The following is a 57,277-nucleotide window of genomic DNA, read 5'->3' on the forward strand; positions in this document are numbered from 1 at the left end:
CTTTTCGGCTAAGCTTCGCTGCGGATCGGTGCACGCGATTGTCAAGTAGGTCACACTGACGGGCTTGACTGATTCCCCCACTCAGAGGGGAGGAAGGGGGAGGAAGTGAGAGATGGGGAGGGGGGTCGTCATGGTAGATTCACCTGGTTTCAGACGGCAGAAATGACCAATGAGCTGCCAGTGCCTTTTGCTCCAGGGTCTGAGTGTGAAAGCTTTGTGGTTCGTAAAGTTGGGGGGAAAGAAAATAAAAAAAAACAAAGAGCCTGGACTGAACTAGGTGATGCACAGAAGCTTTCTCAACCCCCCCCCCAACACCACGCCATGGCTTCACTGCACACTCGGCAGGTTCCAAAACAAGCACTAGGCCTCGTACATTGCTAAGACTGCCACCATTTTGGGAGCATAGGAGCATTGTTATCATGTTTGGAGTAAAGTCTTTTGGGTCCCTGTTAAGTATTAATCATGAAATGATTTGTTTTCACGGTGAACATTTTTGAGTTTGAAGCTGCCACTGTGTTTCTCATGTGAGCCAGTGAAAAAACAAATGATTCAATAGCCTATGGTTACAGTATTTTCACTTTGGTTAAGCATTTCACGTTACTAAAACTCTCTTGAGTCCTCTCAAAAAGGCGGAGTATTGCCATCATAAAATGGCCCATGATGCATTCTGATGTACAAGCCCTATAGGGACCGAATGTGACTCATATAAACCTTGAGCAGGCTATGAGCCTATGTCATTTAGTGACCATCCACTAATGTGTATGGTTCTTTTGTGAAATCAAAGATGAATTGCCAATATCACCCCCAAACCCGGGTCCCATTGATTACTTACAGTTGCGGCTGAAGATTAATGCTGGGAGATCTTCCCCTCTAGATTACTATTGATTCAGATTCCTCCAGAAAAAACATATATTCCCAAATGTTTTTCCCTCGAGTGCTGAGCTGAGACAACATTACTGACAGATCTGGAGTTTGCCTTTTGACGTTGAATTAAGTTTGTGTGTTTGAACGAATAAATGTTAGTTTAACTTCTCTGTTAGACATGCTCTGTGATCTTTTTGGAGGGATGAGTAAAAGAAAGAAAACTATAACGTTGGGTTGCAGAAATAACTCATTTTGGGTCTCTGGTGTGCCGTAAATGTTACAATACAACATCAAATGTCAGTATCCATCCCAAAAAGGACAAACATGTTTACTCTCTCCTGAGGATGGCCGTCGGGACCTTTATTTTGCCTATATTCCAACGGAAGCAGAAGTCTGAACACAAAATTGAGATTGTGACCATTGTGATCTCCCTAAACGTGACTTATTACCCATTATTCTCCCGAGAGTCATGAAAGCTGCTTTGAAAGCCCTGCTTCCTTGTGATGTGCACGTGCCGTGGGAGAAGGCAACATATCACGAGCTGCAGGATCTGAGATTCAATTACAGATCTATTTTAAATGAGACATGTTTGTAGTGAAGGAAAAGCACAGATTGTAGTTCTTTGAAATGGAAAAGTGGTTATTCATAAAGTGCCTGTGCCCTGTGTGTGTTTGTGTGTGTGTGTGTGTGTGTGTGTGTGTGTGTGTGTGTGTGTGTGTGTGTGTGTGTGTGTGTGTGTGTGTGTGTGTGTGTGTGTGTGTGTGTGTGTGCCTGTGTGCGTGTATGTGTGTGTGTCTGCATGTGTGTGTGTGTGTGCCTGTGTGTGCATGCCTATGTGTGCGAGTGTGTGTTTGTGCGTGCGTGCGTGTGTGTGTGTGTGAGAGCCTTTTTATGCTTTTTATTTGGAAGATCCAAGTTCTATCAGACGGATTTGCAGTGGCTCGTATCTGCAGAAGAGACATGCCTTTTGCGCATTGAGCGCAGGTTTCATTCACATTTCATGGGAATTAATGATTTTATGCCAGCCTTGGCATTCTTGAGGCGTTAAAAAAACTATATTATTCTTTGTAGTTTGTAGTTTTGAATTTTTGTGTGTGCTCTTTCCTATTTGAATCGATTTTTTTAGAAGACTACATTCATCTCAAACCCAGAAAATTAAATAGAGTGCCAAAGAACCAATCCCATGACTCGTATTAATGTGTTTTGGCTGACTACGTGTTATTGTACTTTGTTGTTCTTAATTTTATTTACATCAACAATGCATCAATTTTATTTGTTTAAAGAAACAAGATGGAGCAAAATCAAATTCAGAAAGTATCATATATCCGGTGCTAGGGAACCAGGTCCCCACTCTTACTAATAAGTTAGGGAATACTCCACTGAAATGCTTGAAAGGTCCCCCCACCTCCCCCCCCCCCCCACACCACCATCAGAAACCTGTTGAAACCGGCCGATCGATGGGGGTTAAGCGACACCGGGAGCAGCAGGTCACACAGGCCGTGAAGCGGGGAATGTTTGTCTTCCTGATGGCCCGCCCCCCAGGGTCCGCGGCCACTGAGCCCTTAACCCAACCCCAACACCCCCGCCCCCCCCCTCCCCTCCTACCCCCGACCCCCGGAACCCCATCCCCCTCCTCCAGGTGATGACAGAGAGGCCCTATGACCATGAGAGGTGCATGAGGAGGTGGGGGGCCCCAGAAAGTTCTGAGGTGGGGGCCCCAGACAGGCCTGTGCTTGGGGCCCCACACAGGGCTGAGTTGGGGGGCCCAGTTATGTCTGAGGTGGGGGCCCCACATGGGGCTCAGTTGGTGGCCCCAGACAGGTCTGATGTGGGGGCCCCAGACAGCTCTGAGTTGGGGGCATCATATAGGGCCCCAGACATGTCCACTTTCACTACGCCCCCTGATCCGATTGGTTTGAAAGTGGGTTCAATTTGTAGTGTAGTGTCAATAGATTATATTTTATTATGCATTTATTTGCTTGAAATTGTGGTTTGGCACGCATCACTTTGGCTGCTATATTTTTCAAAATCCTGCTCTCTGTACCTCGTTCAAATCGTTGTTTTGTACGAGGTACAAATTTTGTTTTTCTGTATTTTCATTGTATTGTATTTAAGATTGCATCCACCCAAGCCAAGGGCAGACCCTGTGTTGCTATGAATAGGCTTTCAAACCTTTTTGAATAAGGTCAAGAAAATGTTTGCACAAAAAATACAATCTATATATACAATAGTTTACAAAATTTCACGCAATTATTGCTTACAGCTTTGAAATATATTTGAAAATATAATCAACAATAAAAGTGTTAAATATTTTGACATTCTTTTGTCTCTTTGTTGTTGGTAACAATATTAAATATTTTATCTTTGACTCCAAACAAGGGTTGTACAGTGCTAGACACATCTTTTTTTCGTCGATCTTGACTGAGCCATGAGATCACTCTTTATCTTTGAAGGTTGTTTATCCTAACTCTATCATATGCTCCTTCAATATTTAAGAAAGCTTAGATATCTCGTAAGCATTACCGGGACTTATTCACATAAATATGCTTCGGAGCCGAACTGTTTTAAAAAGGCTCTAGACGTGAATGACTATTGCATAGCTGAGCAGCATTGACGCCAGACAAAGGTCCACAATAGAAGCCAAATGTGTTTATCTTTAACCTAAATTCATTAAGGTTATCGGAAAGCCATTATCCTGTCAAACTGCCTTTGGTGAATAATTAATCATCCCATCATTCAGTTTGTTTGACCCAAATGTAGAACATTCATCCTTCGCTCTTCCCTCATAATCAAATCGTCTCTTTAATTTGAAAATGATGTCAGCCATTCATTTTTTGTTATCCATTTGAATGGCAATACAGCTAATGCATTATAAATTGCATTTATGTGGCACTTTTGGATGGCAAGGGCAGGGTCTCCTTGAGGCATGCCCTGCCACTGGGAAGCCATTTTGATTTCCAGCTTCATAACGAGATTTAATGTATTTTGGCCCAAGTCACAAAGTTACCAAGAGATTGGATGCAGATGCCATTAGAACTTCTGTTGATCTGATTTCTACTCTTTCTACAAAAAACACCAAAATGGCTTTACATATTTGAAGATATTTGGTTTGTGTGTTAGCCATACCTACCCATCCCTTTAAATGGAAGGAAATCCAATGTAATCATTAGAGTTGAAAAATGAAACCCTTTCAATTCAAACTATTTATTTGAACTTTTTGAATTACTTTTGAATATGCAGAATGTAATTAAGTACTGCTATATGTGAGATGAAATGATGATGCAACTAGTGGACACCTTTATGATTCAATCTTTATTTACCCATGTTATTGATATCAGCTTATGAGCCACTGCATAGTTAATGGAAGGATCTCTTCTCTCTTTTCAATTAAACTCATAGACGACAGGTCTAATTTTAAAACAATAAAAACTCATCACCCAAGACAGCTGGAACCAAACCAGACTTCTGGGATCAAACTCAATTTGGGGGACAAAATGGTCGGTTAGCCCTGGTCTCGGTTCAACAACCTTATTGTTGTTAGTTTTATTTTACGCTTGTCTTGGAAAGCTCACTTTTCTAATCCCCAGGAACCCGTCAAGGACTTTCCATGTTGTAGGTTTTTCTTTCCACATGAAGCAACATCGATTTCTTATTTTATCCGTGGACGACCAAAACGGATCACCCATCAACCACCGCCAGCACGACCTAGGGAAGAGAGAGAGAGAGAGAGAGAGAGAGAGAGAGAGAGAGAGAGAGAGAGAGAGAGAGAGAGAGAGAGAGAGAGAGAGAGAGAGAGAGAGAGCGACACTCTGTCTTTGGTAGCGGTTCATTCAGCCAGTGGCAGGGGTATAGCCTATTTCCTAGAGGGAGAGTAAAGCTCTATGTGGACCAGCAGACCTCACAGGACCTCCCAGCAGGGTGATACGTCTAATTGAGATTCCATCACCTTATTTTCTCTTAGCACTGAAACCCAAATCTACTTCTCCTCCATCTCTTTCTTCTTCTTCTTCTTCTTCTTCTTCTTCTTCTTCTTCTTCTTCTTCTTCTTCTTCTTCTTCTTCTTCTTCTTCTTCTTCTTCTTCTACTTCTTCTTCTTCTTCTTCTCCTCTTTATTCTTCTTCTTCTTCGTCGTCTTCTTCTCCACCTCTTATTTTTTCCCCACCACCAGCCGTATTTCCCCAAGGAAGGAGACAAAACGAAATTGTTTTCAGGTTTTATTTGCTCTTCTTTTATCGCAGCTGTTTTAAGACCGTCTTCTTTTATTGTTTTTTTTTTCTTCCTTCCAGACACGTTTGAAACAGCTCATCAATAAAAGTGCCGCTTTTATTTTGGAGGAGAAGCAACCATGCTTGACTGCCTTGTCTGGAATGGCAGGGAGAAAGAATTAACCCCATTTGAAGTTTCTCCAAACCGTAATGGTTTATTAATGGCATGCCCACACTTGCCCAGAGGTTTGAAAATGTACTTCTCTCCTCCTAGTTCTTATTTACAGATTTAATCTCCAACACAGCCACGCCTACAAGAGGACTCGGCTATTAAATCAATGCATTTGATATTTTGTCACTTCCAGGGTGATTCTGTGTTCACTATTACGTGAACCCACATCAGAATAATTGTATTCTTTCGATTATCAGGTCTTGTTTGGAAAATCCCGTTTTTCTACTCAAGTGTGGGTTTCATGTGTAAGTGCTTTTAAAATAAAGTAACAGCTACATTAGGCCTGCTGAGCCCTCTTATCAAGGAGGCTGATACGCATTACATCAGTCAATCTCATGTTTCCCCCACTTTAAAAGGAGCGCACCATTGCTTATTAATCTACCCGGTCAAAATCGTGAGTGAATTTAGATGGGCCCCTTCGTCTCGTGGGGGCCCTCCCATAATGGATCCTGTGCTTTTATTCTGACATCATATAGCATTGCATTACACGGACCCTAATAGCCACTGTGGGACTGCTGCTGGACCCTCTGCGATCAATGTCATCATCAACACACACACACGCACACACGCACACATGCACACACACACACACAGACACACACACACGTACATACATGCACGCACATACATGCACGCACGCACAGACACACACACACACACACATACACACGCACACACGCACACAGACACACACACACACACACACACACACACACAAACAGACACACGCACGCACGCACGCACGCACACACACACACATGCACAGTTTCTCTGAAAAGGGGTACTGGGTGATGTCAGACCCTAAAAACCATTTCTACTTTAAAACCGGTGTGTTCAACATTGGCGTCAGCCATGTTGAACAGAGTGAAGGTGATTTGTCAGCAGTAATGAAGATGTTGAATTAAGTAGTCATTGGTTAGTATTATGCATTATTCCAGATATACACAAACGGAAGTAAAAAATACCTGCTTCCATACAGCAATAGTCATGAAATCTATCATATCATATCATCTATGATTTAAAATCCACCCATTCCCTTCCCCTGCCATCGTTGCTCGCTGTGAAACAAGCACAATAAATTATATATTTTCCCTTCGAATACAGCTCCTTTCTCTTTTACTTGGTTTGTTAAGTCTATCCCGGCGGTAACCAAATCCCCTGAAAAAGACTGAACACCACAATGACACAATGACGGACCCTTTGATACACAAACGTCTTCAGAGCAGCATAGATGGATGCCTCCGGCACGGGACGCCGTTGTCGAGACCAAAAGTCAGCGCAGAAGGAAAAAAAAGAAGTCGAAGAAGAAGTAAAAACACCAAAGGAGTTCCTCCCGAGCGTTCAGTGTGCGATGAGAGGGCAGGGGTCAAGGGTCAAGGGGGCCCTACTCTTGACATTCAGCGTCAGTGGAGTGGGCGAGAGCCATACGATGGGTGCTTATGAATTATCGGCCCAACAGAGGCAAGGAGGAGAAGATGGAGGGGTTGGGGGTTTGGATCCGGGGGGTTGCAAACGAGGGGTGTAAGGCCGCGGACGACAGCATTATGGAGATGGATTAGGTTAATGACCCACAGGGAGTGTGTCGACTCGAAACCTCCCTCCCCTCCTCCCCCTGTCTCAAAGGAGGCCTTTCATGCATTTGTGGTTGTGATATATGGACAATGACCTGATGCTACACCCTCATCCCCACCACCACCACCACCACCTTACCCCCTTGTTCTTGTTCACTCAGAGGTGGATGCTAATACCATCCCCTCCATTAAATCGATATTGGTTTACAATAAACAGTCCCTAGGGGAAGCCTTGTTGCCACCTTTTAGCCCCGTGATGGGCAATAAGTACTCTGTGACATAACAGCCACGATAATGCTCCCAAATGACTCTTTTTCTTTTTTTTAGGAAGCCGGTATTAGAAGTTCACCATGTAACACAAGCCCATCCGTATCAACCACGGTAACCTCAGCCGCAGGCCCAGGGAAACATAGAACAGAGAAGTAAGCCTGTGCAAATCCAGTTTTAGGCTCAGAATTATGTCTTCATTCTCTTTGACATCTTTCCTAAAGCTGGATACTTTTTTAAGCCAGCTATTGGATAGATTTGCAAAGAGCTTTGCGAACCGTTCCCTCCGCAGCACTGGCTTGTCCATGTTCTTTTTTTCAAAGAGCTACCTTTAAGGCCGGCCACGCCCCTTTTCCACTCCAAACTGGGTGTGGTCTGAAAATTGTTTGCCACACCAACAGGTTCCAGTTAGAATATACTGAGGGAGCTGCTATGGCTTCTTGTTTCCTCTCCCTATCGTTGTTTCGGCCCTGCTAACCTTGTTCAACACTATTAATTTCACTAAAAGCGTGCACTGGCGTGTATTTGTGCAAGTTTAAAGCTCAGCTGGGAAGGCTAATGCTGTTAGCCCAACAGGGTAGCTGCAGTGTGCAGTCTGCTAGCGTTAGCTTGTTTGCTACCAAGATGTTTGTTTTTGCACAGTTTGCTGGGTGTGGTGTAGCTAACCAGGAAAATGTGGGCCTAACCTGAAAGGGACATCTGCACAAGTCTGGTAAGATTGTTTCAATTATGGTCAATTTCTATTTTTCAATTGATTTATTTGTATGTCTACTGAAATGGCAGCCAGGACATTGGGTTTAACAGAGACTTCTACTTTATGTGTCTGAGCTTGGGAAACATGTTCTTGACTGGATTGCATCACATGCAGTTCCATGGTAGTTATCTCCTTAAATCAATTCAAAATGATTTAGTCATGGTGGTTTGAAAAGTGTCACACAATTAGTGCTCTATGAATTTAATGTTTGTTCTCTAACTAATGGTAAAGATGTCAATGTGTTTGACTTCAAAGTTTTATTTGGCTTATTTGTTCTGCAATGATTCAACATAATGGCATGTTTGCTGAATTGATTGGGTTTTAAATAGCCTAAACTTTTAACAGATTGCCTAAATTCATTGTATTGCTAATAACTAAATCTGCTATAGTTCAAAACTTATGGCCGGTGTAGGCCTTAAATGGGAACACAGTTATATCCAGGGTTTCTGCAAAAGGTTAGGCATTGCTTGAAAGACAATCTTCCTGTTTTTTTCTGATGGTTAGAGGGCTATAATAGAACCACTACTTGAATGTATGCTAATCGCAGCGCACAAATAACATGTTTGATAAAATACACTAATTAATAAACTATAAACAAGTGTTTGCTTTCCCCTTGATCATTTTTATTAGTATTGTCAGTTAAATTTCAATACTGAAGGATGAAGTGCAACTGAAGGGGAAAATGGAAAATGCATGAAGGAATTAGAGTAAAGGCATTTATTTAGTCTAGAATCACCTTCTTTGTCTAAAGAAGGTGGTAATGTGTTTTAGTCTACTGGCCTTCGATCGTTTGAGATTATTTAATACACAAATGGCCAATGAATTGAATAGATCACTTGCAAAAGTGTACAGCCAAGTAGTTTCAAATCAATGGGGAGAGAGCCAGACTGGTTGGTTAATTCATTCTTAAACTCCCCTGCCATTTTTTATGTATTTAAGTTGTGAGACCTTTCAGACGTTTAGGCTATATGTTTTCGTTTGAAAGCTGTTTCATTGGATACTTTGTTGTTTTCATTATTTATAATAATTTGTTTAATTAATTTGTATAATTTCTTTGTCATATGTTTATACATTTTACTGATAGGGCCTTGTATTTACTCGAACTGTTGCTCCACCCTTATAAACATCAACAAAAGCGAAGCGCAGTTAGAGCCTATATTGTCCCGTCTATTTTTTTTATTCCAGATCTCGTCGTAAGCTTTCTATGTAGAACCCAAACAAAGCCGGCGCGTCCTCAAGCTATCGCGAGATCAAAATGAAGGTATCCCATAGCTGCGGATTGTTTTGCGGCCGATGTTTTGAACGCACGAAGAGAGAGGGGGAGCATGCTTGGATGTGGCCTAGCTTATGCAGGAAATACGAGGGGGAGAAGACGACGTGGGAGGAAAAGTGCAACGTCAGAAACGAGGCTTTCGTTTTCCATGGTGCTGAAAAGAGCCGGTGCTGAAAGCAATTGCTATTGCAAGAAAGCGTGTGTGCGCGTGTGTGTGTGCGCACAATGTTGTGGAATTTGGCGATGGCGCAGGAGGAAAAACGTTTCGCCAAACGCATATGATGGTCTCCCAGGCATGGTTTAAATCCTCTGGAGCATCCACCTCGGTGTCGAGTCCGTAGCGGTGTAACGTCGCGCGTTCGCCTTCGCAGCCTATATGCTCACAACTCAAACCAATGCTATATTGTCACTCGCCATTCATTCTGCCGCGCTCCGACGTGCGCGCGCCTCGGCACGGCAGCCGTGGTGGCTTAAATCCCACATTAGGGAAATATTTGATCGTCTGAATGACTCGATAAGAGGACGAATTGCTTCTTTTTGTTGGTTAAAAAAAAAAGGGGGGTTTGCCCGAGGAGCGAGTCTTGGCGTCGCGGCAGCCAATTACATGGCCGCGCTGCCGCTGTGTGCATCACGGTGGGTTGGAGCTACTCCGGGTATGCTTCCGCGTGCATGCGCGCTCGTGTAGGTTGAATGGGTGCGAGGCGAGAGCGGAGAGGTATGGTCTCGCTGTGATACGGCCCTATATATGTGCGCTGACAGGACTATCTTCCTTTTAAAGTCAACCTTTTCCTTCCGCTGCTTTTCACTTAGTAATGTCGCGTATTTGTGTGGCGCACCTGTAAAGAGAGACGGGCAGAAGCCGACTTTTTTTAATGATTTGATTCGTTTTATTTCCTCTTTTTGTTTCCTTTTTTATTTGATGCATTTGCTGAAAGGAACCATTTGTGTATTTTTGATTTAATAAATATTTCATTCCCCCTCCCCTTCATTTTATCTTGTTTGTGTTATTTTTTTCCAAGTTTGAACTGAGATTGGAATCCCATCCTTTTACAAGCATTTGCCAGGTGATTGTCTCAGTGGTTGTTTGCCTAAGGACGTCCGTAACTTTCATTTATAGAAACGGTAAGATCCTTTACACATTTGCTCCTTTTTAACCAAACGATGTGTTGTGTGCAAATTGTCTTGAAGTCTGAGTTGAACCAAAACGTTGTCTCCACCGTATGCATGCATTTGTAGCTTTATCTTCAGCATGGCTATGGTTTTATTTATTTATTTCGGGGGGCTGTTCATTGTGTGGTGCGATGGCTTTCGCAACGGAATAGCTTCGGCAATATCAAAGTAGGCTGTACCTGCATACCTTTCGACCTGGACCCGTTACAACGACACCGGATTGCGCTCATGGCGAGTAGGCCTATGCAGGCTATCACATTATTATGCATATCGTGCAGTGTTAGAAGCAATATTGGACTGGATCTGAGAGTTACGCGAGTTCAGGTTATGTGTCATTTTGAGCATTTGAGTTTAGGACTTTCATTCATCTCGCGACTTGCCTTTATTAATATTTTGCCATTATGATGCACCTAGAATTTCCTTTTGTATAGGAGAAACATGCCTGTTCTATAAATCTGCAACAATCCTGGATTCGCGAGGTGGCATTACGTGGAGAGAAACCTGTATAGAAGAAATGCAATGTCTTCTGGATACTAGACCACATTATGTTAGGATGCAGTAGAGCTACCGGCGTATTGCAGCAGAAACCAAGAGCATGGCATTTAGTAGGCTGCAACCAGTACACTATACCACCCCTGCTATACTGTGATTCAATCACTTTTTTCTTTTAAATACTTAACTGTTTTTTGCACTGCTTAAATAGCACTATTTATCATTAACCTGCCCCATTCACTGAAGGTCACAAATACCTATCAGTGGTAAGGTAAACTGTTTTTGTAGCAGGCCCAGTTGAAGGTAGGCGAATCCTAACTCTAAAAGCATGTTTGGTCACCATTTTTTATTGTGTGAATCCCAATCAGGCATACATAAAGGAAATTGTTTAAAAAAACAACAGCCCTGCTTCTTCCTTCTGACTTGGGCTGGTTGACTTCAAATTAGGCAGCACCCAACACCCCGTTCTTGTGTGCAAACCCCGATGTTCCTCAGGACCCTATCAGTGATGGTCCAGTCCGAGCGTCGCTATTGGCTAAGCGGTCTGATTAGTTTACTTAGCGTGGGAACCTGCCCGCCACACTCCCCCACTTTCCACTGCGCAAACTTCTCGACAAAGCGATTGATGTCGTGCGGACGTCCTTCATAAAAAAAAGTATCTGCGATTCTTGTTCAACACATAACAGGTAAGACCACGGCCACACACACACACACGCCTTTCTCCATTAGAAGGTGAATGTTGCCCCCAAATTGCGGGGCTAGTTGGCCTACGTGGAGGCGTAATGTCACCTTAAAGTCCATCTGGGTTGCTTGTGAGGAGGAATTGTCGTGGCTGTGTTACGTTATGTAAGCACGAACAAATGTAGAACGAATGGTCGTACAGTTGTGCTCACTTTCGTAAACGTTATCTTTGACTCAGACAAACAATGGACCCGCTAGCCAATTATCCTGATAAGCTACGGTGTCGAAACTCATCGACACCCACCACCTCGTATCGTTTTAATAGATTCGCTATTGGGGGTTTATTTCTTCGTTTAATATCATGGCCTACTGTCTTTCAACGTCTTCGTAAGCCTACTTCGTTTTAAAGGCCAACATCGTTTGGGAATACCTCTGAATAAAGTATTTCCCAAACAGTATTGACTGACTCTCAAACAACGTGTGGGCTCAGGCTTGTAAATGCCCCCCCGCTAACTTTGCCTCGTTCCATTACATTGTATTTCGCCTCGTGGTTGAGCTAAATGCCATCGCTGCGTCACCCCTGGACGGCGCTCGTGGGGACACCTTACACAGGTGTCCGGGATTAACCAAACGAGCTCGCGCCTAACTCTACTATGGCGTCAACCCACAGGCATGCATTGGTTACCAAGTTAGCACGTATGTTACTCTAGTATGGCGCCAACCGCCATGGTAACCAAATGAACACGTTCTTGGCGTTACCATTGCGTTAACCAACAGTCATGTTAACCAAATGTACGTTACCGTGGCGTTAAACAAGTCTTGGTAATCAAATGAGCTCGTGCCAGACGTTACCGAGGCGTTAAAATAGGTTAGCGGTTGGTTAACCTTTCAGCCACAGGCCTCCGAGGAATCACGCTTTAAATAAAACGCCTTCCTCTTGTATGGGTTAATGGCTGCTCTACGGTTTGCTGTGCATGGGGTTTGCCAACATGTGTCGAAGTTGAATTTAATCTGAAAATGTCTTGAATATGTTGGCTATATGCGCCATGTTTTGTAAACCTAGCGCCTCTTAGCTCTTTTCCATTAGAAAAAGCAACAACGCCATTCGGTTTATTTAAACAATTATCAATTTTCAGGTGTTGGTCATGTTGACAGGGACATTTAATCCGATTTGAAAGTAGTCCCTAGCTTTTATGCACATATTTGAACAGTTTTCTTTCTTTAAATGGTTGTACTGCACTAGCTAGCTTCTTTTGAAGCTAGGATTTGGTTGGTCAAAAGTCAGAAGGTCGTGAATAGATAAGGTGTTGTCAAAGCAGCAAATCAAAGACTGACCGGCGATTTATTAGGAGGCTGCTGTGCTGACAACGTCATATGGGGTGGGAACATTGGAGGGGATGGTACTGGAAATGAAGGGTGTGGTGAACTTGAGGTTGGAGATGGGTGACTGGCCGCAGGGCCTGTGTGTGTGTGTGTGTGTGTGTGTGTGTGTGTGTGTGTGTGTGTGTGTGTGTGTGTGTGTGTGTGTGTGTGTGTGTGTGTGTGTGTGTGTGTGTGTGTGTGTGTGTGTGTGTGTGTGTGTGTGTGTGTGTGTGTGTGTTCATCTATTGATTGTGCTTTTCGATTAACTAGGCCACCTGTCTGTCCATTTAACAACATTAACTTAGTAGTAACTTTAACGGTATTATCTGTCCTCTACTACTTCCCAATCATTTGGTTAAGTGGGAATTCCCAGATGCTCGGCCCCAGATCCCAGGCATGTGTTCCCATAGGCCCTCATCAGGTTTCCTATCCCTTCCCCTATTTCAGGAGCTGTTTTGGGATAAAAGTGGGTATCTTGATGCATTTTCGAGCTCACACAATTCCCTCTCTAAATAAGGCCGCTGTGACAGCAACTCAAACGCGGGAAAGAGGCGACTTTCCAAAGGCCATTTTGAGAATAATCACTTAGTTTAGGTTGGAGGTTATCCAGTTTCTGGGTAACTTTTTTTATTTTTTAAATCATTAATTTATTGGCCTAATCTGAGCATAAATCTATGCCATCAACAGAAATATTATAGGCCTTTAATATTACACGGATCTTCTCAATGCCGTGGAACGATCCGTTCACTTGCATGGGTAGTAGACCGGTAACTTGTCAACCCCAGCGTCTTCCGTTGCTAAGCGACGTCAACGTCTTTGGCGGACTATTTCACTGCTGATCAACACTACGAATACTGGTAACGAATAAATTGTAAAAAGACACACCATGTGATGTTATTTTTTCGTTTTGGCAAGTAGCCGTGTAATAAGCGGGATAATGTATAGAACGTCGCCGGTCATTATCGATATGACCGGAGTTTTCCCGGTAATGACCGGCGTTCTATACATCATCCCTTACTATATATTTAGCAGAGTAGGTCTAAGAAACAAATGTGTACAAAGTTAGAAATGTATTAAAAAAATGTCGGGCTCGGTCTCATAATTAATAGTTAATGTGTCGGGACGGTCCGGGCTCGGACAGAACGTGCATGGGCTCGGGCCGGGTCGGGCTTGATTTTCTGGGTCCGATTTAAGCTCTACAATAGGGGTGTATATATGGGACAAGGAGTTTTTTGTTAACAATCAGTCAAAAAGGCAGGTAGAGTAGTTGTCTCCTTCACTGTGTGTGTGTGTGTGTGTGTGTGTGTGTGTGTGTCCATTCCATCACTGCTGTAGATCTGCAGCTTTTAACCTTTGCTTGCTCGCAATAGTGTTCCCTATTCAGTAGGCCTTCAGACTCGTTATTCATTATATCATGATGTTGTGGCAATATATATGTGTAACTGGAATTCATTATCGGCTGAATATTCATAATTTCCGGTCATGGAGGCTGTGTCAATATTAAAAGATCTACTTCATGACGTTCTGTAACAAACACGTCAATCATTACTTCCACCAGGTGTTCCTCATGTACTCGAAGGATACGTGTGGGCAATGCTGTGTATGTGTGTGCACGTGTATCAGCATGGTAATGGCTAGTATTGAGTAGTGCTGCATCACCATTTTGCATCATGCGCTATAATGCTACACCCTTTAGCCTCATCATACAGGGATTGGGTCGTACAGTGCCATCATCTGATGGCACTAGGCTAGATTGTGTATCAGGTTGGTTTATTTTTCTTCGTCTTCAGTTTCATGTTGTTTCAAGTCTAGGTCTTTTATGGGGAATTTGCTATGCTTATCTGATCAATTGATTCCCTGTCCTTGCTTTCCCAAAATGTAGTGTAATAAAGCAGTTTTACAATATTGTTTTGTTTAGGCCTAGACGCACACAAGCAAATGTACCTTTTTCCAGTTCACTGAATGGTTTTCTAATTTTTTTTGGACTTCTCAACAGTCCATCAGTAGTAGACAACTTTGTTTCAAAAGTTGTGTTCTACTGATGGTAGTACCATCAGTAGTACAATCAAACCATAATTTATAAGAGTATCTAACTGATTTATTATTGGTGTCGGAAACGGAGCAATTTCTTCACACTTGCTCTCCCGCCAAGGTTTAGTTTACAAGATGCAGAGGAACTAGTGCTGTACCTTGGTCACAAATGCAGGCCAAAACTGTTAGTTCTTTCTACAGCAAATCAACCGCGAGCATAACTCAATTGGTATTCCTCACATGGATTGTTTCCTTCATAGTAGCATTGCATGCCAAAGCCTTCCCCTCCCTCTGTGAAAGGCCAGTGGGATCTGAACCAGCAACTAAACGCGCCGCACTATTAAATGTAGCGTTAAACGCAAAGGCTGCAGAGTGGGGGGCCTAAAACCGAGGCAGCAGCGGCTGTGTTGATCCTGGCAGGGACAGAGACGAGGGTCCTCGTACTGCTCTCGCTGGGTGTGTATTTTGATAAACTGCTCGGGTATGCCTCAGGGGGAGCAAGATGCTCCGTGCTGAAATGCCAGCTCCGAGAGGAGAGGGCCGCTCCCTCTGAAGCCAAGCGCGGAGACTCGGGAAGGGGGGCCCCACGCCAAACGTCCTCTTCCAAGTGTTTTTATCGAAGGAGATATTTCTGCCTTTGGCCCGGTCCATGCCACCAGGGACAATAGCGCATGTTTACACTTTGAACTCCTAATGGAAGGTAAAGCACAACTCTCCTGACCCTGGCAGTCTTCGGCCTTGTTTTGTTATCGCTGAAAATAGGTTGTTCCTCGGCTGTAGCTCGCGCGTAAGTAAAGATTTAAAAAAGAAAAAAAAAAAAATCTTTGGTGTTTTGGCAGGTGCACCTTTTGGCATTCGGGATGTCAGACAATGGGCAATCGAACTGTCGGCGGCTGACTCCGATATGTGCTGATTTGCAGAAGTACACTACCCACCTGTGTGGAACTTCCAGGCAAATAACAGATGGAGGGAGCTGTGGGAGGGCTCGGTTGAGCTGTGAACTCGAAGCCCACAGAGATGTGTGGAGTGGAGAGCAGCGAGCATATTTTGAGAGTACAGTTTGACTGTGCGTCTGGCACACGAGGCCCGCTTAATGACACTTAAGATTCAGACTTCATTTATAACCCCCTTTTTCCAAATGGTGCTTTTAATTATTTTCTATTTTTAATGAAGATATTTCTGGAAAACCGAAGAATCGTAATGTTGTGCAATGTGAGACTTGTCTCCTGTAAAACGCAGGTGAATGCCGTGGCAGAAAGCGTTTGTTTATGAATTCAGTCATGTGATTGCTTATTCAAGTCTATCCTCGCTGGTATGCACTGACAACCTGCCATCAAACGAACAGAAGGCACTTCACACTCATGGATTGGCACTTTACTTGGTGTTTTTCTGTTCCTAATCAGTTGTAAACAAGTATAAAATAAAATAGCCTGACATAATGAAAACAGCATTATATATTGGTTTCCTAATGCGTTTCCAACATTCATTTGTATTGACATTATACACCTTCATTACATTTGCATATGTGTAGTAAGGAATAATGGTTTGGTTTTAGTCTTTAATTTAGTTTAATCTTTTTAATTGGCAAACAAACATTTTTGAATGACTTGTGTTGATCTTAAAGCTGCTTTTCGGATTCTAAAGGCTGTTGGCGATGTCATTAGATGAAATCCTCAGGAAAGAGGGTGCTGTATTTGCTCAGTGATTTCTAATGAGATGGAACTAGGTTTTCATAACATTCAAAATCTTAATTTCATCAAACTTCACAGCTATTCTTAATGACCCAACTACTGTCATTGTGTAGAATACGGTACATTTAAATTGCTGTCCACTTGCAATCAAAATAAAGCTTTTGGCATGCTTGCATACGCATAAGTCCAATGGGATGTTGTCCTTGGCATTATGGGGTGTTGGGTTTATTAAAAGTTGTGTTTCAGGGTATCCCTGCCTAGTGTTTACCAAAAGCCTACTGTTCAGATTGCCCATTGTAAACCATGTTTTTCTTGTTAATTAAATTGTTTTCATGCAATGCAAGATTGTTATTACAAGGCTGGTGGCACACAAACTGAAATCTGGGCGAACGGCCGTTTCCCTTTCTTTGCCTCATATTAGTTTTTTCGCCCGATCATGGTGCTGGAGGCAAGGATTGGTTAGCGAGTAATTGGCTACCACAAACTGGGCCAGCCGTGCTAAACTGTTATGAAGTGTCTTGAATCAACACAGCGTAGACTGGCCACTGTAGAAATTGAGATGGTAACGGAGTAAACAAAGTTTATACACAGTCAAATCCCCTTCAGTTTCAGACACTGTCTTCAGTAGATCTCCAATGAAAGGGAAACAAGGCGTCACTCTGCCCCTTGCAGCTTTTGGTATACACCTCCCTCCCCCCTCCCCAGTTCTGGTGCAAGGTAGGACCGCTGGACCGTAGATTAGGTTGTATTTGACACTCCAGGATGGATCTTTTCATGCTTTGACGATGTGCATTACCTGTGAATTAATAAGAATAAATTATATATATTTATGCTTCATGCTATATATGTGACAGGGAGGAGGTTTGTGCTCAATTGAATCTCGTGATGACCTTGTGTCCCGAGTTTCTTTCTTTTTGACCACTGATTGAATATAGACTACCAGTGAGATGGGAGAGGATAATTTTTTGTTGGCTGTAGCATATTCCATTTTTGACCTGTCAATCTGAAGGCACGGATATTTATATCGTATTGACGATATTTTTATTATAGAAAAACCCTTTAACTTGCTGTGCTTGAAATGTGAAAATGCCATCAGTTGTACTGCTTTGATTGAACATCAACTTGGAGACAATGATCCTAGCTGGCAGATAAACATTTTCATCTAACTGTCACTCTGGATGATGGAGAATAATGTTAATGTCGAACCCTGCTGCAGAGGGCGTTAGGAAATGCTTACTTGGCAACTCGAGCAGGAAATGAAATGTGCCCTTTTAGTGTTTAGTCTGATTAAAAAGCAAACTCTGCTGTATAAATATTGATCTCTGCATAATGTATTACTGCCACATACAGAAATTCTATAAACATAGCCTATATTAGGTTATGTATGTACCAAACTGAGCTTGTATGTATTTTCTCTCTATATCTCACTTTAATATGCTTCCTTATCAAATATAAATGCTTTTAGGCCTACTTGTAGGGCTCATCATTTTAATTGGTCTGAACTGCAGCTCTGTTCTATAACAATTTGGTTTTAGAACGGAAATCTGACCAAAGATCCATATGGCAACAATAATTATTTTTATAATCTTTGCAATATTGCCTCAACTCATAGATGAAGTCAGCCATATGCACATTCCAGAAGAAAATCTTACTGTTGCCAAACGAAAATGTTGGCTGTGGGAGGCAGTGGGGCTGCTGAAATCATTAAACATTGGGAAGTAATATAGTGCAAAACATTAATTTTATAGCAGTACAGTAGTGGTTATTTATGTGGTCTTTTTTTTATTTTTTATTTAGTCCTAAATGTGTCTCCTTATATACCCCCAGTCAAATATTGTACTTTAGGGAAAAGCCTTTTTAAAATCTGATGCCAGCTAATTCCCCCATAGGCAATCAAACTGAATAAAAGCTATGTAAATGCTTCTACCCAAACAAAGACTGGCATTTGTCTTTCAATCATACAGAAGTGAATTTTTAAAAACCAATTCCAATGTCAGGCTGTTGCCAGTGGCAACGTTTTCTTTCTTGTTTGCGCTTTTGTACTTAAAGGAGTGGGTTGCAGCTATTCATGAGTGTATACACCTCCCATTACCCGTAATATTGAACAATTTAAAGCTAGGCTATCGAGGGTGCCTAAAGCAATATGCTCTAACCAGAAAGCTAATGTTGTTGCATTTCTCTGCGAGTCTTACTTCACTGGAGGCAGGTCGGTGGGGCTGACCCACTCGGGGGAAAAACACAAACTGGAGGCAGTTTGTGTTTAAAGGACGTGTCAGACTGACATCTCTGTCTCCTTTATCAAGACCTAATGAATGTTCGCTTGCTTTTCTGAATGCCGTTTTAATTTGTACCATTTTGAGCTGCAAATACGTGTCACAACTGTTGCACACAATGCACTTTTGTCTAAAAGGCAACCAGGGGGCAGTAAGAATTCACGCTTTTGCCTGTTTTAGATTCATGATTAGGTTGAGCTGTATTGTCGTTATTCAGAGTACAGGTACAAAGCCGACTGCATGCAGTAAGCATCGAACCAGGAGTGCAAATGTATTATTTGCAGATGTACAGGAAAGAGCTGCAGCAATACTTAAGCAAAGTAACGCTATATTTTACAATATGTACTGTGATGCATAGTGTTGCAGTATGCAATCAAATTGTCAACTGTGTTCCTTCTCGTTGTAATCCTTATGAGCAAAGACTTGGATGCATCTAATTGGTGGTGTGGCTCTGCTAGGTGGAACTACTTTGTCTCCATTACATTTTGGGGCATCTTTCCAGGAAGCCACCCAATCCAGGCTTTTCCACGGCTGTCTATAAGTGAGACATAGCTATATGACCTACTGCCCATATTGTATGTCATGATCTACATTTGATGCAACAAAATGCCTACTATTGGGGTCAAATAAAATAGGCAAATATGTATACCGTAATATAATGTAAATATTACCATGCATTAAACATTTGGCGGTTTCCATGGATATGCAGAGCTGTTTGATTATGCAGGTATTCACACCGTATCAATTATCGTCAAACAATGAGGTTTCTATAGATAGACAATTTGGAAGTGTAGGTTTCATTAGGTGGTAAAATACAGTTCATTTTGGTGCAACATTAAGACAGTACAGTTCATTGTAATTATCTAAATTACGGAGCTGCTTAATCATGAGTATAAACTGAGCATGTTGAGAGGTAATTAGCTATGCCTTATATAACACCCCAGTGAGTGATTTATTTATATTTTACCAAAAGGTAAATTTCATGAAAACGTACTTTAACCGTATAAAAATATAAAACTGCATAATAATGTATATAATACATGCTTGTGCATTTAATCGCTGAAATAAGCATACTTTGTAGCTACTGTATTGAGCAGCATGTTGTTTGGTTAGACGCCTGCTGAACTAGTTTATTATTTTGAATTCATTATTTTCTCACAGACATACCTTGTTAACAACACTTATCCCTACATTTAGAGCGAATCACTTACATTAGAACAAATTAAACTTGGCAAAAAAAGGACTAGAAATTTGCAAAAAAACAATCTTGGGGGTACCGAGATCACAAGTTTTTAGCAACTACTTCTGGGATGTAAATATTACCATGCATCAAACATTTGGCGGTTTCCATGGATATGCAGAGCTGTTTGATTATGCAGGTATTCACACCGTATCAATTATCGTCAAACAATGAGGTTTCTATAGATAGACAATTTGGAAGTGTAGGTTTCATTAGGTGGTTAAATACAGTTCATTTTGGTGCAACATTAAGACAGTACAGTTCATTGTAATTATCTAAATTACGGAGCTGCTTAATCATGAGTATAAACTGAGCATGTTGAGAGGTAATTAGCTATGCCTTATATAACACCCCAGTGAGTGATTTATTTATATTTTACCAAAAGGTAAATTTCATGAAAACGTACTTTAACCGTATAAAAATATAAAACTGCATAATAATGTATATAATACATGCTTGTGCATTTAATCGCTGAAATAAGCATACTTTGTAGCTACTGTATTGAGCAGCATGTTGTTTGGTTAGACGCCTGCTGAACTAGTTTATTATTTTGAATTCATTATTTTCTCACAGACATACCTTGTTAACAACACTTATCACTTACATTTAGAGCGAATCACTTACATTAGAACAAATTAAACTTGGCAAAAAAAGGACTAGAAATTTGCAAAGAAACAATCTTGGGGGTACCGAGATCACAAGTTTTTAGCAACTACTTCTGGGATCCGCAGGCACATGTCACACATGTGCTGTGATGACTCAATATCGACAAATCTGATTGGCTTACATAAGGTGCCATTTATGTAACGGCAGCTTCATTGGCAGAAACATCACACAGCAAAAATGATGTTTGTTTTGCTTTGACCCAGAAGTTGCAATGCACGATTATATGGTCTGTGGATTTTAAGGGATACGCCTATATATCTGTACATTTTGGTCTGACAGTTTTTCTCAGATCCAGATGAGTTGTTTTAAATCCAAAATCATGATCTTGCGTCGAGAGCGGGAGTTTGCTGGGTTAGCATTAGGTGATTAGGTGAGCAGACATCTAGCATTAGATGGCTACTGAAAGCAAGAGCAGTTGGGAGTGCCAGTAACAACGCAACAAGATTGTAGTTTGCCTAGAAATGCTGATATTCCTGCCCCATTTCCAGAGCTGTGATTACAAGGCTACCTGGGGTGGGCCGCAGACTGATAACCCCCCCGTGCAGACCGCCCAGCCAGGACCAGCTCATAATAAACCTCTACGCCAGTGGCCACATTTAAGAGGAAGCACTCTCTTCCCCCCCCTCCACTCAACTTTTCATGTGGGAAACCCTGCCAACCACTTCACTAATTGCGTTCATAATGCTTGTTGTCCCTGCCTGGGGGCCAGATTTTCTTCTATTGACCGAAAATGTACTAATGCTCTGAATTGTCCTGCTGAACATGAAGTGTGACTAAGGGGAACCGTTGTGAAACGTACCTCTCCTCCGGCCGTAACCGAGCTGCACACAGCCAGCGTGTGGAGAAGTGGCCTGTTTCCCCTTCTCAGCCAACGCGATCGCCGCCGCCAGCTGCTGCTGTTTCTATCTTCTGGTGGTTCTAACGTCGTGTTTTCTGTTTTTGTGTCCACATTTTGCAGACGGCAACTCCAAACTAACATGGCAGTCAGACTGTGCGACGTGGCTTCCCTGCTTAGGAGTGGTTCGTGGGCGGCCGAGCCTTGGACCGGGGTGAGTGGCTCTCCTCCTCCTGAATACGCTCAGGCCCGTCGTCTCCGTGCCATACCCATCATCTCCCTAGCCGTAACTGGCCACCCTCACAACGGCACGAATACTGTGTTTTTGGCATCTTATTTTTAGCTTTGATGGAAAGCTGCTGAAGCCTTATCGTTAAGTGACGTGTTGGTGTGGTTTTAAAATGACCGTGACTGACTGATATCGACGTGGTAACTCTCTGGGCATGATATTGCCGATGCACACACAAGAACAAAAAATTGGCCTTGTCAAAATGTGAATGGCTGAGCATAATGTGGACAGGGTGTGTGGTTGTTCATGCATGGGTTCTGTGCAAATTGCTGGCCGTGTTCTGAAAGCACGACTCTTCGCACAAGCTTAAACGGCTTGGTTTTGAATAATATTACTATGTTGTTGTTTTCTGATGCAGAGAGGTGGAGGGGTTGGTTTATTAGAACTGATGACTGACTAACAATGTAAAAAAATTGGGATGACAAAAAATCCTTATAAATAAAACTAAACTTTATCTGACAGATCGTTGGTAAAGCCTTCCTCTGCCTCTTGAACACATTTATCCCGTCGCTGCGCTGACAAGTGAAACGACAATTTCATGTTCATTATTACTTTAACTTGTGGGAGGGACAATCGTTTGCTCTGCCAAAAATAAAACAACTGCATTCAGATCAGTACCAATTATGCTCTTGAGAAATGCCTCAATATTGCACCCGGAATTGTCTAAAAAGCATTCATTAATTTTGCTTCCCAAGTTCCATAGTTTTAGAGTTCTGAAAGTCCAAAAGGATGTGCCAGAAGAGTGTGTACTGCTCTAGTTAATCATAATATTTACAACACACGGGAAGAAAACACACGGAAATGACCTGAATTAGTGTTTAGTAACACATTTCCGGTAGCATTGGGTTTATTCCTGTGCTCATTAAAACGCCACTCGACCGTGAAAGAAAAGACATCCTTTTTTGACTGTTCCTGCCTCTTTGAGTCCTGTGCTTACTCCAAGTGCCTTTTCCTCTTTTTAATTACCATGCGGCTCTGACTCTGAATTCCTTGTGCCTCTTTAGCAGGTAATTGCTGCCATGGAAACACAGCTGTCCAACGGGCCGACGTGCAACAACACGAGCAACGGTCCCTCCACCATCTCAAACAACTGCTCCTCCCCTGTGGAGTCGGGGAGCATAGAGGACAGTAAAACCAACTTGATAGTCAACTATCTGCCTCAGAACATGACTCAGGAAGAGCTCAAGAGTCTGTTTGGTAGCATCGGGGAGATTGAGTCTTGTAAACTTGTTCGAGACAAAATAACAGGTAATGAGAAATAACGCGTGTGTTTTTCTGTGTCCGTGTGTGTTTGTGTGTTTGCCTGAGTGTGTATGCTTTTGCATGTTTGTGTTGATATATTGACAAAGTGACTGAAAATCATCTTTTAACACTAATGGACACACAGGTCTGTCCGGCCTTGCCACAGATTTTTTTTTACGTAAATTTAAAATGTCTGCATCCTCGATTTAATCAAGGCTTTGAACAGAATTTGAACATCCCCTCATTTCCAATTTATATGATTGATTGTAACTTTATTTTTAATTTCGAACTGGAGGCAAATCGAATGGCTTCTTAAATTGGCTGTCATCGTAAAAGCTTAGCATCAGGAATCCATTCACTCAATGCAGGGTCTCCTGGTTTGTTATTTTCAGCCGTCAGTTTAGCAGTCAAGGGCTGAGCCTTTCCTTTCTGATGAGTTCATGGCAAAATGGCGTTGCAATTAATTAGCCGGTCACATATAGATTCCTGTCGGCGCATTACAATGGCTGGTGTCTGACGTACGTGTGTGGGGCCCGATATGAAGGAGAATCACTTCAGAGGCAGCCCAGTAGCTGCCTGCTGACAAGCCTCTGTGCTGTGCGTCGTCAGAGGTTGGCTGCGGCCTCTAGATATATATATAAAATGTGAGCATTTTTAAATAGTGCTTGCAGTAGCGGTCAAGGATGTTTAGGCTCATTATGGCTGGCTTATAAGTCTGCCTGGTCCTCTGGGACTAAGTGTATCCAGCCCTTTTAGGGAGAATAAGTCTGAATTGCCACAGATTATACTGTTTACTAGTGAATGTGAGGTACATTTGTAAACCATGGAGGATTTATTTTCCAAAGAGAGGTCTATTGGAATATAAATTAGAATTTTATACTGCTGTTGAATGAGTGCAGCCGACTCTGGCAGCAAGCGCCTGGGTTCCCAAAATAAATGTTAGATATTCCATTGTCCACCTCGTCTGAGCCTTGTGTGGCGACAGAGGTCGTGGACCTCTAGGACCAGAGTGCTGTGTCTCAGCTGCTTCTCATCATCCCTACAGTTGTGCTGAATGTATTCTCTCTAAATACAGACTGTTCGTTAAGGTGTACCCATTACTGATGCTGCAGAAACTGGGCTGGTCTGTCTTTTGTAGTGGAACTATAAACGGTAGCCCTAGGATGAGGAAAGTGTTTACGGTTTTACTAAATGTAATTTCATTCACTTTAGCTTCTGTCGTTGGAACACGAGAGGTGAGGGGGGGTATTCAGTTGGTTGCAATCTACAACATCACCCCTAGATGTCACTAAATCCTACCCACGCTACCTTTTAAATACTTTAGGCCATGAATGGTAGAAGTACTTAACGATGCATTAATGATGCCGGACACGATGTGTATTTCATTCGACCATCGAGTTTAATAAAAAGGCAAAGGATAGCACAAAGAATGATACATTTTTAAGATATTCAATTATACAATTTGATATCGAGCTATAGTGCAAAGGTTGTTTCAGTTTCTCACGCCTGCATAGTTCTAAAAGACGAGCAGTCAAAATATTTTGGTTACTCAAATAGAAATGTTAAAGTAGACACCTTTGAGATGTGTGCTTATAGGCTGCTAGCTGGAAAATCTTTCAATGAATATATTTGAAATTGAAAGTCCTGCTGCGAACTGCAAAGCTGGGAGCGTTTCTTATTTTTCACCGCTGTCAAAATATATTATAAGGCAGAAGTTGGTTCGCAAAGACTTCTGTATACTTTCTACATAGTGTCCTGATTACAATTTCCCTGCACCATCAGATTAAATCAGAGTTGCATGTTTCCCCTTTTCCTTATTTTACTTAAAAATTAACATGAATGTGGGGGCTGAGAAGAAGCCAGATATTTAAACACATCTTACCCGTCTTCACTACTGCTGTGTGGCAGACAGTCGACCAGTAATTTTGCAGAGCCTTTCGGGCGCATTACGCGCGGATGGTGCCTGGCTTCAGTCTTAATACTGCACAACACGCATTATAACCCCTCCTCCAGCTCAGCCGCCTTGTTTCTCCTACCCCCATTCGCCCGCCCCTGTGGCAGTGTGTTAAATCCAGCCTGCATGGGCGCTGGTGTCATGTCTGATAAGTAATCAGCCGAGTGCGAGCTGCGTGTCTTGCTCTTAGAATCCTCGAAGGCTCCTCTGCCTCCTTTGGACGCGAGACTGTAGGCCTACGGTGTCACCACTGGCTGCGTGCATCCTCCTCCTCATCAAGACGTCCCTCCAGGTCTCTCGACGTTCCCGCTACGAGAAGGGGCTCGGGTCTTGATTGCTCTGAAGGGCATGTGCTTTTTTTTTTTTTTTTGCCATAATGCAGTGATTGGCCCACTTCTCAGCTCCCAGCATTATATGGACTTACACACGTACGCACGCACAGAAGAGGCTGGCTGGAGTGTGACGTGGCCAAAGGCAACATGTTCTTCATCACTCCTCGTCCTCCCTGGGATGGAAATGTAGTGGATGTGGTGACACAATGAGAACAGAGACTAGTGGTAATATCCCAGTGGTGTTCCTCTATACTGAGCATTACAGTATATGCTAGTATTCCTACCACTACCGGTCTTGCAGTCATACGTTGATGACAATGTGGATTTATATTCCGAGTTATGAATAGGATGATTGAAGTGCAGTCAACGATCTAAGGCGTGTTGATTTGTGGGTTGTGACAATAAGGAAACAAATAAAAATCGGACTTGAATGGAGCAAATGCATTTTTGTCGTGTAATATCCGGAATGGCTAAAAAACGATGTATAGAATACAAATAGGGAAGGAATTTTCAGCGGCCTATAATTGTACATTTCTAATTGATGCCCTCACTCTGTAGCATGTTGCGGTCGGTGAACCACGACAGGGCTTTCAGAGCACATGCTATGGAAGCGAAAACACTGTCTTGGTTCAGAAGACAACGCTGTATACGGCGTCTTCGCTTCTCCCTTTGTCCTAATTTGCTGCAACCATCCGTGCAGCTGAACTCGTCCAGCGGGCGTGCGAGTGTGCGTGTGTGTGTGTGTGTGTGTTACACCATGCCGGTCTGAGTTTTGATTCGGTTCTCGGAAAAGAAATGTGTTGGAATTCCTCTTCAATGACAGAAATACACGCTCTATTCATTTGTGTCTGCTGGTAGTACAATTACCCGTCATGGACCACAGTTTTTATCGAACCAAGAGAGACATTTGCTCCTCTACTCTCAAATAATTTGCTCAAATAACCTCCTCTACTCTATTACCAGGAAGCTGTGCTTTTTATATCCAGGCTACCTCTCTTCTACTTCACTGTCAATCATACACAATTCTGATTTTACTTTCTTCTATCTTTCCTTTGCAGGGCAAAGTCTCGGCTATGGATTTGTGAATTACGTGGATCCGAAAGATGCAGAAAAAGCCATCAATACCTTAAACGGCCTGAGACTTCAGACTAAAACCATCAAGGTAAGGCTACATTGCGCCGTGGATCTGTTTGCGTGTTCCTTAATGCGTGAACCACAATGGGTCTCTTATGCCACAGAGCCATTTGATTCCCTGTCAACATCCAGCAGTCCTCTCATTCAATCATCCGCAGAGCAGCGTTCGAGAGATGCCTCGCTCCCCGTCGATGCCTAGCAGCCTATTGTTAATCTGGGCACAGCCCGGCTCGCCATGGCGGCCTCAACTAGAGCAGAACGGTTTCTATGGTTGCATGTGCTGCTGCTGCTGCTGCTGCCGCTGCTGCAGAGCCCGGGCGCATGATGCCAGGAGGGAGGGCGGTGGCGGCGGCCATTAGCATTCATCAGGCACCAGGGCCCCTGTGCTGCCGGTGGAGAAACTCATTTGCTTTATATAGTGTAGCGGTACTTGTGTAGGATCAAATTATCGGGGTGGGGGCGCTTTCTGTGCGCGGGGACCTCTGCGAGGCATTAGGGGAACGGGCCGAAAAGCCCACGACCAGAACAGCCTTCTTGGCGGTAATATATTTAATGATTTTGATAACAAGTAAAATCAATCTTGCGTACAGCCGTGTCTTGAGCAGCCATCAAAACGTCTGCGGTTTTGATTGCCTCGTCGTGTTGAAGCGGCGGCCCGCTCTTTAACGGTGCGACTGGATTGCGCATGGTTTAAACAAATGGACTACATTTCTGTGTTTTCCCCATCGTCTTTATTTTTTAAGATGGGTTACAACCCCCGTATTCCCGGGCCCCCGACGTCAGTAGTGCAGATAAGCCCGGGAGTGGCAGGGCAACGAACACACTTTGCATGTATTAGCATCCCATTAGGTGTGTGTGTGTGTGTGTGTGTGTGTGTGTGTGTGTGTGTGTGCGTGTGCGTGCCAGGAGGCTGTGCATTAAAACACATTTAGTATTCACTCCCTTTTCCTCTGCAAACACAAGGAGGAAGTTTGTTTCTAGCTTGCCAACTTGGCCGGGGTCGAGGGGAGGGACTGTCTGGTCACTTCGAAGCCCCCCGTCTGAAGGTTTAATTAAAGAGAGTGTATTTTATTGATACCATTCATCTGATGAGATGGTGGAGAGGGGGGCCGGCGCAGGGCTACTTGGACGCTGCAGCGCGGTGTAATAATTAAAGAGGACTGCGGTGCCTTTTACAGATGACACACATCCCGGTCATGAGGAAGTGCTTCCATGGGGAACACGGCTCGGGTTTATGGCTGCTTACCCCTGCTTGCTCGCTCGCCGGTTTGCCAACCAGGCAGTCTGACGTACGGGGATATTTATAGACTCAATTCATCAAGTGCGTGTTTGAACGAAAACCAAAATGCTGGCTGTGCATTGCATTTGTGCAATTTGTGCAATGCACAGATTCCACCCCCCCCCCCCAGCTATAGATTCTTAAAGAGTGTGGAAACGTTCTGTTTTTTGTAAGGATGTTGAGAAAAGCTAATTTGGATCCCCTCCGTATGTATTGATCCGAGGCCGGTGAATAACTAGGGCTGTGTCTCGGGTTTCTATTACTTATTCGCCGTGATTTATTGCTCGGGTGCAGATGTTTATTTAACCCGGTGTCTGGCGCGGGAACATTGCCTCCTCTCCATCTACCTCCCCGAGCTAATGTATGCAGTGCCAGCCAGCAACCCGGGTCTTTTATTGTGAAACCTTGCAAACAGTCACGCTGCCCCCCCGCCCGCCCCCTCCCCCGGCAGAGAATCAACTAGGAAACGAGGTGGAGCACCTTTAATGCAGACCCTGAAAGCAGAGGCTGCAGCCGCGAAGGGGCTATGCAACATTATGCATCAGTAGATGGATATGACTGAGGCTAGGTTGTGAAAGTGGTTTTGCATATGTTTACATACATGTGTATGTATATATTCTTACAGTTGGATAGCGTGCAACCTAGGGATGTAACGGTATGAAAATTTAACCTCACGGTTATTGAGACCTAAATTATCCTGGTTTTCGGTAGGGGTGGGAATCTCTTGGCACCTCACGATTCGATTCCGATTATGAGGTCAACGATTTGATTCTGAAGCGATTATCGATGCATCTCGATGCAGCAATTTTTCTTATGTACATTTCCATGCATGATTTTCAAAAATATATATATACATCTTGGTTTGCTACTCGGAGTCTGCTAATCACTTCCTACTTTTGTGATGATCATTAAAGACAACGGATGAATTAACTTATCTAATACTTCATAAGAGAGAAAGCTTTTGTCACAAATATGACTTTCTATGAACAATGAAATAAGCAATGCAGCTTGCATTATAACACAATATGGAAGCATGCAATCTTTGTTTTCTATGTCATTAAAGGAAAAGCTATTCTTGAATTAGGAGTTATTGTGTCTTGCTGTGAGTTTGCGCGCATGCTATGCGTAGGCTGAATCGGTATTATCGTGTCGAGACATATCAGATTGGCACAATACACACTGAAGATAAATTCAATAATTTTAAAATTACAAAAAGTATCCCTCTCTGGCGAACAGAATGTTGCAGCAGGCAGAAAAAAATAAAGAAATCAGATTATTAATTTATCTGCATCGAGACAGAATCGTTCAAGCGAGAATCGCGATGCATCGAAGAATCGATTATTTTCCCCACCCCTAGTTTTCGGTATTATCGCAGTATTTTGCTTGCTGAGCGTTGCTAAGCGTATAATGACCGCTGTCAAGGAAAGTTTATTAAATTTTCTATCGTATCACTCCGCAAGTGGTCCGGTAACTTATCAACCCCAGTGTCCTGGGTTGCTAAGCAACGTCAACGTCTTTGCCAGACAATTTCTCTGCTGATCAACACTACGAATGCTGGTAACAAATAAATTGTAAAAAGACACACCGTGGGAAATTATTTTCTTGACGTATGTAGTTCACCATCATGCAGGCTGTGTTCAGTAAAATAAATAATTAAATAGCGATCTGTTTTCGGCCCATGTAGGCCTATCTGCCTAAGCCCAAGTTGAAATAATTTTGATGTTGAATGTTGATGGCGCAGTTGGTGAAATAATCAGATTGATTTCATACAGATCATAAAAGCCTCTACCTGTGTCATTGTGTGCGTGTGTGTATCCGAGCTGCGTGTGTGCGTGCCTGGGGGGTTCTTGATTGACAGTTTTTTGAATATTATTCGAATACTTCTCAGCAAATATTGTATAGTATTTTTTTGCAGAAATGCACATCACTATTAGAACAGGGTGTCCGCGCATCCTTAAAAAGTCTTAAATTCATGTTTCTAAATTGAAGGCCATAAAAAGTCTTAAATTCGTTACAAATGTCATATGGAGGTCTTAAATACTGTAACTCAAGGACTTAAATTTGCCGGGGCAGGACTATCTATATTTTTATTATTCTCGTGGGACTTTTCAGGAAGGAAATGTAGAGAGGCTTCTTTCTTGCTAGCTGCATGTATAAAGGATTATCTGCGTGCTTGCTAGCTAGTCTGCGACAATGGGTAGGTGTAAATTCAAGGACAGTTGGCTGAAAGACGTCCGTTTCCGAAGTTGGCTTGCGTCTGTTGCCAACCCCAACCATCGCGTGTTTTACGTCTTAAATTTCATTCAAGGTGGTATTAAAAAGGTCTTAAAAAGTCTTAAATTTGACTTGCTGAAACCTGCAGATACCCTAGGCTGATGGATGTCTTGAGCGCTGTCGTCTCCTTCCGCCATGATTCCAACTGAAACGAAACGTAAAAACATTATGTTGTAGGCTACACAGTGCGCCTGTGGGGCAATTTCAGGAGACTCGGATGAAGCGATGGGGTGGATTTAAGCACACGGTTTCCACGCCGTGGGCGCGGTTATCCACCGCGATAATAATTTTATTTGAAATGATAATGGTAACATTTTTATCGCGGTTTACAGTACCATCCATGTTGCAGCCGATGTGGAACAGGGTGGAATGCGAGTGTTTGACGAGATTGCGCGCACGTGTGCCTGTTTCACCCCTTTTTTTGCTGTGCTGCGAGACGGCAACACAATTTGCATTTGAATTGAAAATCCTGACACGTTCATGTGTGACTTTACTGTTTTTAGTTGCTTCTGAAACAAATGCACAGCTTGTGTTCCCCCAAAGGAGAACCGCAGCCCCCCCACATAGAACACTTGTACGTTGTAGTTTTTTTTAACTAGACGGCGCTCTGTAGGTTAAACACACGCCATCGATCGCATGGCCTCTGATTGGCTGTTGGGGTTCCCCGGTCACCTGCTGATCGCACCGGTACTCCGCTGATGGGAACTGAATTGTCTGCAGTCAGGGGGAGGGGGTGGGTTCCCCTTTTAAGAACAATAGGCGCGATGGTCGGAACAAATGTAGTGAGTCAGGTTTAGCCACAACCATGTGGTGTTTTAGGTCGTTCTTCAATATGCTGAAAACGGACATAACATATTGAACACTTTTATCAATTGTACTATTATCATTATGTTTTACAAGAATGAACTACCGTAGTTGTTTGTTGTAGTATTTAAAAAAAAAAGTAGTATTGACCTTTAAAAGACCCAGATGGTATTATCATTAAACTGTTATAATCCATTACACTCTGTAACTGCACTTCAACGTGGCTTCAGTTTCTCTCTTGACCACTTATTTTTTTGTAGTATCCATTATGTAATGTTTTTACATATAACAATAGCCTTTCTGTCTCACCATCTGAAAACAAACTGTCAGAGCGATTAGCCGTTATCTGAAGGCTTGACCTCCACCTTTGAGAAGGCCTGGAAGGATCCTCCGGCTGACAGCCCTGTCAGTCTCAATCATCTCCTGTTGTCCTCTTGCTGCTAGGTAGAAGTGACTTTGGGCTTGGTCTGTGCAGCCACCGTTTCCCTTTGTTTAGACACAGATCCTGTGTACACAAGAACAACAGCTAAACCCTTTACACTTGAAAAATGGTATTTAGAATTGAGTAGCATCGTATCCTAGCCATCTTTGTTGTATACGGGGATGGGGTAACCTAGCGATAGTTAGTGCTTGGTACTTGATTCTATGAACATCCTTGCTGTTAGTACCGACAGCGAATTATTGTTTCTTACTTCTGACAGATGTACTTATTGTAAGTCGCTTTGGATAAAAGCATTTGCTAAACGTAAATGTAGATCCTACAACCGTATCTCATTCCAGAATGCATCTAGATTCAGAAACCGTATCTCAATCCTTTTCCGCAAATTTCTCAGCACACTCACACTGGTCTCAGCCTGTTTAGATGCGGCTCCTGAGAGATCCCTGCTTGATATGCGCACGCACAGCCTCATGGAGTCCAGTAGTGTTAGGGTGAGCACCGGTTTACGTTGCTTTGAGTAACGTGGAGCTCCGTGTTGAATCCTCGACTCATAGGAGCTAGGCGTAGGAGACGAAGGGGTTAACGACCAGACACGGCAGGTCCGTTGTATTGAGTTGTACGAGTAGGCACAGAACGGTGTACGGCTTTGGATACGATGCCAAATGACACGCATTTGCATGCGACACCACCTTTGCTTAATCCAGGCTGATGACCCGTGACTTATCGGCTAAGCATGAGTCTTGTCAACGCTCCTGCCAGGGATTCTGTCCAGATCGGTCCCTCATCAATCTGCATTGGAAGTGACGTTCACTCCGTCCAGAGGTGGTTCTGAAAACGAGAAATTTGGTGTGAACATAGATATTGATATGTAGCTTATTTATCAGCTGAAATGCACGAGACGTGCAGAGTGGCTCGGATGGGGAGGTTAGACTCTGCGTAGTGAAAAATAATTGTGCTTTGCTGCACATTTACGTTGTGCGTGCTCCGCTGATGTTGAGCTTGATTGCCTGTTTCGCTAGCTTATATTTTTTACTGCTCCTGTGGCAATGTCCGTTGTCTTCAGCAGTGGAAGTGACCACACTTTTACTGCCTGTGACTCACTCCTATGAGTGCGTCTGCACGCACAGCCCCGGCCGTCATACAAAGAGTCAGGCTGAGAGAGCATTCCCATGGATTGACTCGAACACCGTGTTTGCCGATGTGGAAGTTTTACAATAGTGGTTCTTAATTTAGAGCCGGTCTTCTGGGGCATGAGGGATCCCCTGGTACACTGCCTGATCTTCATCGCTCCTCTCTCCCTCTCCCACTCTCTCCGTTTCGCTCTGTTCCTGCAGGTTTCCTATGCGCGTCCAAGCTCAGCCTCGATCAGAGATGCAAATTTATACGTCAGTGGTTTGCCGAAGACCATGACTCAGAAGGAGCTGGAGCAGCTGTTCTCCCAGTACGGCCGCATCATTACCTCACGCATCCTGGTGGACCAAGTGACTGGTGAGGAGACCATCCGTGTTTTGTGTTCTGTCTCCCTCTGAATACCACTCTATCTGTCTCCATGGCGCCCAAGGTTAAAAGGACAGTACATTTTCTAACTTTGAGTAGCGGAGTGTTTTGAAAAGGTTGCGCTCTGTGTGACACGACCCCTTAACTCTCCAACTGTGTTCAGTCATGCTGAAACTCTTTTGGGAGATGTCGCATTCAGAGTTAATTAGAACAGAAAGTAAATGCTTGTTGCCTTTCTACGTGTGCAGGTGTTTGTATTGTCAGTTGTGTTGCGTCTGGGTAGGCCCTTGTGACATTTCACACTCAAACGTCCATTATTTGCGTTTTGATTGATTCACTGAAGGTTTGAGTTTGAATAAACACAATTTTCTCACTGCAGTCAAACTGCGGCTAGTGTTGGCTCGCAAGCTAGCGTTAGCTCCCAAGCTAGTGTTTGCTCGCAAGCTAGTGTTTGCTCGCAAGCTAGCGTTTGCTCGCAAGCTAGCGTTAGCTCGCAAGCTAGCGTCAGCTCGCAAGCTAGCGTCAGCTCGCAAGCTGGCGTCAGCCCGGAAGCTGGCGTCAACTCGCAAGCTGGCGTCAGCCAGCAAGCTGGCGTCAGCCCGCCCGCAAGCTGGCGGCATCAGCCCGCAAGCTGGCGGCGTCAGCCCGCAAGCTGGCGTCAGCCCTTAATCCAGCGTGTCCTGGACGCGGTGACAGTGACCATGCCTTCTCCCCAGGAGTCTCCCGCGGGGTGGGCTTCATTCGCTTTGACCGGCGCATCGAGGCGGAGGAGGCCATCAAGGGCCTCAACTGTCAGAAGCCGCCAGGCGCCACGGAGCCCATCACCGTCAAGTTCGCCAACAACCCCAGCCAGAAGACCAGCCAGGCGCTGCTCTCCCAGCTCTACCAGTCGCCCAACCGGAGGTACCCGGGGCCCCTGGCGCAGCAGGCCCAGCGCTTCAGGTACAGAGTGTGAGGGGCCCGGCCCCCGGACGTATGAATGTGTCGGGGCCCCTAGAGGTATGGATGTGGTAGGGCCCCCAGACGTATGGATGTGGTAGGGCCCCCAGACGTACGGATGTATTGGGGGCCGGCCCCCAGACGTGTGGATGAGTTGGGGCCCCGGGCCCCAGACGTGTGGATGCGTTTGGGCCCCGGCCCCCAGACGTGTGGACGAGTTGAGGCCCCGGGCCCCAGACGTACGGATGTATTTGGGGCCGGCCCCCAGACGTGTGGATGAGTTGGGGCCCCGGGCCCCAGACGTGTGGATGCGTTGGGGCCCCGGGCCCCAGACGTGTGGATGCGTTGGGGCCCCGGGCCCCAGACGTGTGGATGCGTTGGGGCCCCGGGCCCCAGACGTGTGGATGCGTTGGGGCCCCGGCCCCCAGACGTACGAATGCGTTGGGGCCCCGGCCCCCAGACGTGTGGATGGGTTGGGGCCCCGGGCCCCAGACGTACGGATGTATTGGGGGCCGGCCCCAAGACGTGTGGATGGATTTGGGCCCCGGGCCCCAGACGTGTGGATGTGTTGGGGCCCCCAGAAGTGTGGATGTGTTGGGACCCCTAGATGTATGGATGTGTTAGGGCCCGTCCCCCGGGGGGGGGGGGTGTGTGTATGGTGTTGAGGGTACTAGGAGCAGGGATGGTGCTGGCTCCTGGTACGACTAGGGACTGAGTAGTTTGGGATTTAGTGGCGGTAGTTTTATTCATTGCATGAATGACTGTATGATCATCACTTGTATTAGCTGGATTATTTACACTGGCAACTCGCAACCAAATATGCCTTTGATGGTAAAACAGATAACTGTTTTGGGGTTCGGTGGCTCATATACACGCTCCATTGTGCTTATGAAATGTTGTTGGAAAACACCAGACGAACAATCCAGAAGGGTATTTATTCTAGCGCGTGATTGACTTTGTGTTTGTATCCGAAGCTTCCGATGCCGCACAAAAATGTGTGCACTGATTTAATGGACGACGAGGTGCGTGGCAATGAACTAACCTGTGGTTTGTTTTGTGGTTTCAGGTTGGACAATCTGCTAAACATGGCCTACGGCGTCAAAAGGTACGTTCTCACGTTCTCACCACACGCATTTCCGACATATTTCAATTAACGGTATTCTTGCTCAAGACGGTTCTCTTTATCTCTGACGGATCAGACCCATTTAGTCGGCAGTGCCAATGGCATCAGAGTCAGTCCAGTATAAAGAGATATGCAGCCTTTTCAATATCAATTCTGCCTCATTTATAATCAACACTCTTTAAAAAGCATATTAATCTCCAGTTTTCCTAACCTCAATTCTGGCCTGTGGAAGGCTCAGATTATGTATTCATTGAAAATGTTAAATCTTGGTCTAAACACGTCCATACTGGTGATATATTTTTTATATTGCAATATTTGATTTTATTGCGTCAAAGCTACATTTATTAATTTCCTTTTCCGACCCAAGTCTAAGAGACCTTTACAGCTGATTGTCTGTCTTTTCCAGCAGCTTGCAATACCGGTCTCTTAAATAATAAAAGCAAAGTGGGAGCTATACAACTATGACTACATTATTGTCCTCTGTATAACAAGAAGCTGCAGAAGATAAGAGAAACCAGTGTGTTTTTGTTTCAAACAAGTGTGTGTGTGTGTGGAATGAGTCACATTTGACATCCACCCATATTCCAACCAAAACACTCTGACTCCCTCTTCAAACACACGATGGATACAAACAAATCCATCCATTTTGATATGCTCGAGTGTAGCAGCAAATCCCGGAGCTTTTCGCCAAGTTGAAAGACTGCGTTCGCTTCCTTCGCCTGCTCTTTATCCAATTGAAATTAAAACAATAGACGGCAATGTCCCGGATCAAAGGTCAAGTTTCTTACCACTTCTTGCACGCTATTGCACTAAATTGCCTCCAATTCCCCCAGTCTTTTTCCCTTGGGCCCCCCCCCCCCGCCTGCTCTGATGCAGGCCGTCCGTCCCGTTTCAGCCCCTGTTGCGTCAGGCCCTTCCCAGGAAGCACTGGACCGGCAATTTGCCAGCACCGAGCTTTCACAGAATTCCTTCCATGAGCGTTATTGAACTTCAATCCTTTTCTTCCCTTCAAGGCTCCGTCACTGGAGCGGGATAGGAGAGACGGAGAGGAGAGGGAGGAAGAGGTGGAGTCCACCACCGCAACGGTGGTGGACTCCACCACTTCCTCTCTAGTCCGTGAGAGAGAGAGAGAGGGAGAGAGAGAGAGCGCTCCACCGCTTCCTCTCTCTCACTCCTCGCTATCCCAGCTCCCTTGATGCTGGTAGTTTACCTGTCATGGCGGATGTTCCCGAGACGCCAACTGGAGCACATAATCTCCTGCGACACGGGCGGCAATAATTCATGGCCTTCCCATACACATCCCTTTTTTTTTTTTTTACTTCTCCCCAAACTGCTTTAGCCTCAGATTGGGCCTATCCCTGTGATGTGATATTATTGTCCTGTTTTTGTTTTTCCTGTTTCGTCCCACCGGTTTTCCGCCCGATCCGCTTTCGCAAACGCGGCCGAGCCGCGTTGGCGTCGGATACTAATTGAAATGCATCATTTAGAACAGGCATGGATATTTAAAACCTGTGGGCTCACCCCGTCGGGTACCCTGTCTTTTTAAACATTAAACCCTGCGCAACTTGCGTATGACAAGGCCAACTTTATAAATACATTCGTCAGGGCAAAAAAATAAATACGTCATCCTGCCAACAAGTATCTCCGACATATCCGGCGTTTTTAAAAATACATCGGAGCGCTTTCGCGGCTCCAGCGCACTGCCCCGCCCGTCCGTCTCTCGGTTTGTCAGATTGCATTGACCCTGTTGCGCGTGATCCCCCCCGTCTCCAGTAACGCCCCGGTCTGCTGTCCCTGGCGGCCGCGTGTTGAACCCCCGTTGTGTTGTGTCTCCACAGCAGGTTCTCGCCCATGGCCATCGACGGGGTGACCAGCCTGGCTGGCATCAACATCCCGGGGCACGCCGGCACTGGCTGGTGCATCTTCGTCTACAACCTGGCGCCCGACGCCGACGAGAGCATCCTGTGGCAGATGTTCGGGCCGTTCGGGGCGGTGACCAACGTCAAGGTCATCCGCGACTTTAACACGAGCAAGTGCAAAGGATTTGGTTTCGTCACCATGACTAACTACGACGAGGCGGCGGTGGCCATCGCCAGCTTGAACGGCTACCGCCTGGGGGACCGAGTGCTGCAGGTCTCGTTCAAGACCAACAAAACGCACAAAGCCTAATCCCCCCCCCCCGTCCCCGTCCCCCCCTCCGGTCGGATTGTTTCTAGAAAACCGCGGGAAAAAAGGAGAAACAGGAAAATGGAAAACGTTCTCGCCGTAAACTTTCTACATTAGTAAAAAAAAAAAAAAAGAAAGAATCTTTGTAAATCAGTGTTACGAAGGGTAAGCGAATTTGGCGTCCGGTGTGGTTTGATTTGTTTTTCGATATTTCGTTTTTTCTTCATTGCTGCGCTTTGGAACTTGGTATACTTTATGTTTAAACAGGAAAAAATACTGCAGGTATTTCTGCCTGTGATGTTGCATTCTCTTGCTGTCTACAGATGGACCTTCTAAAATGTTAGTTATTACATTTTTGTCATTTTGTTGAGCCTATGCTTTGAATCCGTAAGTCTTGTAAGGCTTTGTGTAGTGATTTTCTTTGTATTGTGTCCTAATTTGCCTTAGGTGCGTTTACGCCTTCTGTGGTTAGCAAGTGTTTCGTTTGAACATTTTGCAATATCGTTTTTTGTAAGTATTTAGTTTCTTGTAATATCAGTTGGTTATTGGTTGGCTGCATAATGTTATTGTAAAATTAATATGAAAAGACAAAAAATTCTTAAAGCAGTACCTTGCCAAAGAGCTGAGAACCTCTTTGATGTGGGTTTAAAAAGCATCTATTTTTATAAAAAGAAAAATTTGGAGAAACTTTTTACTGGACCTGGAGCAAAATATTTTGACTTCGATACTTTAGAAATATCTTCATATGACACCTTGTGGGCTTTTGAACTTTACCAGAACGTTTGCCATGGTCGACATTTCTGGGGAGACTCATGCCGTTAAAGATACCTTTTGAGATCTTTGTATTACCTTCAGATTCTAGACTCCATGGCAACGCTGGGTTCATTTGTAAAACCATCCGTGAGTTGTCCCGTCATTCCGGTTGTCGCGCGACTAGCGACTCTCTTCCGATTCAATTTGGAAAACACACTTAAAGAATAATAATACAAAGGTTTATTCGCAAGAAAGTGCATGCAAAATTCTTCTTCAAAAAAGTGTTACTATCTTTAAGGAGTGTGAGAATCAGTGGAAGGCTGCCAATCGGTGCGCTTTAAACATTAGGCTGATTTGTGTCTTGATGGCGACTTGAAGAGTTTTTACCGGCTTTGTATGGAAGACTAAGGAGGACGATGAATGGGCCGCTTGAGGCTTGAGAACTAGTTTGATTAACGCATTGAATGGATTATCTTCTTGGCTAAGAGCTATGTAAATAAGTTTATGTTGAGTATTTGACCCATCTTTCTTTTTAGGTTTTGCTTTTTGGACTTCATTGCAAAGTGCTTCTTGTTTTTCCCTCTTAAACGAGTCTGTGAAGTATAGTTTTCGTTTGGGTTATTGCCTTTTTGTTTTTACGTTGAATGTTACCTTTGAAAGACTTGATCTGTTGTCCAATGGACTCGCATTGCAGTGCATCATATGTTGGTTGTTTTTGTTTGTAGATAGTCTTGCTTCGTATAAAGGTATTAATCTATAGACAGATTTGTTTTCTTTTTGTTTTCTTTTTTTATATATATAAACACTATAGATATATATTTATGTGGTGAAGAATGGATATAAACCACAGTTTTGAAATATTTGATTACCTTTTTCATATCTACGTAATGCATATAACCTGTCTTCAAAAAAAAAAAAAAAATCGTAAGTGTATATTGCTTTATTCACTTCGGGGAAGTACGAAGAAGTGGTTTCAACGGCCGTGAGCGCAAAACGTACGGAGGGACTTCCGAACGACAGGGGGGGGCTAGCTACGAGCCTCGGATGCCCTGAGTACTGCACCGGAGTCCTGCTTGGTATTTAAACACAACTATTAGTCATGCTTCCCCTAAAGATGAGCAGTGTGCTATGCATTATATATTTATCTTTGCCAATGCTTTCTTTTTCTTTCTCTTACTACTTCTTTGGGTATCCTTGTGAAGGTTTACCCTGGACTCTGAGCTGTGAATGATCGCTGCTGTAGGGAAGGGGTTGAGCTTTTTTTCACGCCTGACCTCAGCATTTAAAAGAGAATATTAATATAATTGATATAATAATTTGGTTTATTTTGGGTAATGGACCGATTGGAGGCTGACGGTCCGGCCTGAAAATAATCTTCCTTCGGTACCCCCTCCTCATATTTCAATTCTTTATTGTGAGAATGACCTATTTATTTGAAGTTGTACAGTCTGACTTGGTTCACAGCGATTTTTGAAATAGAATCTATCTTTAGTTGAGTATTTAAAAGATGTACATGTTATTTACTTTGTGTTTGAGATACTTTGGATTTTTCCATGTTAAGTACATGAATAAATAAGTTGAAGGGCAATGCACTTCTTGTGAATCGGTCCCGTTCTTCAAATGAATGTTTTTTTTACTCGTACTACTTTCAAGCACCGGGTCTAGAGATTTCTAAAAGCCTGGTAATCTAAGCTCCAATATGTCTGTGCGTTTAAAGATCTTTCATTCAGTCCCAACGGTTCCTTGAAAGAAAGCCTTAATAGCAAAGTAGTCTCTGCGTTATTGTGCTCGCTCCATTTTTACCATTTCCAGTTGCTGCGTTCACACTCTCTCAGACCTTACGGGAGTGGTGATTATATTGGTGCACTGAAATGTTTTCCCTGAACTCTGGGAGGAACAGCCTTCGCTTTTTTTTTTTCCTGTACGGCTGCATAGTGTCCCAAAACCTTCTGCAGAAATCGGTAGAACACACAGCATCTGTTGATTCCATTGACATGCGTCCGTTAAGGATTGTGTTTTGGTTTTTTTTGCATCGATTTTCCTTATCTTTCGCGCCGCTGGACACAGACAGCCTCTGAAGTCAACATGGCCTCTGTATCTAGATGAGCACTCCAACCCCTCCCTCTCTCCCTCTCTCCCTTCCCCTCTACACCCATCCTGCAGCCCTCATAGCTTTGTCTTCCTGAAGGACACTGGAAGGTCGGGCATCGGCCAGTGATTGAATCGCATCAGTATGTTCCTTGTCTAGAAGTTCTTTTAAGCCTTGTTTTTCACTTGAAGCACTCTATCTTGACACTTTGGAGCAATTCCCGAAGCGCCCGGCTCACTTTAGAAGAGGTGTTAACACAGACATGCTCTCATCACCCGCGGAAAGTTCCTGTATGCTCAGCGCTCAGGAGAAAAGTTAGTTTTGTGGTTAGACGGTACAATGTGCTATCTTTTATACTGTATAATGTCGTGCATTTAGGGACACCAATATTGTCGATGCAGAGTGAATGTCAATAGTGAAGAACGTCGCCAATATTAACACCGTGCAGAGACGGAGATTAACATTAACAATATATTGAGTGCTAAGTGTTTTTAAAACTGCCATATTGCTGCAGGTGTTTGCAGGAAAACAAACCTCACATCTCCCTGCTTGTTTATACCTTTCGACTTCACCGCACGTCACTCATCTTGTCAGACTGTGGGAAAACAATCGTAGCACACACAAGTCTCAGTGGTGTCTTGCGAGATGGATGTGCAAGAAATGAACAGCAAGCGAATGAGTTTTTATATTGAATAAGAGAGTGGCGCGTCGCTGCTGGTGGTGGTGGTGACCTTGCCTTCTGCAAAGTCCACATTTGAAATCGCATTTAGATCAAAAGTGACGGGTCACGAAGAGGAGCCCTGGACTGTCATTAAAAGTCTTATTTCTCCAAGTTGCAAAGGTCGGGTCGTCCAATCTGAATTTCAATCTCATAAAGTACATTTATTTTGGGCGCATAAGTGGCATTCAGAGTAGATCCAAATAACTATTTCATACACTTTTGAAATGAAGTGGTCTCGTTGCCCTCCTGTTACTCCGGGGACCAGTTTGCATCTCACCATCTGCAGCTCCACTGACTTCTTCACATTACGGCTTTTGGGGGGGGTCATCCCACCCTGGGCTTACTGCTCCGGCAGTGTCGTGAACGCTCCGAGCCAGTTAACGCTTTAACAGTTGTAACCTCTCCCCTGCCCCCTCTCTCCTAATCATTCACCCAACGTGTTAGCGAGGAGAGGGAGACACTTGCGTGTCGCACATATTCGAGGCTGGCTCACACCTCGTGCCCTGGCTGACGCAGACGTCTGAGGAGACGGGGTGTCATCGGCCACGCGTCGCGGACATGGCCCTGAAATCAAGAGGATGCAGAGCGCACAGCGATACCTGGTACTCGTGTTTCAGAGGACACTTTGGGTGTTCATGAGCTACACATGATTTTTCTGGTTGGGTAGCATTTATTCAAATATGATTTTTAGACATTTGAAAAATGGCAGTAAAAGATGTTGCCCTGTATGCCATCCATGGTTTTATAATATAACATGAATCTAAATAGTTGGGGGAATTGTGCTTGATTCCCTGAGCAATGCAAGGGGTTTAACACGGAGCTCGGATTTATTTCTAGCAAAGTAGGAAATACAGTTCATATAATTTTAGAGAAAATGGAAAGTCCACAGAGCGGAAGAACGGTCACAGATAGTTCCAACCCTCGTTCTAATTCGAACATGACCGTTTTTTTGAGCAATTATGTTGTATTTAATAGCAGAACCGTAGTGAGTGATTTGATCAAGGGTCGGAGGCCCTTGGATGATGAGGATATAATGAAGGTGATCTGGTTACCGTTCTCCTCTGTGGAGCCATCCTTCAATGCACCGCCACTGAAAATGCTCTTCAACGCTTCAAATGAAAAGGGCTCTAGATCTATTAGGCTTGAGTGCCTGTTTGACTGCCTATTCTGTTTTTTTGTTTTTTTTAATGGTGCTCGACAAGTGTCGCCGATACTTTTGCAGATAAACCTTAGAGCGTTGTCCACCTCTCTCTCCCTCGCTCTCTCTCTCCCTCCTGTCGTTGCTTGTCACGCAGATTGTGGTGGAATAAGTGGCGATGACGTGACCGATGTTGATTGGTCACGGAGGCAGCAGGCGACTGCGTATGACTACAGCAAAACAACGCCCTTCCTTCTGTTCATGTTGCCGATTTAGTAAAATGTCGCCGTTATGCGTTCACCTAACGCCGACGCCACAACGCGCATCACAACATCACCACAACGTGCACCACAACGTGTCTGGACAACCAGACGTAGTTGGCTTAACGCGTTCTCTATCCATTGCTTCTTCACGGTTTGTGTTTTTGTTTTGGTTTCCCCTGATGGGATTTCGACGCTTAACATCAACATTTATCATCTTCTTATGCGGTGGGAAAGATTTGGCGGGCAACCCAAGCATCCTGTCACTGCGGTTTCTGGCTCCAGTCGGAGGAATCGTAGGATAGCATCGTTTAACCACGTCTGGGACCCGCCGCCATCTTGCCTTCTCCTTGGCAACCTCTGTTTCGTAATGAGGCTGCGAAGAAAAGGGAAGAAGCAGGGGGTGCCGGGTGGTGGTGGTGCTGGTGGTGGGGGAGGAGGAGGGGGTTTGCTTGCAGATTAGAGTAACAGCCTTAACTAATCCATAGCCGGGCTGAAGAGCCATCACGTTCAGGGGAAAGCGTGTCATTTCTCATTTTGCAGTGCAGGCGATGAGAAATCTGTATGCACGCACGCACACAGATACACAAACAGACTCACAGTAATGCATACATATATTCACACAAACAAGCATACATATAGTCACACAAACACACGGATATTAACTAAAAGATGCACACAAGCGAACAGATATGGACACACACACACAGATATTCACTCACAGATACACAAACACAGAAACAAAATCAGAGAACAAGCTTTGAAAGTAGTGGCTTTGGTGGCCCCTGGCACAAGGACTGGCAATCAACACAACCGCTTCCTTCTCTTCCTCTCGCTCTCTGCATCTCTATTATCTATCTTACCTCTCTCTCTCTCTCCCCTCTCTCCCCCCCCCCCCCCTCGTCATTCTTTGTCTCCTCTTCATCTTTCCAAGGGAAGCGACAGAGCCAAAGAATGCATGCCTCCGTCTGTTGCCTCTGGAAATTGGAGAAGATGAGGATGAGTTTCTCAGTGGGGGGAAACCTTCTCATCTCAAGGACAAATGGCCTCTCTCTCGCTCTCTCTCTCTCGCTCGCTCTCTCTTTTTCTCTCCTATGATTGCTATTGACAAGCATGGCCCTCTGCCTTTGTTGGGGAAGAAGAACGGGCGAAGTCAAGTGGATTGTATCGCCGGCTCCGGCTGTCGTCCTGCCTCTGCATTCGAACGCAGGATAAAAGGCTTTTTAAAGGCATTTGCATGCGGGCAAGTGAGTAAGGTTTCTACCGCCGCAGTACAGTACAGTACAGCAGAGGCTGCTGGGAAACGTTTCTGCTCCTGTACATTTCTGTGAATCCGAAGCGGAGTCGTTCACCACCACCGCCGTGGCCGCGCGTGACACTACAAGCACTCCCCCTTCCTGTCTTCCTGTTGGTTTCCCCCCAGATGCAGGAAATGAAAGCGATCCATCCTCCAACCAGTACTTAGCCCAAACAGCAGGTCTAGGTTACAGCCAGCGGACCCGGCCTAGTGTGCTCAAGAGGACACAAAATGCTGGAGGCCATTTCCCGTCCCTCTGTGACACCTCCCCCCCCCCCCCCCCCCCCTTCGCCACATGGGGCCATCCCTAGCCCCCAGACACACACACAAATGTTAAAGTGTGTTTGAGGCCGCGCCCAAGCAGAGGATCGAGGCAGATACACGTGCCTGGATTCATCGGGTTGAGGATGAACACACACACACACACACACACACACACACACACACACACACACACACACACACACACACACACACACACACACACACACACACACGGTTCTCCCACCAGGGGGCGGGCAGTGCGGACGCTCTCTATGGATGCAGACAATCTCTATGGATTGTCTGCATGAGTGGGGGTGGGGGTCCATGCCATTGCGCCTGTCTGAATGTGGGTAAAAGATGTACACACACCCCCCCCCCCCAGCACATGCACAAATTGTGCTTGTGCATGTTTGCATGTGTGTAGTTGTGCATCTGTGTGTATGCTTGTTTGTGTGTGACTATGTCTGCCAACGTTTGTGTGTGTGTGTGTGCATGTTACTGTCTGCTCCGTTTCAGCTTGAGGTGTGTTTCGAACAAAGGTCTGCTGTCGGCTTCACCAAGTCTCCCTCTCTCGCTCTCTCTCTCTCGCTCTCTCGCTCTCTCTCTCTCCCTCTCTCTCTCTCCCTCTCTCGCTCTCTCTCTCTCTCGCTCTCGCTCTCTCGCTCTCTCACTCCCCACTGTCTTTCATCTCTAATGGGCCCTGGATCAGCGATGACCCCTATCTCACCACTACACCAGGACCCCCCCCCCCGTCTCTCTCTCTCTCGCTTCCTCGGCCTCTCCCCCCCCCCTCCCCCCTGCTGCTGTGGGAGACACACGAGTCTCTTCAAAATATTTAGTCAGGGAGGGAGCGTTTGATCTGAACTCGCCACTGGCGTCCTCGTCGGTAAGAGCTTTTATCCCTCCTGTTCCTCAACCCTGTTACAGAGACACCGAGGGGCCGTGGAAAACACACCTCGGTCTGGTTGTGCTTTGATTTGTGTCGTTTTTTATGGCTTAGTGGCTATTTTGTTTTTCTGTTTCTATGACCGCAGAGGACGATGATGAAGATGGCGAACGCAAGTGAGAGAACGTTGTGTGTGAAATGTGAAGGTAGTCACGCTAATATAGAGGGATCTGGAAATGGAAAACACTGTGTTTTCGCTACAAAAAAAACCAAAACGGTTGGTGTTTGTCAAACACAGGACACTCAATTAGATAGTTTATTTAAAGAAAAGCCTTTATCACTTCCTCTCCCTTTTGGAAGGAATTCAAAGTTAATAATTTAAAATATTTTCTCTTTCTGGCTGAACATATTGGACGTGGCGGGTTTCCCTACGGGGGTGACGTCTTAGGAATGAGACGCAGGCCGCGGTGGACAGCATCTGTCGCGGCTTTATTGACCAATCACAAGTAATTATCTTCATCCAGAAACACCGCTCTCTAGGGGGGGCGGGGTTACAGAGAGAGCCCCCCCCCGAATTCAAATTGGGCGGATGAACGTTGACAAATGAAGTAATATTGTATCGCTGTGTATTCATTAATTTAGCGTTTGCTGACAAGACGCTTTATTTAAACATCCAATCAGGTTGTAATTTAATGTGGGGCCAATCCGAAGAAAGATTTGATCTTGGGAATCCTGCCTCTGGGAAAAGGGGTGTGTGTGTGTGTGTGTGTGTGTGTGTGTGTGTGTGTGTGTGTGTGTGTGTGTGTGTGTGTGTGTGTGTGTGTGTGTGTGTGTGTGTGTGTGTGTGTGTGTGTGTGTGTGTGTGTGTGTGTGTGTGTGTGTGTGTGTGTGTGTGTGTGTGTTCTCTTTACTCAGCCGTGTCATTCACAGCTCGCGGAGCACACACAGCGGTATTTACTTCCTTTACCGTCTCTACGGAGGGGAAGACGTTGGCGTCTGTGCTCGCTGTCCACCGACAAACAAACGCTGCGTCTCCCGCAACAACAGGGATCATTACTTTGCATGTGCGTCGCTATCGTCATTCAAAAGGACCCAAATCGAAAATGCGTGAGGAATATGTGCATATGAAACCCGCAGGGGCGGCGAATCGGCGGCTGATCACATGCGCCGCATGGTGTCGCGTTCCCCCGGCGCGACGGAGCAGGGACACTCCGACCCCACCGTGGCTGCAGAACCGTCAATTTCAAGTTGTTTACAAACGCTGGCATCTTGGCACCAGCAAGAGAGAGGGAGGGGGGGGGGGGAACTGTTGGAGGGAGACAGAGAGGCTTTTACCGGCAGCGTGATGGGAGTGCAGTGAGGCAAATTAATTAATACAACATCCCTGCGGCCCTGCGAGCTAGCCTGGAAACCTAGCCTAGCAGGGAGGGAGAGAGATGGGTTAGACAAAGAGCTAATGGAGCGACTTTGATTTCTTTCTTTAAAAAAAAGCGAATGTGTTCTCACCCCATGGCCTCGGCAGCAGTTGCTTACCCGTAACTCTGCCTCGCTGGGAAAACCCTTTTGACAGTTGAGCTCCATCAAACGAGAGCAAAAGCTGCCTGAAGATACTACTGTCTATTGGGAGGTTCTCGCCTCCCCTACCCATCCCGCTCTTCCTCCCTCCCTCTCTTCCTCCCCCTCTTCCGCAAGTATCCATTTGTTTTAACGGCTGAGAATACCTGGAGACCGAGAAGGTTGACAAATAAGTTTTTTTGTATATACAATTTCTAATCTAAAACGAAACTTAAGTCTGTGGAGGGTAAAAACAACAACAGCAGACAACTTTCTGAAGATTTGACAATATGCCATCAAAACAACAGAAGTGCACAGAGATCGTGGCGTCTAAAATGGGTCACTGAATCCCCGAAGGAGCTCGAAATGTCCGATATGTCTTCTGTGTTGTATTTATATTTATTCTGATCCTTGCTTTCTTGAACAACTCATTGTGCCTTTTTCTCATTTATTTTCTCAGTGCCTGATGCGTGCGCACGTGTATTCAGGACAACTCGGAGTGATAAAGGACACAAAAGAAACAGGACAGAGGTAGTACCACCGAAAGAACGTGCGGGAGCAATGCGGGAAGTAATATCGCAAAGCCTGACACATTGTATCCCAATGAATCGTACTCCTCCCTCTCGCTACTGTGTTTACAAAGCAGCTGATAAGAACCGTAATAAAATTCCCGTTTCCTAGCGGCACCGGAAAGATGAGGAATTGGCGGGGGAGGGCTTGGGAGTCTGGCTTGGAATTGCGTCCTAATTACCAAGATGCAGCCATATATCTCTCTCTCCCCCCCCCTTCTAAAAATAACCCAATGAGCTTCAACAACACAACGCCCGCTCACACCCACCCCCTCTCCACCCACCCACCAGCCAGCCAGTGCCCCCCCCCCCCCCCCCAACCTCAGCTCATGGCGCCCCGAGGGTGGTGGTGGAGATGGGAGGCAGTTCCTGGGGGGAGTGGAGGGGGTTCCATGCTGAATTCACAGGCTTAACCTTTTGCATGTATCTCCTCGCTGTGGCTCCATGTTAAGCACATCCTAACCTAGATTCTGCACCGCGGGAACGCCTCTTCCCTTCTCCCCCCCTCCAAGTCTCTCTCTAGTCTCCCTCTTTCTCTCGCTCTTTCTCTCTGTCTCGCTCTTTCTCTCTCCTTCGCTCTCTCTCTCTCTCTCGCACTCCTTTTCTCTTTCTCACTCTTTATCGCTCTCGCTCTCTCTCTCTCGTTCTCTCTCTCTTTCGTTTTCTCTCTCAGCATGGGGAGAGGCGCGGCAATACAGCATTTTAAGAAATGTTGTATAAAAGTAAGAATCTTGACACATTGGGGTTGCAGTCATGAATATACGGCAGACTGTCTGTGCTTTGGAAGTTCTCCGCTCCTGTTCAGAGTTTTGTCTGGAAAATATTCCTATTCATTTGCATATTCCCCTTATCCTTAGCTGTTTCAGAACTGATCAGAGTGGTTCGTTCTGGCTTTAATCACACCTGTTGACCTCTGAAGGCGATGCGCGAGAAAGGTCTCCCGCATGTACCACATGTTGTCCAGAAAGTTGATCTCACAGAAAAGGGCTGTAGACGGGGTTTGAAAATTAGCGAGGTCCGTTGTGGAGGGGGTTGCGGCTTCATTTGCGGGGGTTCAGTTTTGTTTGGGGTTTTGCTCTGTTCGGGCACGCACCAATAAATGTCACACACGGTGGACACAAAGTAACAAGTCTCAACTGAATTAGGCCTTTACTGAACCGTACTGAGTAAAGGTTCTCAGCCGCTGGTTTTGTATGCAGTTGTATTTAGGTTCAAATTATTTGTATCTCTTCAAAAATGACTGAGGTCCGGAACTCAGTGACCTCTACCGGGCATAATCACAGATATACGTAGTTAATGACCGGGCGTTAAGACAACTGCGTTAAGCGGCTGCAATGAGCCAAAGAGACTCAAACAGCAAAAGTGTGTCTGGATGTTGGAGCTTCAACAGCGAGTAGCTCTACCACCAAGGTTGTGACGGATTGGCCTGAAAAGGCCCTCGCATTAAAGGGGCGGGTATTTTAAGGTGTTCTTAAAATACCTATTATATCTTTGTGAAATATATATGTATAAAGTTGTACTGCGTTATTATGCTATTTGAGGATAATACACCTTAGTTTTGTGTTTTGACTGGTTAAAGAATACGACAAACGTACGAAGTTCGTACATTTCCTCTCTCACGGTCATACACTGATATGCAGAAGGTCGACGAGCCAGAAAACAATTCCAAGATGCATTCTGGGTACTCCAGACGTGCAATTGCCAGTGTAAACATTGTTATCGTGTGGCGAGAGGAAAGGAGCAAAAGAGAGAGGATGCTATAGAAGAGGAGTTAGGGGGTAGGGGAGATTAGATTAGAGGAGATAAGGTCGAAGGAAGGAGGTGGAAGGAGGTAAGGTGACGGGAGAGGAGTGCTGGGGAGGGAAGGTCATCTAGAGGAGATATGGGTGAGCCGACAAAGGCAGCGAGGTAAGGGAGGAGGGAAGGAGGAGAGGGGGGGGGGGGGCAGATTCTCTCGCTCTCTGTGATGAAATATTGATGGGAGGCGGCTTTGATTCCGCAATAAGCACTTTTGATCCGGCTCTGTCACAACACATGAGAGACCACCACCTCGCCCACCACCACCTCCACCCCCCACAACCACCACCACCTCCTCTTCCTCCACCACCACCACCACCTCCTCCTCCTCCACCACCACCACCACCTCTTCCTCCTCCACCACCTCCCCCTCTGCTGGCCCTCAGATCGAGGGACGTTCCTCGGATTTTCGTAAAAATGCCATCCGCCGTCCGCTGGCTTTGATCTGAAGGGTGAACTTTGAGGAGGGGGGGGGGGGGGGGGGGGATAAGGGGTGTTGGGGGGGATCCGTGTAGATCAATGGTGGACAAGCTAGTCTATATGCTTAGCTCGATATGGGGCTAGGAATAGAGTGTATGGATCTGGTCACTCGATACGTGTCGCTGTGGTTCTTCGGCCCCCCCCCCCCCCCCCCCCGATTCAATTCAAACAGCATTATCGGCGTGGGGACGTTAAACATTTACGTCGCTGAAGCAGTTCCAGAATAAAGCAAAGGAGAAGTGATGAACAGGCACAAAAAAGTGATGGGAGAAGTAAACAAGGGAACAGGTGGTATTGTACAAAGAAATGAGGAGAGGGAGTAAATCAAATGTCTCTCTCTCAATCTCTCTCTCTCTCTCTCTCTCTCTGTCTCTCTGTCTCTCTGTCTCTCTCTCTCTCTCTCTATCTCTCTCTCTCTGTCTCTCTGTCTCTCTCTCTCTCTCTCTCTGTCTCTCTGTGTCTCTCTCTCTCTCTTGCCTTATTGCTATCTATCTCTCTATTACTATCTCTCTCTCTCACTATGTATCTATTGCTATGTCTGTCTCTGTCTCTCTCTATCTCTTCATCTCTCTATCTCTCTCTCTCTCGCCCTACCACTGTTCATCTCTACCGTTTCTCGCCCACTGTCCATCTTCTTTACTTTTCCTCCATTTAATCCTTCCTTCATCTCCTGCTCCCTGCAGTGTTCTCCCACACACGCACACACGTTTACACACACGTTTACACACACAGACACACACACACACACACACACACACACACACACACACACACACACACACACACACACACACACACACACACACACACACAGACACACACACCATCAGTGTGTTTATTCATTTTCTATATTTGGAGCGTGGTGCTGGCATAACGCGATCCATCAATGAGACTGGGCAACCTGGGTATGCAGTCTGATCCAACCAAAACAAACACTGTATGTTATTGTTTTTATTTTTAGAGATTCAATTGTGCATGTGCCCGTTGCTTTCTGTAATTTCTGTCTTTTGGGAGGAAAAAAAGTATCACGTTTGTTTGTTTGTTTTGGGGAAAAAAGTTTGACTCGGGGTGAAAAGTGCGTCGCAAACCTACAATGCCGAGCGCAGAAGTCATGACCGCCCTATGCAATGCAAAGAGAAAAGGAACGCTCTGAGCAGAAGCCCCCAGTGCAGGGTCTCGCCAATAATATCCCATAATTGTATAAGTATGTGGAAAGAGCCAGGCCGATCGCACAAATGACTATGATCAGGCTGAAAACCAATAATTACCCCGGAACTCTGCGCTCATTAAGCCCCGAGCTCAAGACAAAGTATCGCCACACTGACATGGCCTGGAGAAGCTACTCCTCCTCTTCCTCTTTCTCCTCTTCTTCCTCCACAGAGGTCCACGACCACTCTCTCTCTCTCTCTCTCTCTCTCTCTCTCTCTCTCTCTCTCTCTCTCTCTCTCTCTCTCTCTCTATGGCCATTTCTCTCTATGGCCATTTCTCTCTCTCTCATTCTGTTGTCTGTTTAACTAGCGCTCTGTTGCTCTACTCTTCTTCTTTCTTTATGACCTGTCTGTCTTTTCTTCTCATTCCGTCCGTTTTCTGTTTACCATCCTATTGACTATTTATTGACTTTTCTCTCTCTCTCTCTCTCCCGCTCTCTCTTCCCTAGGTGGTGCTCCCTTAACCTATCATCTAATTGCAGGCCTTATAAGGGGATGGGTTGGGGCGACAGCAGCTCAGCTATAAGAGCGGGTTGGCTGGTAACCGGAAGGTTGCTAGTTCGATCCCCGGCACCTCCGAGTGTCGAGGTGTCCCTGAGCAAGACGCCTCACCCTGACTTCTCCCAACGAGCATGGCTGTCGCCATACGGTTGACTCCGCCGTCGGTGTTTGAATGGTTGTAGGTCACTTTGGATAAAAGCGCCGGGAAAATGAGAAAGGGGGAGAGAGGTACCGCAACAATTCACCCCGGCCCCCATGTCTGCTGGGGGCAGCGGTAGGGAGGGGGGTGGAGGGTTAGGCTGTCTCAGCCCAGCCTGTGTGGTTAATTTGCACCCCGTTCTGGCCCTGCTGAACGTGGTAGGTGTGCGAGGTTACGCATGGTGTTAGTCTGTACGCTAGACACGCACACAAACGCTGACGCACACATGCACACATCTATGCATACACATACACACATATATATGCAGACACACACACCACATAAACACATACACACACATATACACACGCACGCCCACGTGCATAATGCATATACACCAACACGTATACAAACCAACATGTACACACACACACACGCATACACTCACACACAGACATATACGGTCACACATATACACACTCACACATATACAATCACACACACACACAGATGCACACACACACAGGTGTGAGAGCACGCATGCAAACAGGTCCGTGAGGCAAATTACTCATTACAACCATTTCATGAGATTTGTATGCGAAGATCGACCGGGACTGCCTGCTGGTCCAATTGGACCCAAACAAAACAAACCCGAAATAAACCAAAGAATCTTGTTAAGGTGGATGCAGGTTCTGCCAGAATGTAACAGTCATGCATCATCATCATCATCATCATCATCATCATTGCATTTCCAAGATAAAGATCAATACTTTTGTTTGTTTAACGCATATTTTGTAAAGCCAGGTCGCACAGAGTCAAAATATCACTACAGTACGAACACCAACCCAGTGACTGTACACTCACAGGTGGATGGATGAATACTAAACTTATGAGTGCATGCATGCAGAAATGAAGAGATGGATGAATGCTAAACTTATGAGTGCATGCATGCAGAAATTAAGAGATGGATGAATGCTTAACTTATGAGTGCATGCATGCAGAAATGAAGAGATGGATGAATGCTAAACTTATGAGTGCATGCATGCAGAAATGAAGAGGAGGATAGATGCCCTTAAGCCAAATAGGAACCCTGCACGTTTGGACCAAATGAATGGAACCCGCTGAACACCAGCAACAGTGTCATTAATACTGCATCTCAACAACTAGCAGACAGAGCACAGTATAGAACTCACACACACAGAGACTGACACACACACACACAAACACACACACACACACACACACACACACTGTGCTGCCTTCGATGGATGAGGACACAGCCACCGAGGGTTGCCCCCGGTAACCACATGCTAAAACAGCTTGGTCCCCTGGCAGGCCGTTGCCACACACACGCTCACACTCCTCCGTGTGTGTGTGTGTGTGTGTGTGATAGAGATATGTTGGGGGTGTAGGCATTCATTAATGGGTAAGCTGCGTGTAGGCAAAGAGTGACAAGGAAAACCTTATGTTGTCCTGACGACCGACTTAAATCCGCTCGCTATGGTTCAATGCGAAGAACCCCCCCCCCCCAGAGAGTCATTTTCCACCACTTCCCTTGTGGAGAGAGAGTAGAGAGAGAGTCACTCCCCCCTTCCATCATGTAAATATGTTGTTTGTTGTTTGTGATGTGGCACGCATGAACTTAACTCGTGACCTCACCAAAAAAACGAGATTGACCCAAATATGTAAATATATGCAAATGTTCCCTCCATCCGCTCTCAATCAAAGGTGCTTCGTTGCAGCCAGACGATTTTAATTGGGTTTCAGTGTGCGTCGCAGCACCCTACCCCACACACTCTATTCTTAGACTTCTTTCTTACACTTCAACTTGGTTTTTGCCATACAGTGAAACCTCTTCCTAGCGCCGCTCAGTAAGCAAACGCCTGCTGCAATGTGTATAGATGTTAGTTAGCAAAAAGGCTCTGAATTCAATTACTCTTTTCCTGTTTGGTCGGCGTTTCCTGTCTAGACTTCAGAGGCGTTCAGCAACACCAGTGGCTCCTGCCTTGGTGCACTAATGCTATGATGAAACATAAAATCCAAAAAAACAAAATCATTATACCAGCTGTATTTTGTACTTTCTTTATCCACGTAGGCACAGGCAATCTACAGAAATCCATCGAAAAAAGTGAACTCTTTGCACCTTCTGTACTCAATGGTAAGGAAACCACCTTAATGAATTAGTATTCAGCATTTAGGGAGTGCCAGAGCCATATGTATATAGCGTGCTGCCGTTGTGTGCAGGCACCGTGCCTCCTTTTCACTCTGACGGTTTAGCTCCAACTTTAGATTTTCCTTTCCCACCAAAAACCACGAAAGCGTGGTTGAAAAAGAGAGTGCCCTTTGAAATATATATGTAAGGCTGGGGGCTGTGTTTGAAGCCTTCTGTCAGGTCTGCTGACTGAATACACAGGAGGGAAGTGTAGGCAGAGATGTCATCGACGCCACCCGGGCGCTACTGCCACCACCGCCTCCTCTGCTATTTTTCTCCCTTTTTTCCTCATTTTATTTCGCTCTCGTTCTCCCTCCTAAACCCTGGGGGTACGAGTGGCCTTCCTTCAAAGAAAAACTCGAAAAAAGCGACCAAAAACAATTCCTGGAAAGAGGCTCAGAGTTGTGTTTCAAAGGAGGTGGGCGTTTGACAGCCAGCCAGACAGACCGAAAGTCAGTCAAATGCTCTGCCAGTCATTCAGCAAGACATTCGGTTAACCGACCGGTCAATCAGGCGGTCGGTCGGACAGTTCCTCAATCTAACAGTCAGTCAGTCAGTCACATCGTCACCCCGCTTGCCAGTCAGCCATTCAGTGAGTCAGCTAGTCAGTCACTCAATCAAACAGTCAGTCACATAGTCACCCACCTAGTCAGTGAGTCCGCCAACCTGTCAGTCAGTCAGTAACTCAGTTAGGCCCTCCGTCTGTCACTCAGTCAGTCAACCAGTCAGCCAGCCAGCCAGCTAGTCATTCAGTCCCCTGTGGTCTCCCACTCTAGAGAACAGGTGCTGTAGTGTTCTCCAGGAAGCTGAGTCTAGGTCTTAGCGCAGTGGAAGCCCTCAGGGCCCGTTCAGACAATTTGGAGTCAATACACACAAACACGCCCCCGCTCCACCACCCAACGCATGCTTGTCTCAGGCCCGCCTTCATGTGCAAATGCGCCGACTGTCGGTGTGTGTGTGTGTTTCTGTGTGTGTGTGTATGTGTGTGTGCGTTTCGAGAGTGGGTGTGTTTTGTGTGTGTGAGTGTGTTTGTGTGTGTGCGAGGTGTGTGTGTGTGTGCGTGTATGTGTGTGCGTTTCGAGAGTGGGTGTGTTTTGTGTGTGTGAGTGTGTTTGTGTGTGTGCGAGGTGTGTGTGTGTGTGTGCGTTTCGAGAGTGGGTGTGTTTTGTGTGTGTGAGTGTGTTTGTGTGTGTGCGAGGTGTGTGTGTGTGTGTGTGCGTTTCGAGAGTGGGTGTGTTTTGTGTGTGTGAGTGTGTTTGTGCGAGGTGTGTGTGTGTGTGTGTGTGTGTGAGTGTGTTTGTGTGTGTGCGAGTTGTGTGTGTGAGTTCTGTGTGTGTGTGTGTGTGAGTGTGTGTGTGTGTGTGTGTGTGTGTGTGCGAGTTGTGTGTGTGTGTGTGTGTGTGTGTGTGTGTGTGAGTTGTGTGTGTGTGTGTGTGTGTGTGTGTGTGTGTGTGTACGTCTGGTTTGGATCCTTCCCTCGTCTCCCACGGTGGCGGCGCTAATCCCCGGCAACACATCAATGGCCGGATGAAAACAACGGGACTAGTGAACGAAACTCTCCAAAGTCCCCTGCTTCTAGCCTGCTCTGAAAGCCCAGACTTTTGCTCGATAATATTCCTTGGGTATCTCCCGCGCCCCATGCTGGGTCCGGGTAAACCGCGAGCTGCAGCGCATCGGAGCCCCCCGTTGCAGCCGGAGAAGCATTGATCTGAGGGCACGTTGACTCCACGACTCCTCGGATTGTCGATTTATTTATTTATTAAGCGTGGCTTTGTACTCGCTGCTCGGTACTGCCTTAAAAACAAACCGGGTGCGTGAAGCGTTTGGCAGGTTGAAACGAGACGGCCTTAGTAACGACTCCTTCCATATGCCGTAGGAAAGGCAGCGGCGCCCATCTGTGATGTAAGAGGAAGTGGAGCTGTTGACATCGTGTGATTGGAGCTCTTTTTTCTCCCCAGCTGGTGGTTGAGAGCGCAGGCAACAGAGTTTTTTCTCTTCTCCACTTCAAACATTGGCGTCTGTTGCGTTTTTTGTTTTCCATGTTTCAGCCGATATGATGGAGATGATACTCCTACACACGACGTGACCCTCAGCTATCTACGGTCCGGTGTTGTTTAGAGGGTGGAAACACTTTGGAGGGAGTAGTGATCGCGATAATGTACTCGTTTTGAAAAGCCGAGAAAGGGAAGCATCTTGTGACTGTGTCCCCTGTGCATCATTGCTTGCATCATTCTGTCATACCTTCGATCAGGTTGTACAACAATAAAGCCCTTCAATCAAGTCGAATACATGCAATCTGCCACTTCCCCCTAAACCCTAAACGGTGGTAACATAATCTACTAGTAAACACACGTAAAATACCCCTTCAAGTGTCCTTCCCTCTAGGAGATGTTTCTACCTTGAGGGACGTTATTCCTAAAACGTCTAATAACTACCAAGACATCCTCTCTGCCACTACGCCCAACCATGACCCTGTCAGAATGCAAACATCAGGCTGGACGAGTTAACACACAACCGGAGATGAAACTGGGTTTAATTTGAAGAAAGCAGCACATTCTGGACCACAGAGAGAGCCCTGGGGCCAACAGCCTGACTAGGAACCAGCCAGTAGCCAACCTGCTCGGTACCAGGGCAGCTTTTCGCCCTAATGCTCACACAGGCTGCATGTCTGGCTGGGATTGGACCATCCATCTAACATATAGGATCCCACGATAATACTGCTGGACAACTCGATTCCGGACTAACCTTGGCTGTGTATGATATGACCGTGTTTGTGTTAAAAGTTAACACTTTTGGCTGAGAGTGCAGCCAAAAGTTTATTTTTACTCAACTTTATTCATTGAAAACCCACATAATACACAAACCAGTTTGGCTAAGAAATATCCAAGGAAAGGGAGGGTTGTTATAATGGGTATCAGTGCGGCTGTGATTCGGTCGTAGATATCACGCCACAGGTTGAGTGCGGAGAATATAGTCCCCCGTGTCTCTTTTAAGTTCATTTCCTGTGTGTCCGTTTACCGGGATGTTTAACCACGCTCTCGCAGTTCGTTAGGACTAATCTAGTTTCTTTTTTAAAACATTGTGAGTTCAATTCCAGATTTGGACCAGGATCAATTGATAGCACTACTATCTAATCCAGGACATCACCCGTTATCTAATAATAGTTGTTTTAAAGGTTTGGTTTCCATTAAGGAAGCGATCAAAGATTGAAAATGACACACAAATCCAAAGGTGGTATGTCATTTCTACATTTATTTTCTAACAACGCGGCGGAGATGAACAACAACATGATTTCTACGCTATGTTGATGCCCAGTGAGAGCGGTGGGAAATATTTGCTCAGGAATATATATATATATAATAGATACTACCTTTAATGATACCCTTGTAGTAAATACTGCTATATCATCAGCTTGACACTGATTAAAAACGTACTATACAAATACTTTGCGACAAACAATCTAAGAGGAACACACTCAGTCGTAAAGACACTCAATTAATGTCAAACAAGAGATCCATTCATGTAACCTGTTCTCTAAGACAAAGCAGCAGTGACGGTTCTTCTTTAAAAAAAAAAAAAATCAAACTTCGAAACCACATTCAAAACCACATTCATATGAAGAACTCGTGTCCAGTACTAGCGTGACCTGAGCAGCTATTGCTTGTGTGATCGACTCTAAACACCATGGAAGACGGCTCCTCGGATTGGCTCCCCCCCCCCCTCACGTCCCGGAGGCCTACTGGTGGTTGGCTGATCCGTGGGCAAATGAGTGAGGAGGGAGGGAGGGCCGGGCGGATGTGGTCGGGGGGGAGAGAGAGAGAGCAGAGGAAGAGTGACAGAGAGAAGGAGATAGATGGGAGAGGGACAGAGATAGGGAGAGAGGGTGGGGGGGGGGGGGGGGGGGAGAGAGAGAGAGAGGAGGAAGAGGAGAGAGAGAGAGAGAGTGACGAGAGGAGGAAGAGGAGAGAGAGAGAGAGAGAGGAGGAAGACGAGCGAGAGAGAGGAGTGACGAGAGGAGGAAGAGGAGAGAGAGAGAGAGAGAGAGAGGAGCGAGGGAGTGACGAGAGGAGGAAGAGGAGAGAGAGAGGAGCGAGAGAGTGACGAGAGGAGGAAGTGAGGGCGGGGCTTGAAGGACGGATGGATGGACGTGGGCGGGGTCACAGCTCGCTGTGCACGCCCTTCTGCGTGCGTGCGGGCCGGCAGGCGGCGGGCGTGTGGAGGTCCATGATGTACTGGCATCTGCCGGGCTCCCGGACGGAGCGCAGCGCCGTCTCCAAGGCACACGTCAGCGTGACCTAGAAACACACGCCGCCACGGGGGGGGGGGGGGG

General features: G+C 45.4%; 1 protein-coding gene across 7 annotated transcripts; it reads left to right on the forward strand.

Moving 5' to 3' along the window:
• Positions 1-9,198: 9,198 nt before the first annotated feature.
• On the forward strand, positions 9,199-39,424 carry elavl2 (ELAV like neuron-specific RNA binding protein 2). 7 transcript variants are annotated; one of them, XM_030338927.1, is made up of 9 exons: positions 9,866-9,881; positions 10,186-10,288; positions 21,731-21,821; positions 22,901-23,144; positions 26,483-26,586; positions 32,689-32,842; positions 33,568-33,793; positions 34,857-34,895; positions 36,752-39,424. In XM_030338927.1, the coding sequence occupies exons 3-9, from the start codon at positions 21,750-21,752 to the stop codon at positions 37,080-37,082; spliced, it is 1,170 nt and encodes a 389-aa protein (XP_030194787.1). In that variant the 5' UTR covers positions 9,866-9,881; positions 10,186-10,288; positions 21,731-21,749; the 3' UTR covers positions 37,083-39,424. The 7 variants fall into 7 exon arrangements, with proteins under 7 accessions (XP_030194785.1, XP_030194784.1, XP_030194783.1 ...); XM_030338925.1 differs by lacking the exons at positions 9,866-9,881; positions 10,186-10,288 and adding an exon at positions 9,199-9,333 and having other exon boundaries at positions 22,904-23,144; XM_030338924.1 differs by lacking the exons at positions 9,866-9,881; positions 10,186-10,288 and adding an exon at positions 9,201-9,333 and having other exon boundaries at positions 33,571-33,793.
• Positions 39,425-57,277: the final 17,853 nt, after the last annotated feature.

Source organism: Gadus morhua, chromosome 17, assembly GCF_902167405.1.
Source record: "Gadus morhua chromosome 17, gadMor3.0, whole genome shotgun sequence".
NCBI lineage: Eukaryota > Metazoa > Chordata > Actinopteri > Gadiformes > Gadidae > Gadus > Gadus morhua.

Excerpts from the sequence above, each read along its gene's own strand:
- elavl2 (XM_030338923.1), top strand. The coding sequence starts at position 9,227 with ATGTGGCCTAGCTTATGCAGGAAATACGAGGGGGAGAAGACGACGTGG. Across the intron at positions 9,334-21,730 it reads CATGGTGCTGAAAAGAGCCG|ACGGCAACTCCAAACTAACA; the intron begins GTGCTGAAAGCA and ends CACATTTTGCAG. Across the intron at positions 33,794-34,856 it reads CAGCAGGCCCAGCGCTTCAG|GTTGGACAATCTGCTAAACA; the intron begins GTACAGAGTGTG and ends TTGTGGTTTCAG.